The sequence below is a fragment of the Cryptomeria japonica genome, chromosome 4 (genome assembly GCF_030272615.1).
Source record: "Cryptomeria japonica chromosome 4, Sugi_1.0, whole genome shotgun sequence".
In the NCBI taxonomy this organism is placed as follows: domain Eukaryota; kingdom Viridiplantae; phylum Streptophyta; class Pinopsida; order Cupressales; family Cupressaceae; genus Cryptomeria; species Cryptomeria japonica.
This window is the reverse complement of record NC_081408.1, coordinates 134,684,862-134,756,950: the sequence shown is the minus strand read 5'-3', so window position 1 is coordinate 134,756,950 and position 72,089 is coordinate 134,684,862. Positions and strand designations below refer to the sequence as shown.

General features: G+C 35.2%; 2 protein-coding genes across 3 annotated transcripts; both read right to left on the bottom strand.

The window, feature by feature from the left end:
- Positions 1–24,846: 24,846 nt before the first annotated feature.
- On the bottom strand, positions 24,847–47,977 carry LOC131055879 (probable disease resistance protein At4g33300). Its single transcript, XM_059218907.1, has 7 exons — positions 47,883–47,977; positions 26,582–26,957; positions 26,377–26,451; positions 26,105–26,235; positions 25,813–26,024; positions 25,425–25,555; positions 24,847–25,134 (listed from the first exon to the last, which is right to left on the bottom strand). The coding sequence occupies exons 1-7, from the start codon at positions 47,975–47,977 to the stop codon at positions 24,847–24,849; spliced, it is 1,308 nt and encodes a 435-aa protein (XP_059074890.1).
- A 3,380-nt stretch (positions 47,978–51,357) lies between these two features.
- Positions 51,358–57,136, bottom strand: LOC131875418 (putative disease resistance protein At5g47280). Of its 2 annotated transcripts, XR_009372258.1 has the most exons (6): positions 56,014–57,136; positions 53,846–54,252; positions 53,175–53,530; positions 52,881–53,092; positions 51,704–52,598; positions 51,358–51,516 (listed from the first exon to the last, which is right to left on the bottom strand). XR_009372258.1 is itself a non-coding variant. In XM_059219626.1 (5 exons), exons 1-5 carry the CDS (start codon positions 56,672–56,674, stop codon positions 51,781–51,783), a joined length of 2,454 nt encoding a protein of 817 aa, XP_059075609.1. In that variant the 5' UTR covers positions 56,675–57,136; the 3' UTR covers positions 51,358–51,780. The 2 variants fall into 2 exon arrangements, 1 of the variants encoding a protein (XP_059075609.1); XM_059219626.1 differs by having other exon boundaries at positions 51,358–52,598.
- Between the last annotated feature and the right edge of the window lie 14,953 nt (positions 57,137–72,089).

Sequence of the window (72,089 nt, the reverse complement as noted above, 5' to 3'; positions counted from 1 at the left end):
CACCATTCTATGTCTGTGCAATATTAGTGTCTCCACCCTCTTGTGCAGTATCAGTGACTCCACCGGCCTGTGCAGTATCAATGTCTGCACCCTCTTGTACATTTTTAAAATATTTTACATGAGAAGACGTTACTTGCATAATTCACTTATAAAGTAATTAAATACTAAAAAATTTAAAATAAATTACCATACAACCATGCTCTACAATGCCCTCACTGGTACGTGGAGGTCCACTATCATGAACAAGAAAAGTGGTTGTAGCCAAGTTTTGCAAAAAAAAACAGTATACATCAATTTTGATAATCCCTATAAAATCCAGGTACATAGTATAAACAAATTAGAAATTATTTTTGTAATCATTGTGCCTCAAATGATAATGTCGATGGTTGCATCTGGCTCAACCCCATAGCCGTACCAATATTGGTAGTGGTGTGGACTTGAACAACATATATAAAGCATGAATCAAACTTGTATATATATATATGTATATATATATACTACAAGATTATCACAGAAAAGCATACATGTGATGCAGGCAAAGTAACTGATGGTCGAAGGCGTACATGTGATGCGCCATCAAACAATCCAGAAGCCTACAATTGCAAAAAATAACAAACATGAATCAAAGTTGTACTTAAATTAGTAAGCATGTAAACACTTCAAATTAATGGATGAAAAACATACAAGTGGTATATGAGGCTGAGCCTCAGTAGTCCATGGGTCATGTGAAGAACTACCCACCTCAGTGCTACATGAAGCACCCTACAAAATTGAAAAAACATAATATATGTAAATCATTACATTAAAAAATTTATTGTTTATTTTAAAAGTACATATCAATACAATGTATCTAGATGAAAGTGCATACCGTAAATGGGGCACCAACATCTCTAGGTATTGAGATAACATGCTGTTAGTTCCTCAATGATGTGGTATGATCCATCCTCTATTCATAAAAATTTGACTCATGTTATGGTTCATATGTGTATATATAAGGAATTTAAAAATTGCACTGTAAATTATACAAATAAATTTGTACCTCTGTAGGCTGATTATCGTCTGCCCACAGGAGACCAACATATGAAGAGACGACATCAGCATGTGCAGCCTCCTCAGCATCATCATAACCACCATGGGCAACATCAGCATCATCAAAATCACCATCTCCTCCAGGGGCAACCTCACTCTATGGACCCCTACATACATCCCCACAACTTGTGCAAACATGTGCTAAGTAGGGGGCAACCCTCACCTCCCGCAACTGTTGTACCAAATTGCTCGACAGGGCACTCAATGAACCTAGAGCAGAATCCACTGCTCGATGATGGGAAGGTGCTGGAACAACTGGTGATGGAAGAGGAACTAATGGATCATCGCGCACATGGTTTCTAACCCTGTCGCTCAATTTTGCTCCTGGCCTATCCTGGGGCATGCCTCTCCCAACCCCCTGAAATGATCTAATATCAAAGTAACTGGGTTTTTTGCCCAATTCAAATTCCGACCATAATTTCTTCAAAAAATACATTGGGACTTCATTAGGGTTCACAAAATATTTTTTCAAATCTATTTTTGTTATTTTTAAATGATTAACTTGTTTGTATGTGAGGCCATCTGCGTAAAATGCACGCAATCCCTCACGCTAGCTACGATAGCTATCTAGCTCGCTATCTAATGCCTGCACAGACTGTACAATGCCTTGCATACTATCTGCAAGGCGTAACAACTGAGGGGGTGGATGAGGCTCACGCCTAATAGTGTGAATATCTCTAATCCAAGCATCAATATTTGTCCTAATTATCTGTCGCAACTGCTCTGGTGGAGGTGGAGGTGGAGGTGGAGGTGGTACTATACCTAATAGCTCATCTATCTCAAACTCATCCATCATGTGAAAATAATCTGCATATATATACAAACATGAAAATTTACAATTACAATTACAAACATGAAAATTTACAATTACAAACTATATAATTTACATTTCACCTTCCAAAAACACTTATAATTATATACAATTTAGCAACTTAAATATAAAAAGAGGAAACTCACATAGATCTATAATATTATTAATAGGTGGGTAATAATAAGCATCATTTAAGAAATATTATCCACTTAAATCAAAGTATAAGAAAAATTCTACAAAATAAAACATCATAATGCCCATGCAACTCAAACAATACTTTTTAACATCTAAAGATGAATTAGTATAAGTTCCATCAAAATCATAAAAATAATCATAAGTTAAAGTCATAAGTTATATCTATGAACTTGTCAATACATGTACTACTAGTAGTACCTCACTAAGTTGAAGCTTGAATAAATGACCATTTTTTGTGAGTTCACATTCTAGTCATTTACTTGGACATCTTGACACTTGAAAATGACCATCTTACATGAGATGAATTTGTTTGATATGTTTGATATGTATTGATTTTATTGATTTTTTAAGGTTTTATTTGAGGAGGCATCATAGGTTTCTCTATTCATCCTTTTGTGGTAAAATTAGAAAGGGATAACTATGATTCTTTTGTAAAATGGTATCCTCATAAGTTTTAGGTGGTTTAATCATTTTCCTTTTATGTATGGAGTCATACCTAAACTAGAAACACTAGAAAATATATAATCTTGGTGTAACATCATTGACCATGTAGGAGTGATTTGATCTAGTATCAAGATCATGATTCTATGTGTATTGCATTGAATATTGATTTCCCCCACACACTTTGGAATAGACTTTAGGAGATCCATGGAGACCCTCATATCTCTCCATTCCTAGAGGATCCTATTGTAGATTGTTTCATTCCCTTTGTAGATGAAGATCACATACCCTTCGATGGTGATACTTAAGAGGAAATTCATTATATCATATTAAATAATTTATTTACTTAAGATCAACTTTTATTTACATATTAAATAATTTTCAAAATATATTTTAATTATGTACATAAATTATATCAATTAGAATAAACATTTGGTAATGAAATACAAGCAATTATCATAAAAAATTTAGAATCAATTCATTCTAAATGTAAAATGATACATACACATATAAATATATAATCAATTTTTTAATTTAATATATACTTGGCAAAATAAATTTATATAGACATGTAAATTTTTAAGTAATTTAGTGGGGTTTATAATGAAACCTATCCAAGAAAATTTGTCATATATTAGAATACATAACTCATCTACCCTATATAGACACCACCCTCAACTCTCCCTTCTTGTTGGTTCTTATTTTACTATTTCAATTAATGCTTTCACATAATATAATACATTCGCTTCCAACACACACTCTACTATTTTCATGTGCATTTTGCAAACCAACCAACACTTTACTAAAATTGCTACAATAAGATTGCAATACCTCATACTCTTGATGTACACCTTCTATTTATACTTTCTTGCTTTCCATTTGAGGCAAGTAGGTCACTAAGTCTAATCCTTTCGAGAAATCAACAAAAATTTCTTAGACAACCCTACCTTGATTCTCCCTTAACAATTTTCATGTCCATAATTAAAAGGAGGCTTAAGATCCATTTTCATAAGCCTACATTAATAATGAACATAATTAGGTTGAAGAAAAACCCCTCTTAGATAAAAAAATTTGTGATGTTACCTACCTCCATACTTGTCTCAAGCATCATAGGTAGTTGGGAGCTTATTCATAATTCTTAGTAACATGTGATGGATTATAACATGATACTTCGCAATTGATAATAATTCTATTTCATCTAAAATAATTACATATTCCCACCATTGTGCAAACTATGCACTAAAGAATTACAAGGTGATTATTGCATAGTGATAGATATTGGTATAACAAATTACATTTTATTACAAATTGGTATAAGATAAACCAAATAATTATAACATACACTTTCATGGCCTACCCTTATATTGACATGTATGAAAACATAATGATGTAGTGATTGTATTAGTTGATATCCACTTGTAGCCTAGACAATTCCTACACTATCTACAATGACCCATTCCTAATCATAGCCAATCCTCTTGATCATGCAAAAAAATGGGCCACCATGCCCTATACATGAGGTCTTAATTATTAGTTGTTATCATTAAGACCAACACTAACACTACCCTCAACGGTCTTCCACCATACTTGTATAGGCCTTAGTTCAATACTCTAACCAATATATTTTTGACACATTATGACACAATGATGGTGCATAATCTTGAGAGGTCACCTAAACACAATGACATGGATAAAATTCGGGGACTCCTCAAAATTTCCCTCACTATATTCTATGCCCCTCTAATGCCAATCCCTTTTACTCATTTGAATTCTTCATTCTTGATGTGGATTTGGCCATGTGCGTATGATTGTGTCATTTACATTTTGAATGTAAATCTTTCAGTTTTACTTTGATCTTATTCTAGATGCTTCATTTGTTGCATTGTATGCCCCTAAGTGTTTATTGTTTGCTTAGTTTGATATATGTTTTGTGATTGCTTTGGACCCATGATGTGTTGGATCGCCTTATGGTAATTTGTAATTTTGTAGTTACATTGAGATGCATGATGATCTATTATACCTTTGCTGATTATGATAGACTGATAACCAAAAAAAACTAAATTTAACTCTAAAAGCTCCAATCAAAAACTAAATATATGTTCCATTTGATACAACACTGCTAGGAAAAACACTGATCACTAAGCACCATTTAATTTAGGGTTTAGGGTTAATTTAGGGTTAATCAACCAAGATAGTCAAATTTAGGGTTAATCAACCAAGATAGTCAAATTTCTCCTGGGACTTGTTTGTTTTTTTCTATTTAGGGTTTAGTGTTCGTTTTTCTGTTCAGGGTTTATTGTTTGTTTTTTGCGTCTAATGTTTATTGTTTGTTTTTCTCTTCAGGGTTTATTGTCTGTTTTTTGCGTCTAATGTTTACTGTTCGTTTACGTTTTTGTTTTTTATTTTTTGTTTTTTATTTTTTGTTTTTTTCCTACGGTTTAAATACTATTCATGTTTTTTGTTTTTTTCCTACGGTTTTTACTATTCATGTTTTTTACAATATTTGAAAACTGAAAACTATTTTAAACATGAAATAAAAGATGATTTTCAAACTTTAAAACATAAAAAATTAAAAAATAACAATACATTAACATTTTTTTATGAAAAACAATAAAAATAAATAAAATAGAATATAAAAAAAAAAAAGCTAAATACCTAGGAGGTAAAAATGGCCTAGGGGGTCAGCTAAGGTGAAAAAAATGGGTACCCATGCTCCTCAGAAACACTTGCCCATTTTCCAAACAGTAAAAATGATGGGAAAATGGTTAAAATAAATAAATAAATACATTTCAAAAATGGATGCCCGTTTTTTTCAAATCGGGCAAAACGGGCGTCCGTTTAGCTTCAGGCACCCATTGCTAAATGGATGCTCGTTTTTTGATGGCTCGGGCACCCGAAGCTAAACAGGTGCCCGATTTGTAAAAATCGGGCACCCATTTCTAGCGGGCTCATTTCCCAACCCACGAACTTCCGCGGGATTGGGACCCAACTCTGTACGTTTACCCTTTATGGTTAGGGCTCAATTGGGTCTAGATTAGGGATATTGTCAAGGTTAGGCTTTGATAATGATAAGTGGTTGATCATAGTTATGGTTTAGGGTTTGAATCATGGTTAGGGTTATGGTTTAGGATAAGGTTTAGGATTAGGATTAGGTTGATAGTTAGGATTTACATCACTGTTAGGATTAGGGTTGGTTTCTAGGTTTGGGTTACAGTTAGGCTTAAAGTTATAATTATGTTTATTGTTAGGGTTAGGATTTACAGGTTGATTAGGTTTAGGGTTAGGGTTATTATTATAATTTATTTAGGGTTTAATTATAGTTAAGGTTAATATTGGTATTTAAATAGGGAAAAGGTTTAAGGATAAAGCATGGTGTGAGGGTTAGGTTTATATAATAAAGCTTGATTTATGGTCAAAGTTAAGGTTTAATTAGGGTTATGGATAGGATAAGGCATGTTGAGGGTGAGGGAACTAGTATTAAGTTAGGATAAGAATTCAATAAGGGTTAGGGTTCATATTAGGGTTAGATTAAGGTTGAAGTTTTAGGTAGGCTTTATTTCTATGGTTAGTGTTAACTTTAGGGTTAGGTTAGGGTTAGAATTCAATTAGAGGGATTAGAGTTAAGGGTGAAGGTTATAGTTAATTAGAGTTATGGTTCACATATGATTATAGTTTGATTATGGTAATGGTTAGATTAAGATTAGAGTTCAATTACAATTAGAATTTAATTACAGTTAGGATTAAGTTTAAGCTAGGATTTAGTTATGGCTAGATAAGGTTCAAGTTGTAGTTAGGGTTTAATTGTAGGGTTATATTTAAATTTAGGGTTAGGTTATGGTTAAGTTTCAATTATGGCTAGATAAATATTGAATATTAGGATTCGATTATGGTTTAGGGTTTAATTAAGTCTAGATTAGGGATATTGTCAAGGTTAGGGTTTGATTATAATAGGGTTTTAATTATAATTAGGGTTCACATAAGAGTTCAATTAGGGTTAGCATTAGCTTTAGGATTTAATTAAATTAGGGTTACAATTAAATTAGTATTAAAGTTTAATTATGGTTAGGGTTTGGGCTAGAATTTAATTAGGATTAGGGCTCACTAAGTGGTAGAGTTTGGATTTGGTTAGGGTTTGATTAGGGTTGGATTAATGTTGAAGTTGTAGGTAGGGTTTAATTCTATAGTTAGAGTTATGCTTAGGGTTAGGTAATGGTTGGAATTCAGTTAGGGTTATATTTAAGTTTATGGTTAGGTTTTGGTTTAAGGTTATGGTTTTGGTTATGGGTTTGTGTTAGGATTAGGATTATTGTTTGGGTTTACATCATGTTTAGGGTGGATTAGGGGTTAATGTTACGATTAGGATTATGGTCCGGGTTTACATCATGTTTAGGGTTTTGATTACAAACAAGTTTAGAGATAGAATTATGGTTAGGTTAAGATTAGGATTTAGTTTTTAATGACATAAGCGTTTAAATAATGGTTAGGGTTAGGGTTTAAATATTGTTATGTATAGGTTAGGGTTGGTGTTAAAGTTAGGTTGTAGGTTTATTATTAGGATTCTAGTTAGGGATATGGTTGACATCATGGTTAAGGTTAAGAATAGGATTAGCGTTAGCGATACATTTTGAGTTATGGTTAGGGTTAGGTATTAGTGCCAGGACTAAGGATTATTATTAAAGTTAGGGTTTTGGTTATGGTTAAGTAAGAGTTAGGTTTAGGGTTAAGGGTCAAGGTTATAGTCAATTAGAGTTAGGGTTCAATTACGTTTAGGGTTTGATTACAATAAGGGCTTAATTAGGATCAAGGTATGGATTAGATTAGGGTTAGGATTTAATAAAGATTAATTTTCAATTGTCATTAAAGTTCAATTAGGGTTGGGGTTAAATTTAGGGCTCAAGTTCAATTAGGGTTAGGGTTAAATCTAGGGCAATGGTTCAATTATTGTTAAATTATAGTTTAACTTGTAATTAGGGATTTATTCTAAGGTTTTGTCTAAGTTTAAGGTTAGGCTATGGTTAGGGTTCAATTGGGTCTAGATTAGAGATATTGTCAAGGTTAGGGATTGATTATGATAAGTGGTTGATCATAGTTATTAGTATTAGATTTCAATTATGATTAGAATTATGATTATGATTCAATTACTTCAATCTTAGGGTTAAATTATGGTAAGGGTTTGGGCTAAAATTAAATTAGGATTAGCGTTCAGCTAGGGTCACTTTTAATTCTAGGGTTAGAGTTAAGTTTAGGGTTCAATTAGAGTTCACTTTCTAGGAAGTGTTTAATTCTAAGGATAGAGTTTATTTTAGGGTTAATATTATGCTACAATTAAGGTTAATATTGTAGGATTATGCATTCATAAAACTTATTATCTATTTCTTATGAAATATTAATAAAAATCTTCATTATTATTTGCATTTTTCAATACTTCTATAAAATAATTACATTTAAACATTGTTCTAATAAAAGAAAGACATTTTAAAATAGCTTAAATTTTTTTAATTAAAATTCATTTCTTTTAACCTTTTGAATTTTTGATAATTAACATAAAAATTTGTTTTGACATTTTCTATATTAATAATCATATGTTATTTTTGAAATATTTTTATAATTCAACTAAAATAGAAAAATCACATCTATATGATAAATTAGAAACATTTAATACTAAATATTTTTATACCTTAAATATTTTATATTTTTGTATGTTCCTAAATTTGATTTTTTGAGTTTAGAAACACTATATTTTATGATTGGAATTAAGAAACATAAGAAAAAGTTTTGATATTTCCTAATTGAAAATTAAAATTTTTTTATTTTTTTTTGTAAAAATATTGTTTCTATTTTTAGTATTCTTATCCTTTTTAATCTTTCTAAATTGAAAATTAAATTCTTTCTTCTTTAACAAAAAACTAATGTATGTTCTACATTATTTCTTCCATTGTCATATCCACTTGTTCCAACTAATGTCTGTTCTACATTTTCAGTTGTGATGACAAATCATCAGCATAAATCCTGATGCACAGTCTACATTTTCTTGATTCGCGACGTGGGCGAGAGAGTATATGGAAATCAAAGACATGACATTAAAGAAAAATTTCTCATTCAATTTTCTCCCAAAAATTCACACAAATCATTTTTTTCAGAGACTCAAATAAATATATATACTTGTATTAAACAATTTTGTGTCAGAAAGCTCTGCAAGAGAAACAACTGGGATACTTAGTCTGTTCCGATGATATACAAAGTTGGATACATGTAAGACATTTCTTAAAACATCAAAGCTTATAAATAATAGATATGTATCAATAGAACATAGATATTAAACTGCCGATACCAGCCTTAGGAAAACCAAAGCACAGACTAAAAACTTCATAACCAAAACAACAATGCATTTGCTTTTACTGTCCTAAAAAATATATTGTAAATTTTGGAAACCTAGAGCTAATATTGATTTGAGAAATAGAAAATCAAATGATTTCCAGAATCCAACATCTGATAATTGTTAACTTCATAAAGATAAGAACATAAGTTACATTTAATTTGTATACATACCTCAATAAGATCAGAATTGATATCCTTCTTAGAAAATTAGAAAGCAAATGCAAAAGGGTAAAGCCAGACTTGATAACCTGCATACTCCTTGTCTGTGCCAAAATTCTAATAACGGCTGGATCCAACCATTTCGTTAGAGAAAATCCTTGTTCTGCTGCTTTCGGGCATTGATCTAGTGGGTGGTGTCACCCAACTTATAGTAGTAGATAAAGAGAGAAAGATCTCACTTCAATTTGCCAGAGATAGGATATAGTTACTATGTTGCCTATCTTGTCCATGCAAATCTCGGTCTAGTTCCTGTTCAATTCGATCTGAGATCGATAACATGCAGGAACGAAATTGAAAATCAGATTACATATATATATCAAATCTAACCTGCAAATTCTGGTGAATGATGCCAAATCCTCCTCAGTAAAGATGCGATGACTGTAATCCTCCTCAACATTGATGCGATCTTTAATCAAATCTAAGCTGCAAATTCTGATGAATGATGCGAAATCCTCCTCAATGCGATGACTGTAATTGCAAAACAAAGATATCTCAGAGACACAATGGTTTCATTTAAAGACAATAAACAAACTTCCTTCCTTCCTTCTTCCAATCGTTGTATGTAACTGCTATGTTTGATGTTACATTTTCAATTATAACTGTCACAGTATATCTTTGGAGGCATAGACAAGGCGTATGAACAGTTTTACATTATGGTCCATGCAGGCGATGTTTGGTCTTCCATCATAGTAACGGTCCACGCATATTTGGAACGGTGCTTGGAACGGTTATAATGCATGGCCGCCATCAGGTTTCCATTTTCTTTAGTGTGTACACACATAGCTTCACTCCCCCCTGTTGTGACTGTAGGAACATCTCTCGGCGTAACAATATCTCCAACTTGACCTTTAATTCTCTTTAAATTCACATTATTTATAAAAAAACATTTTTATTTTAGACTAAATATCTTGTCATAGACAAATAGGTTGAATAAAAATTTAATAAAAGATTTATTATAGAGATATAGATTTGATTTGAGAATCATTTGAGATAATTAATGTTAGAGTAGTCTTTACCCTACCCAATGCATTGCAACCCAATAATTGACATTCCACTCTAAGAAAATAGTAGTTGTGGGTTCTTATAGAAATGATAATACTAATATAAATGGGTGTAACAAAGACAAGTATAAAAACATAAACTTTTGAACTAGAATGTCGATATCAATTATTAGAGTTTAATAAGTAGATTATAACAACGTAGAAATAAAGCATAGCACCAACTTTATACCTCAAAATATTATTAATAAATATCAATTATAAATACACATTTCTATATCAAGTTTTTATGATATCTGAGGTTCAAGATCATAGAATTAACATTGTCGATACAATCTTATTTATAGTTGCATGAAGATAATCAATTTGTTATAGTCAATGAATATAATCCATGGAAGTTGGCAACAAACAATAGATATTAAAAAGATAAGACAAGGAAAATGATAAGGATATGGACAAGATAAAATATATTTTTTAATAGTGGAGTGTTGTTAGAGAAGGTTGGCTACTCAAGATAGTGTAATTGATAGAGAAGTTTATATGGTGTGCACAATAGGTTATCTTTCTAAGCATTGACATTTTCAATAGCCATCTCAAATATCCAATACATTTATCAAATCTCACAAAAAAGAGAGTTTTTAGATACCATATGTTGAATTATTGACCATTCAAAACTATCACTAAAATTAATCAAAGCCATTTGATTAACTTTGTTAGAAATTATTAATTTCTTTTACAATTAAAATACTACTTAACTTTATGACGTTTCACCTTATAAATGTCTTGGCTTTACAAGTATCTATATATATCATCGATGAAGGATTTAATCCTATAGCCATAGTCATAGCTTCAACTCTTGATCTGCCACAAATGAGGTGGAATCCCTGAAAGGATGGAAAGATTAATGATCCTTTTGTTTGGATAACAATTATTCATATAATAGTATTGAAGTTAACATCACCAAGTTTCCACACGTTAAGGGTTCATATGCTTCTTAAAATCAAGACCTCTCAAAATAAACTAATAGCTCATAATCTTTATTCATCAAACCCTTTGAATGAATTAATCCCTATCCTCAAAACGATCTACCTCCTCCTCCCTTTAGTACAACATTTATGTTTAATGACAATAGTTTCTAATTTTCAACAAACTGAATATCACTCTTTCTTAATAAGAGTTTACTTTTAATAATAAAGATTATTTATTATATATTGTAAAAAATAATAAAATTTCTATCATATACAACTACTATCTTTCATAGGCTTGTTCGTTTTAACTAATCTGCTAAGAATAGAGATTAATATTTATTAATATGTACGATTAAAAATGAAATTGTTTATCATTTTAAATTATAAAAAATAAGCCCTGTTATATATATTTTAATAGATGAACATGGACAATTAATGTTAACATTGATCCTTATGCCCTCCAAGAAAAGGAAGAAAATACTTTTAACATATTGCCTAAACAAAGGAGAGAACAAACGAAAGACATATTGCGTCCGTGGGAGTAAATTGTGCATATAGTAAGAAAAGTATGAAGCAGAAGAACAAATGAACCAAATATTAAACACAGAAACAGCAGTACAGCTTCATCAACGATATTGCATATTTAAGGATACAAATATCTCAAAAATCTTCTTATAAATGTGCTAAGAATTTTGATAGCTATATGTTACTGATTCACAACAAATTGTAGTCTATTGACAATAAACTGAAAATAGAAGACACCCGTACATTATGTATTGACACCATGCAACTGAATCAGGGTGTCGAATTATACGCTCCCTTCTTCTTATGTGAGCAGCATCCATTGTCCGGAATGTCTCCTCCACAACTCCGTTGTGATTGACACCGTGACTTTAGCTTCTCAACGCTTCGGATGAACTTGACACGGTAATTCTTATTTGTAATATGGGCATCAAGATTGTGCCTGCCAGAGACATTCACAAAACAAATAACCAAAAGGAGGATGATTACCAATTTTTTAACCCTTGACTTGTCCATTATATATATTCGCAGCTCACCCAATGGAGAAGAAACAAGGATTCACAAACTGGTACGTAATGTTGTAATTAAATCGATAATTATAGCTTTGCAATGACTAATGATATACGACTTCATGCTCAAGAAGAAGAGTCAGCACAGATTTGTGCTCTAATGATTCAGAGAAGAAAGTAGAAGGATTTATAATGAGGATTTACTCTTAGAATCAGATTACACTGTCAAATGGTTTTTTATAGAGTGAATAGACGTGTCCTGAAGCTTTTGTGTTAGTTTCCATGAAGTCTGTAATGAAAGCGGAAGGAATATGCAGTCTTAGAATTGAATTCCAACGATTTTAAGGAGGATTTTAAAAATCGTTGCGATGTAAAGAAGAAAGAGAAAAGCACAATGCAGATTTCTTTGCGTATACGATGTGTCAAACATTTGCCGCGTCGAAGATGTGTATGATATCCATGCAAAAAGACAAGAAATCGCATAAAAGGAACATTTTAAGGAGAACCCACCTACAATTACGCAGCAGTAAGATTCAAATTGCGAAGATATTACGGTTTGTGAAAAGTTTAAAACAAGTGGCTTCGGTTGATTTTTTTTGGCAGTTCTTAAATGGTGGATGATTTGACAGAAGATTGGTATTGGGTATTTCCAATCGCTTTCGCTCCCCAATGAGGTGTCGGTCACCGTTGTGCATTGTATCGAGGTGGCGGGAAAACTGCTCTCTCATGATCGGAATTAATTAGCACATTAAACATTGTCTGTCTAGGTGGCTCTCTCAAAGTGGGTCCCTCTTTAATCGATTCTTTTACAAGTTTCTTAATTCCATCATTCATTCCTGCAAGCAAATATGACTAGCAATCACATCTTGGTGTGAATGTGTATTTTTGAAGATGTATGTAAGGTTAATTATGGAAAAAATTGGTGTAGTTTTTTGGGTCATTTATTAAGTAATATTGTTTGTGCAATAAAGGTTTCAATAGAAAAGTGATAGCTTCAATTCAAGCATACATCCACTTATAGGGATCCAAACACAACCAAAACAAAACTTCTGAATTAAAAAAACATGAAGGTCCATTACTAATAGATTCATGTTATGTTTGAAATAGAGATGAAGGGAGAGGCAAGGATAAAAATAGAGAGAGATAGGGTGAGAAAGAGAGAGAGGGGGGAGACGGATGAGGGGGTGAGGAGGTAGAAATAGGGGATAGAAATATAGAGGAAGATAGAGATAGAGATGGGGATGGAGAGGGAGCTGGAGAAGGAGAGGGAGAGATAAGTAGAGGGAGGAGAGAGGGATAGATAGAGAGAGAGAAAGAGAGAGGAATTGATATATAGAGAAGTAAAGAGATATAGTGCTATAGAGATTGAAACGAAACAAGATAAAGATAGAGGGAGAGATGTAAGAAGAAATATAGAGAGATGGAAATAAAGAAGAAATGAGATATAAGTGTGATTTATTCCTTTATAACATGACAACTCTTGAGTTTCAAACTATTCCTTCCCACTTTGGGCTAATGTTTCCCTGCTAATGGTTCACCTACAAGTGATTCCCCTATTTGTAAGTTGCTAGTGGACATATCAGACATGCCATTCCTTGTCGCATACCCTACTTGATGCCTCTAGAACGAATGCTTTAGTTAATTCCCTCTTTAAGGGCTTCTTTATAGGGAAGCTTAGAAAACCCCCAGGTGGGCCTTCATCTCCTCCAGTTAAATGATTCCCTTGTTCTTTTGTGGTCTCGAAATTGATCTCTAGAAATGAGGTTTTGGATTGCATAACACACTATAAGAAATATTCTCTTATTGGATGTTTCAACTGGCTCTGGGGGTCTCTTCCACAAGATTTATATCATAGGTTTTCCACAAGGAAAAAAAATAGTTAAAAAATTTAAACATTAAACAAAAGATTTTCAAATTATTATTATTTGAAGTATGAAACAATGTGGAATAAATTATAATTTTAGAGTCAATATAGAGAGGATATACAAAGCACTTAATTATAAAATAGAACATGGTAAGTTTTCTAAAGATGTTGGAATTGATGAAAATTCTCTTAATGAACTTACATTTAGTTTAGATGAAAATATTTTTGACTAATTAAACTCTATTCATATGGAGTTTGATAATTTATTGCAAGTGAATAGGTAATTGTGGGTCCAATGATGGAGATAGATAAAAAAGATATTATTAAACATACTACATCAATGACATCTAATCCACCAAATATTTGAAAAGACATGAAACTAATCTATGCATGCATAGATAAACCTAATGTAGATATTGGGTCGCTAAATTATTTGCTACGGGGTGTGCGCAGGATCATGTGGTCCAAACTAGGTGCTTAAGTGGCAATAAAAATTCAAAAAACTAAAGTTAGGAAACTTGACGTAAAAAATTGAATAGGTTATCAACATTATTTAAAAAATATGTAAGAGTAGAATTTGTAGAAAATTGAATGTAGTTGCTAAGCTACTAGTTGTTTTCTAAAAAATAAAATCTATTTAGCAAAAAATTTAAATTTCAATGCAATAGTACTAAAATTTCAGAAAAAAAGATAAAAGTAGGAGTCTGTTTAACCACCCTAACCACAATCAAATCGTTATATTATTTTATAAGATTTTAGATATAAGTATAAGACTCATGTATGAATGTGACGCATATTTTTTTGTAATTTTTTTCGAGGTAAATAATTAATTATGAATTTTTGACTACAAATTTTGAAAATATAAAAAATCATATGTCTGACCACCATTACTTGGTCAAAACTTTATGAAATTCATTTTTTTAAAAATCCTATAGTATATGAACCATAGAATATGATTCGAGTTTCAAATTTAAAAAATGCGATACTATTTCAAAGTTATAGATGTTTTTCGATCAGCTTATCAATCAAGACTCTAGTCATAATTCAAATAAAAAATGAATAATAATTACTCTCTCTCTCTCTCTCTCTCTCTCTCTCTCTCTCTCTCTCTCTCTCTCTCTCTCTCCCTCTCTCTCGCTCTCTATCTATCTCCCTCTCTCCCTTGCCCACCCCCTCAAGCCCTTTCCCCTTCTCTCCCTATCTCCCCCTCTCCATTTCCCCTTCTGTCCCTAACTATTGCTCTCCCCCTATCCCTTGCCAACCCCCTCTTCCCCCACTCTCTCTCACCAAACCACATAATAATTAAATTTTGGAATTGACATTGAATGTGAAAATGTTGAACCAAGTGAATGTTATGTATCACCAAATTGCATGAGAATTGACTGTACAAGGAATGGAAGATATAGTGCATTGTTAATACTAACATCCCTATGGTTTGTTAGGTTTATTATGCTTAGGTTCTTTAATTTGTTTGGTTAATAAACTTATTCTTCTCATGGCTTGGCAATGCAAGGATTACAAAAATTATGTACATACATGATTCAACTACCAAATCGAAGAAGTGAATTTGTTACAATGACAATGCATCCACTATTGGAGTTTATGTTACTTTCATTGTTAAATTAGTTTAACTGATCTAATATTTTTCTAACTAGGAAAATGTTAGATAAGCTAGGTATCTCTCTCATTCAAATATATATCTTGTGACGAGGAATGAAAGAATCCAATAATTTATTGCTTAATTATAGTTTTAGTCGGAAGTGTTAGAAATAGTTGTGTAATAAAATTTATTGAGAATGAAATTTTCTAAACTCCTTACTTCGACAATTTTTGAGATGGTCTACTTTACATAAAGAATCCACACTTTCTTTTATATAGAAAAATGAGACTTCTCTTCTTTTATAAAATTTGTGAAAAGAATTCAACTATAGAATTTTAGGACAAACCCTTCTTTGTTGAAGCGATCTTTGATAAACTATAAAGGTCAATCTTACAAATAGGTATGTGTCATGTATACAAATAAATTCGATATGAGTAAATTCTTGGGTTAGGACAATGGACTTATTAAAACATGGTCATTTATAAAGTCTCCTCCAACCTATGGTTCAATTAGTGGATGCAAGAACACTTTAGAGAGACATCTAGAAAAATGAACAACCCCCATCTTGAATAATAAAATTAATTTTTGATGGAATATCTCATAGGAATATAGCTCTACCTTTATGCATTGGTAGTTTTAAAGGGATAGTGAAGGAAAAGTTTAAGTGTCTATATACAAAAATTGCTAGTAGGCATTTATAATAATTTTGAAGACAAAGATTTGCTCTTAAGCCTTGTAGTGCCTAAAAGAAAAAATTCTAAAAGAATATTCATAGAATAAGGTTCAATACATTGATAACTAATGCAATAAAATAGGATCATTTATAATTAAAGTTTGAGAAACAAACTTCACATAGCATGCCAAATCTTAGAAATCTTTAAATATTATGAATGTGGCCATTACTTTTGAGAAGACAATTAGAGGAGTTCGATAGGTGATTTCTCAACACCCTTGGAATCAATCCTTGCTAGACCAAAATAGCTTCCACAAGAAAGAATGGTAAGATAACTTGCATAATAAGAATGCATTGATTGAATATGAAATGTACGATGAGTTGCCTTGTTTATAAAGGAAATGTGCAGTGTAGTATCAACAATTAACATGACACAAACATTAAATGCATGATGCAAGTATTAAATGCCTAGACAACTAAAAATAAATGAGAGGAACATGGCCCCATTATAACTAACTTTGAGAAATGGCATGTAGGGCCTAAGAAAACTTAAGTCATGTGAATAGGCTCCCACTAATGTCTAGCTAGGCAATAACCCCATTCACACTAACACCCCCCTTTAAGTGCAACTTAGGGAGATGAAATTATTATGCAAATGAATGCAAGATGATAATGAGTCCCAGCTATAAGGCCAAGTTAAGTATCCATGTACAAATGATCTCTCACAAATGGAACTTGCATAATAAGAATGCATTGATAGAATATTAGTTGAGTATGAAATGTACAATGAGATTCCTTGTTTATAACGGTAATGTGTGATGTAGTATCAACAACTAATATGACACAAACATTAAATGCATGATGTAGATATTAAATACCTAGACAACTAAAAGTAAATAAGGTGAATATCATGACCCCATTATAACTAACTTCACGGGAAACAACAAAAGGGGTGCAAAATTGATAGTAATGAGACATAACACAAACATTAATAAGTTACATGTAGAAAATATTGCTAAAATTTGTAATTAAAATTTACAAAAGCAAGAATAGGTATCAAGAATCTTTTATATACTTTAAAAATGACACGTTGAAATGTGAATTTATATTTCCCTTGTGGCATTTTTTTTATATTAAGATCGAGAGTAAAATCAAAACTTTATAATATAACACAGGGAGGTGAGACCTCAACCTGCAAGAGCCAGAGCAGCAACTAGAGTATCATATAGACATAAAAAAGCGGAATAGGCAGATGTATAGCAAAATATTTGCAAAGTAGCCTATAGACAAATATTTATAAACAATAATAAAAAATATCAAAGTATCCATAGGTTACTGCAAGATGAATTTCTGGTCCTCCACCCACATAGTCCACCAGTCGGGCCTTCCATCCAAACAACATTTTTTCACTCTTGAATTTGGGTCAGCATCTCCACCTACTCATAGGGAGGATCCCTGTTGTCTTTAATTTGTTTAGTGAGTTTCTTGAGAGCTTCCTCAAAGGAAGAATGGTTTTTAGCACACCTCATCCACTCATAATCGCTCCACATCTCATAAACAAGCATAGTAGTAGATCCATCTTTTAGGAACCTCAAAAGCTTGTCTCTCTCGATGTCCATGACTCTAGACACCTGCACAAGAATGTTGTAAAAAGTGAGTCTTCTAAAAGACTCAGTAAGGGTCCTGGTTCAATCCTAAAATCTGTCCTCATTCCTAATCTTCCAGATATACCAAAGAATGTTATCAAAAAGAATATACCAAAGAAGGTTGGCATCCTTTTTAATTCCTTGAATAAAACAAGTAATGATCTCCATAATAGTAACACAGTGAGGAATCAAGAATCCAAACATCAACCAGATTTCTTTAGCAATAATACAATCAAAGAAGATATGCCTACTAGTGTTAGGAACTTTACAAATGGAGTAAACATCCATAGCATCTCTATATTTCCTTAAAGGGAGCCTATCAATTAATAACAACCATTTAAAGCATTTAATTTTAGGAGAAATGGGAGATTTCCAAAGATTGTTAAGAGCAGAATGCCTAAAGGAGACATCCAACTTATAATACCAAAGGTGATTAAGATGGTCCATAATAGAGTCATCAAAAGTAAGAACAAAGTAGATATCATGAGCTTTAATTTTGTGAAGAGGAGTCCCCCCATGCCAGTTGAAAGTAAGGAAACTATGGGAGTCAACCATATAGATTTTAGGAAGATAAAGAACGACACAAGCCATCTGTTGAAATTTATAAGTTCTTTTCTGGGACTGGGGGAGGTTAAACTTGCTACTAATATCTTCCCAGGGGATAAGCACGTCTTCCTCCAAGATATCCATGAAGCATGTGATGCCCTTTTGCACCCAAAGTCTAGCCGAGAAACCCTTGGTTAGAGCAGGAGGTTTAGAAGAGTGAAGAAGGTTCCACCAGATGGACCTTTCACCATAAATTAGATCTTTGATGAAAAAATCAGTGTTAATCAAAGACCCCCTAACAAATTCCCAAGCTTTCCATATAGTTTTGAAAATAAAGGTGCCTTGGAAAGAGATAGGGAATTTGCCAGCCACAATGTCAGTGAAAGGTAGAGCTTTCCAAGATTTAGCATGATTCGAAACAACATTCTCAATATTGTTCCTAACTAGGATCTTCCAGGGCTCCTCACCATCAAGGGCATGGAAAATCCATTTAATAGCAAGGGATATCCCCTGCATTCTAAGGTCTTCAAGCCCAAGACCACCAAGTTTCCTCTCCACAGAACACCATTTCTATTTAACAACATGCTTCTTTTCCCCCCCCTTTCCATCAGACCACAAAAAACGTCTGATGACCTTTTGAATTCCAAAGACCTAATAGTTGCTAAATATCCAAGCTGAAGAGTAGTAGATGTTGTAAGAGGAGAGGATCTTTTGGCAAACTTGCACCCAACTAGCAAGGGAGAGGAATTTGTTGTTCCACTTGTTCAACTTTTTGTCAATTATTTCCCTAACCCAAAGCCACATGTCTTTGAGAGAGGGAGAAATAGAGAAGGGTATACCTAGGTACCTAACAATTTTGTTAGGGCCACCCCATTGGTATCCAAGCTGAAGGACCCAGTCAGGCGGCTCTTCTTGCCACCCAAGAAGCACAAACTTAGTCTGAGAAATACGAGCACTAGAGATATCACCAAAGAATTTTAATTTTTGACCAAGAGCCTCAAAATTTTGATTGGTGAGTTCAAGGAAAAGAGAGGTATCGACAACAAACTAGATGTTTAAGAGCTGTGACTCATTAGGAAGCCTCAAACCTTTAACACTGGGGGAGATCGAATCATCCCTAAGCAGATAAAAAAGTGCATCAGAAGCAATCACAAAAAGCGCAAGGGCTAGGGGGCAGCCTTGCCTAATAGACCGAGTAAGCATGATAGGAGAGGAGAGGGAGCCATTAACTTCAATAAGAGCAGATGCATCTTTAAAGAGAACTTTAACAATGTCACAAAATTTCTTAGGGAAACCAAAGGCATCTAGCATCATGAGGATAAAGTCCCATTCAACCCTATCATAGGCCTTCTCGTAGTCAAGTAGGAACAAGGCAGATTCCTACCCAGAGGTTTTAGCCCACTCCATGGCCTCCCAACTAGTAATCAAGTTTTCAAGAATATACCTACCCTTAATGAACCCAGTTTGGGTCGAGAAAACGAATTTGGGGAGGATTTTCTCAAGTATGGAGGCAAGGACCTTGGCAAGAATCTTGTACGATACATTGAGTAGAGTAATGGGTCTCGAATTCTTGATGAGAGATTTATCCCCATCTTTAGGGATGAGCTTAATGATACCCTAATTGATGTCACCACCCAAAGTCCCATTAACAATAGCTTCATTATAGAGTTCATAAAGATCTTTACTGATCCAACCAATGTTGGCTTTATAAAACTCAATGGGAAGGCCATCCGGCCCAGGGGCTTTACCATTGCTAAGAGAGTTGATAGCTCTCTCAATCTCACCAATGGAGATCCTCTGCTTTAGGAGGAGAGAATCTTCATAAGAAATCCTAGAGGGGATGATGGCTTTGCATTTCTGCGTCAAACTCTTGGCATCAACAAAGTCTTCAGAAGTGAAAAGATTCTGATAAAACAAGGAGAAAGCCTCAGTGATGTCATGGATATCAACAAGTTCTTTATTGTCAACAACTAGTCTATCAACTCTCTCCCTAATGTTCTTATTTTTTAGGAGATTGAAGAATTTTTTTGATCCCTTATCTCCAAATTTAAGCCAGTGATGTTGGCCTCTTATCATAGCCCCTCTAATCTTAACATGTTGATGCTGCCTAAGAGCATCTCTTGCCTTAGTCAATTGAGTAACCAACTCTACGTTATCAGGAGATTGTTGTAACTTTTCTTCAAGTTTAAGAAGATTGTAGGTAAGGGCATTCTTGAGGAACCTGTAGTCCATGGCCTTTTTCTGGCCAAAGGTTTAGAGAAATTTCTGCCATGCAAAAATGTTGTAGCTCCATCTAGCAGTGGGCAAGAGGAGGCTATGATCTTTAGAGTTAAAGAATCTGATCATATTGATAGTAGAGAGGACCATTAGATCCTTCAGAAGGCAGGTATTAAGGAGGAACTTCTTACTAGGACAAGCAGAGGCAGGCGAAGAGTTGGTAATCTTAATCTGGGCAACAATAGGATGGTGATCCCAAATAGTAGCAGGTGGGACACAAAGCAAATTTCCTTGATCATCAGGTAGGAAGGAGAAGAAATTCTTATTAATATAGACACGGTCAAGTCTGGAGTAAATTCTATTGACCCCCTTCTGATAATTACACCAGGTGTACCAAATACCAACATGGTCCCTTTTATTGCCAACAAGAGGATCAAGTAGGTCCTTATGTTGTTTGAATCTATCCCAATGAGGTTTTTCAGAGACTTTCCACTCAAAAATGTTTCCTCCGCACTTATCCTTATGGTGCTCGATCATGTTGAAATCCCCACCAATTATCCAGGGGATGTCACTAAGAGAGGCTAGATAATTCCATAAGTCATTTATGTCCTTATAGTCATTGGGGGCATACGCAACGCATATCCCAAAGCATAAGTTATTGATACTGAAGGTAGCCCAGACAACCCTATTACAGGGGGAGAGACCACTATGGGTGAGGTGTTTTTCCCACTTAATATTGATAAGAAGTCCAATGCCACCCCTGCCTTTGGGGTGGTCTGAGCAGATTTTAATTGAGTCTTTCCAAATGAAATCCAAACAAACTTTAAGATTAAATTTAGTGGTTTTAAGCTCTTGCAGCATGAGAAAATCAATACTTTTAATCAAATTAAGACAATCTTTGATGACATGCTTCCTGTCTGGAGCTTCCAGACCTCTAATATTCCAAGAAACACACTTCATCATCATAAAAGAGATTGGGATTTCTTACTGGTAGAAGGACCCTTATTTTTGGATCCCAATGGGTGTCCAACTTTCTTAGCCAGAGTCTCAAGGAGCTCATCACCATCCTCTCTGGAATCAAGTTCCATCTGTGCTTCTATGTGAGGAGGAGGGAGGTCTCTATCCAGGGTGCAGGGCACTTGCGAACAAAGAGAAGAATCCTCGTCTAAGGCAGGTATGATATGAATGGTTGAGTCGTCAATTTCATTAAGCCTGTTAATAGTAGGGTTCATATCTTGATTAATATTGGTTACATTGCGGGGGAAGAGGCCAGTGAGATCACCGAGCATTGTTCCATAGCCATTGGGAGTGCCAATAATGATCAGGGGTCTAACAAATCCTTCTCTAGTAATGGAATCAGTATTAATCAGCTCGAGATTTTCAAAGGCTTGAATAAAGGTTTTGACCACAAAACTAGAGCCAGATTTGTTCACCGAGGATTGAGTGACCATCTCATGGTCAACGATAGCCTCATTCTTCTTATTCTTATTTACCTCGGGTGTTTTGACTGCATTAATCTTTTCAAGTGCAGGCTGTTGCACATTCTTCCTCCTTCGTTTTTTAGACTTGCAGGTAACCAATTGGAATTCATCATTCTGCTCATTTTCGAGTTGCTCCAAAGCTTGCTCAATTGGGGAATGAGGTGGAGGGTCAAAATTAAATTTGCCAAAATTAGGGTTGGGATCAACATTCTCAGTAATAGGGTTTTTGTTATTGCAGGAAGGATTGAGATTAATGGTGGCATTACTAGGGATAGGTTCCATAGGGGAGACATTTTCTGGTGAGTTCAACGACACAGAAGGCATCGAGGTATTGGTTAGAGTGGTATTGTTCATCTTATAATTGTTGTTTCTTCTAATGATAGGGTAGTTATTTCTCAAGTGCCCTTCCCTTTTGCAGAGAAAACATGCGTTCAAACCCCCAAGAATCTCGACGAGGCATGAATAGACCTCACCCTCAATGTTAAGGTTGAGCGCCTTAGGGATGTCAATTCCAGGTGTTAGAGAGATCAAAATTTTGGCATCTAAGTGTGGGATGAGTCTGGAGGATTCATCAATTCAGATGACCTTGCCTATTGGTTCCATGATCTGTGGTATAAAATTCCAGAGAAACGGCGGGATATTTTTTAGCAAAACCCACCTAGGGCACGATAGTGCTAAGACTTCTTCACTTATAGCTTCAGGAGTCCATCCAAGGGCACATAAGGAAGTCTTTCCGACCGCCCAATATTGTTTTTTAAGGACCTCCAATTGCATCTCATGGTTATTAAAAAAGATCACAAACAATCCCTTCTGAATTTGATGACAGAAAGAGATTTTAAAACCTAACCTCAAATTCCAATAATTATGAAACCAATCATCCATAAATTTCCTTGGGGGACATAATTTTTCAATATCAACAAAAGCAAAAAAATATCGCAGTATCCTTAAGCCTATTCTTCTCTAACAATATTTCATTAACCATGGAGCTATTAGGAGATATGAGGATAGCCTCAGGGTCTGAATGAGGAAGCCACAAATTTGGCATGGTCTGCAATTGAGTCCAATGTCGTAGACACAATATCTCTATGCAACGGTTTACTAGCAATGCTCGAGCTGGGGTTTGCGTTATCATTTTTAGGTGAAGAGTTATTGGGTCTGGGCGGTGCAATAAATGCATAGTTCGATCCAGGTTCCATTAAGAGCCCAGGGGAGAGCACACACTTGCAATAAATGAAAGAACAGAGATATTGAAATCAACAAAATGAAAACACAGGGAGGGCTCGAAATTCAAACCACATGGAGGAGGGAGACCTCCTCCACAACACCACTTGTAGTCCTTCACTGCATTCGGAGGTGAGTCACAGATGCCAACCGTCCACGCAAGATCGCCGGGCTCAATACTCCGATCACCGTGGAAGCGCAGGCATCCCTAATTTAAGAACTTTAAAAATATGTCCCTTGTGGCATTTTCATTTTGAAGTGAAGATGTAACAAAGATAGCATTACTATTCAATGAATAAAAGAGGAATAAATGTCATCATTCTAGAATGTTCGCTGCAATGAGCATACAAAATAATGAATCACGACCCATAAACTGAAAATGTGGAGGATATTATATATTTTGTCCAATCGAAAGAAGCGAATCGAATACAAAGTCATAGCAGAAGCAAATCAGATTACAAATACAAAGTCATAGCAGCGAATTGACCAGCTGGAAAAGGAACAGCTATAAAGAAGCGAACAAGGAGGTAGATCATAAAAGAGCCCCCTACATTGGCAAGAAGGCAGCTTGGGCAATCTTTCAAACTCCGTTGTCAAACCAGAATAAACTCCAAATCAAGCTCGGCATTATCAGAAAATACCGCCATTTTCAGTAGAGGCATGGAGGATATGATCAGAGTTGAAGTGTGACGCTGATGGTGGACCTTGGTGGACCTTAGCCTGAAGTTGAGAGATAAGACATTTAGCCTGCAGCCTGATTTCATCTTTGATAATACTCTCCATCTTTTAAACTATTCTTATAAGTTAATCATCAAGCCAATCCAAACTAAAGTGTGCTTCCACAATTTCAACTGTAAGCTCCGGTACAAAAATGTTCTTGGCCCTCATCCACTACCTATGTTACCAGAAACGAGAAACGAGAAACGCAACCGCAACGGCAACGTGATGAGAAACGCAATTTTAAAAGGTTGCGTATAAGAAACGGATTGTATAGATATATATATGTATATATATATATATATATGTAAAATAAAACAAAATTAATTTTAAAAATAAAAACTATAATACACATCTCTAATTAAAAATTTAAACATTGTTATAAAAATATTTAATTTCATTCTTTCATTTTAAAATAATTTATATAAAACACTTTTCACAATGAATATAATAAAACCAAACCACCAGGACAAAAATAAATGTGTCATAGTTAACTGGTCATACAAAAATTATAAATTAATGTAAACTCCAATATTGGTAGTTATAAACTCCAGCTTGCAATGTATAACTTAATGTTAACTCCACCCCCAAGTTACGGAAAGAAAATGCCTAAACTTTTGTTTAAATTTTAACTGCAATCTGGAAAAACGAAAATCATCGCTTGGAAACGGCCGTCAGCAACGGGAAACCCGTTTCGACCGTCGAAACGCGAAACGGATGTCTCCCGTCGCGTTTCTGGTAACTAGGTCCACTACTCTCCAATCTTCCAATCACACACAACAAGCTTCAGTGAACTTAGTTCACAAATAGTTGTGGGTAACCTTCTCAAACGAGAAAATTCTCTCATATCAAACTCCCTTAATTTCTTGAGTTGCCCTATTTCCTTTGGAAGCTGTTTCAAGCCCTCACATACTGAAATGTCCAGATATTCCAACTCTTCAAGCTTTCCAATTGATACTGGAAGCTCTTTCAGGCCTGGTAATGCTGATAGCCTTAATATTCTTAGATGGCTCATATTTCCAATATCATATGGTAAATTCTGCAGCAGATGGCAATTGGTAATAGACCATGACAGAGCATAGGGCATATTGCAGATCTCAAGAGGCAACTCTTCCAAATCACTGCTGTGGTCCAGGTTAAAATGTTGTAGCTTGGTTGTGTCGAATGTGCATATATTTCTAAATCCTTCACATAAGCTCAAAGATATTTTCTCTAAGCTTTGTAGTTCTTCAATCCTCTGTTTCCCACCAAGGGGTGAAATCAACCTCTCGGAGGGAAGATAAGACTTCTTGATTTGATTGTTGCCTTGTTTGTACAGCAATTGAATACCATGAAAAACTTGAATTTTTTCATGGACTTCAAAAATGGGGAAAGAATATATTCTCTCGAAGTGAAGGCTAACAACAGAGCCTCTGTCTCGGGCAAATCAATATCATGCAAGTGATTTTTCTCCATAGGTTCTGCATATAAATCACCAAGGAAATTCAGTTAGAACAATAGTTTATGTAGGCTGTTGAGTTTATGCAGTGAACAAATGATTGGCATATCAAAGCTTTGTAATAGGTTGTTGAGGATGTAAAATTTATAATATGCAGAAAACCATGTCTGAAGTTGAATTCTATTCTAACATTTGATATCAAAGGTGAACATTAAAAATAATGGTTTAGTATTTCAAAGAAATAGCCAAGATGCATGTGTAAGTTATTGATCAACTCACCTGCGAGAACAGAGAGCATCTGAGTGTCCAATACACTATCTTTAATCAACTCCCCTTCACTTAGCAAACCACACTCCGTCCTTGTTATGACCAATCTCTTGCTGTGGACTGCCTTGTTTTTGTGTGCCAAATATGATACCAAATCTCGCATTACATTATATTGGGAAATGTATAACTCCGAGGCATTTGCATATGAGATTGTTCTACTTCCCCTGTTAAGTGCAAGCATGTCAGCTTAGCATTGAAAAACATAATAACAAGAGATGCAATATATAGAAGGAAAGGCAATTACCTTGATTTTCTTGTAAACTTTAACAGGTTTTTGTTTGTGAGTTTTGATAAGATGGCAAAAGCATTATGCTTCTCCAACTTTCGACCATAAACCCAAATGTCCAATAGTGCATCAACACATATTTTCCTGTCCTGTGGCAATATTGCTAGGTCTAAAAAACACTCCATGGTTACATCATCCAAGGAGTCTATACCGGTTTGAAATGATCTAAATAACCCTTTTTTCTCATAATCTAATATGTATTCTCCTTTAGAAAGCTGGTTCTTCCAGACCTCGTGGGGTTCGCCATTGAAAGAACTTCCAATCACCTTTAGAGAAAGTGGCAGACCATCACATTTTGCTTGCACCTGCAATTCATAGAAAATTTATAAGCAGTCCGTGAAGAATAACAAATCTAAATAATAAACAATTGATTGGTTTTATATTAAAGTCACAAAAACAATAATTATAACAATAATTATTTAAAAAAAAACATACCTCTTGCATTATATTTGCATCTTTATCACTTGAAATTGATGTCTGTCTAGTAGCCCAGAAGCAGAAAAGTGAAAGAGCATCCTTTGCTCCCAAAAATGGCAGTTGATAGAGCTGTGTAGAAGGGTTTGTGATAATGATTGACTTGTCTCTAGTCGTTATGAGAGTCTTACATCCTGAACCTTCAAATAATAATTTTTCCAAACTGTTTATAGAGCAAACATCATCCAAAATAATTAAAATTGGCTTAGATCGACTCAAAATCAACTGCTGCAGCTCAATGTGTACATTTTCCACATCCAACTCTGGTCTTTTCCTTCCAGCTATCTTCTTCCAAACAGTCTCTAATATCCCTTTTAGGTCTAGGGATTGTGAGACACTGACAAAAACCACGTTGTTGTGAAAATTGTAGTCACATAAATCTGTCCACTTAATTAAATGAATACTTAGTATTTATTTGATTATTTAACCATCAGTTAATAATTAATTAAATTAATATTTAATTAATTCATCTTAACCCTCTTCTCCTATTAATTAAATAAATTATTCAATTTATTTGATTTAATTCACTTAACCAAATTCATACCATTAATTAAATAAATAAATCATATTTGTTTAATTAAATCTTCTCTCACATTTAAATAAATTAATATTTATTTAAATCCCCCAAAATCCCACCTCTCACATTTAAATAAATTAATATTTATTTAAATCCCCCAAAATCCCACCTCTCACATTTAAATAAATAAATCATTTATTTAAATCACCTTTATCCTCCACCCACTTGTATTTTCCTACAAAAGCAAGTTGCACAACTATTTTAAATAAATTATTTATTTAAAATCCTATTTATCCTCACCCACTTGAAGCCTTTAATGGTTTCCCTTAAAGTATTCAAACTTGATGGCTTTAAAGTCTTCAAACTTGATGGCTTCCTTCTATAGTCTTCTTAAGACTTTAATGGTTTTCCTTAAAGTCTTCAAGCCTTTAATGGTTCCCCTCAAAGTCTTCAAGCATTTTAATGCTTTATTTTCCTTTTTTTCATTTAAATAAATTAATATTTATTTGAATATTTATCCAAATACAACTTGCACACATTTATTGAAATAAATGAATTTTTATTTTAAATAAAATCCTATTTTCCCTCACCCACCAAATCCACTTGCAAAATCTAATCCCCTTCTAGATTCTTCTAACCCCTTCCTAATTAACTTAATCCATCCCCTAATTATTGTCACATTCCTAAGCAAAATGGAGTCACTTCTCAAAGCCTAAAAGTCTTTGATAACCATTAAAGGCTTTCAACCTTCAACCACTAAATGGCTCAAAGTCTTTGATAACCATTGAAGGCTTTCAACCTTCAACCACTTAATCCCCAAAGTCTCCAATAACCATTAATGGTTACCTCAAACCCTCCTACATGGTTAAAACATTTGTTTTGACTCAACCTCTACCCAACCCAAGGGTCTCATCAAGCCTTTAATGTTTTGACCATGATTATCTCTTAATCATTTGCACAAAGGTTTATCCTTGCATTAACTCCTAATCCAGTGGGTAATCCTATTTTAGACTTGACCCTTACCTTCTAGATAACCATGAGGTCTCCTCAGGCATTTAATGCCTCCAACCTCTTCTCTCAACCCAATCTTATGTTGACACTTGTCACCATTTCATTGGTGCAAATTGTGCACATGGATCCCCAACTTTCAAGCTTGACCCTTGATTAAACCTTTCAATCCTAGCCATCCATTGCTCCATTTTTCCTATAAATAGAGCCCATTCCTTCATAATCCAGATCCTGAAAACTTGTATGCATCTAAGCTATAGACATTTTAGAGAGCATTTAGCATAGCATAACTAAATCTTGTCTTTTTGGTAAAATACATCATTTTAGCATTAAAAATAGCTTTTCATTTCATGTTTGGAGCTATTCTACAATCTCAATCCTCCATAAGCATCCATAGTGCAAAAAGCTGCTGAGAGCTACACTATTTTGGAACTTGGAGAGGAGAGGAACAAGGGAGAAAGAGCTAATATCATGTTAAGAGATAGTTGGAGATATCTCGTTGTCTTACTTCTTTAGTTAGATTCATTAGCATGTTTTTAGTGTCTCCTTTGGAATGCCTTCATGTGTTTGATTTTTGATTGACTAACTCTAACGTCTTGTGTGTTTTGTGTTGTTTGATCAAGAACTAACATTTTGCCATTTAGGAGGGCATCAAAAATAATCTGGAACTCATAAAAAACAAGTGTCTTTAACATGCATGAAAATATGTCCTTTAACCTAAACCATAGAGAACCCCATAATATAACACAAAGATTGAATTTTAATGTGACAAAGTTCTCTTGGTTTTGTTTCTAGAGGTGTCTTCTATACGATGATATTTAAAATTAAGAGGACAATTAGTTAAATTTAAATATATGGGTTTATGTTTGATATTTAAAGAGTCCATTTCACTAATATGTAAACATGGTGCCTTTAGATTTTTTTTTAAATGCATTCGTTTAGATTAGAAAGAAAGAGGAAGTATAAGATTTCTAAATATTTCTTTGCTGATAGAAATTTGTCTCTGTTTTTTCCTACTTTATTATCTGTGCTCCATGATTCTTTGCTAATAACTTCTCCCCTGTTTGTTGTGTTTATGTTAAATTCTACATCGAGTTATCTGCATGTAGAACAGAGGTAGCATAGCAGAAATAATAGGAATTTCTTCATGATTTCAAAGCACTACATATAAACAAAAGTTTGATTCAGTTTTCTGGAGAGGGGAAAATCTGTATGTAATGGCTTTTTGTTTGTTTGGTTTTGTGGTGTGAAAAAAAGGCTATGAGTAACATTCCATCGGTTGCATTTGGTCAAAATGTTCTCCTGTTTTTGAATCAAGTTTTGTTTGTTTTTAAGCTTCCAATTTGATTACGATAGAGAGGTTAGCCCGTCATGCGGCAAAATACAATAAGAACACGGCTGGTATTTGCTAACTTTTCTCATTTTATATGCATACCTAAAATCTTGACATGAGAAAAGGAAACCCAGAAATTACAATGACTTTTGAAATATTAACATATTTATTTTATACTCTTGATGAAAAACTCACTAGTGAAATTTGCATTCTTTCTTACTTTATGTTTAAAATTTCTCAATGATTTTTAGTCAATAGTAGAAATGTAGATTGTAATTTTTTATAAGAAATGTTCTATCTTATTTCCTTTTATAATTTGTTCTAATACATTTTAGGAGAAGAATTTTAAAGAGGATTTTTATAATTTGTTCTTATCCATTTTAGGAGGAGATTTTTGAAGGAGATTTATTGTAACAAGAAATGTCTAAGATATAATAAAGTGAGGATAAAGGGTGGAATGGTGTATAATGAAAGTAGTGGATAAGGGAATAAATAGTCCAAGAGTGTAAGAAAGGTATATTGCTTTATCTATTATTTGTTTATACATATTTAATAGGATTAAATATTTTTAAAGAGGTATTTTATTAAGATTTAAATATTTTTTCTGTCATAGTTTTTAGTAAGATTTTTTAAACAAATTAGATATTTTTTTGATTTTGATAAGAAAGAATTTAAGATGTTCATTCCAATCTATCAAGTAATTAATTTTATATTGAGAAATGATATCGATTGTTTGAAAGGGCATATTTATTAGACAATTTATTTTTTCAAACATGTATTTGAACTAGATTTGAAATATAATAAATTAATTGAAATTATACAATGTAAACTTTGGTATTGAAGAGGATACTAAATTGGTTATGATAGAGGTTTGCAACTTGAAATATGAGGTCACATTGAAATTATCATATTGCAACAATTGTGCTCTGTAAATTTTTAAATTATGCATGAACCTTGATTAAGATTTTACTTGTAGCCTTGATCCTCATACTTGTAATCTTGTCTTGAAAAGTACAACCTTAAATCTTATGTATAACCTTGAACCCTAAATATTTAGCACTTCAATAACTATAGTTAATGTTCTCTTATACATGCAACTGTAAACGGAAAAATTGGTGGTGTTTAAAAGACACCATTGAATATTTGTTAATATAAGGGTATGAAAATGATGAGTCCTTTTATGCCCTCATCAAACCTTGTTGGTTGATTCAATGATTTTTATAAGTGTTAGAAGAAACTCCAAGAGCATATACAACATATGTGTAAATAGATAAGAATGGTGTAGTAGAATGATTCACTAAGTGTTTGAGATTCCGTATGATGATGAAAAAACAATAATGTGAAATGAAGGTTTTGAAAATTCATAATTTGAGTTTTTTATATAATTTAGATGATTGTCGCACAATAGATCTGTTCAACTAGTTAGGGCACATTATATAATTACTAATTAATTAGGTCCTTTAATTACTTTTTCACTTAAGCTAAACCTAGGTTATTTTTCCTTTTATTTAATTATCTAATAATAACCTAATTTGTCTCATTCATTATGATTGTGACACTTGGCGCTAGCTAATTTAATCTTGCATTAGGGATTTGCATCTAGGGTTTCATTCATCCTATTATAAGGATTCATTCATTCATTGTAATTGTATCTCCAATATTCTTCTGTGCAATTATATAAAATTCTCAAGTTGTTATAGAGCATATTATTTTTGCTTGATCTCCTTTGTGTGATAAGTGTTTTGCTTGCAAATGATTCTTGGCTCCGTGGTTGTATCATGAACTCCTACAAGGGCATTATAGATGGCATAATAGAGCTATATACATATTTGATTTATTTTAAATGTTTTTATTTTGGAGTGATAACTAATGATGTCAAACAATTATTTACTTTATGAAATAACCTAGGAGTGATGTCCTTTTATATATGTCCTAGGAAAATAATTATATTTTTTTGGCATGGGAGTAGAAAATAATGGTAGTTGGAATTGATTCAACATGCAACCTTAATTAATTTTGAAAATGGGCAAAACAAGTCAAGGCCATCTACAACCATGAACTAGGTCACGGTCATATCCATGATCATGGAATTGATAAAGGAAAATATGATTTGAGAGAAAATAATATTTTGAACATAGGTAAGGTGATGCTTAAAGTATGAATTTGAGTTTGAGGTTAGTGGAAGAGTCCAATCATTTAAATAATGAGTTAGGTAAATGTATTTATAATACACATACAAAGTGGTATAAGAGATAAAAAGAAAATTTGTCAAGGATGCACTTTTCACCCTTGAGTTTTTTCCACTTTGGTGTGCATGAGCAAGCATATTGCAACAAACAAAACAAAAAACAAATAGAAGCAAAATAATTTGGGAAATAATCTAGAGCTCCAAATTATAAACTATGCATAAAAAAGGAAGAGGACAACAATGATATATTCTTCACAAACTTCTTGTAATACTTTGATAGCTTGCAACAGATCTGGTTAAGAACCTCTGCAAATCACTTCACTAACTCACTGCACCAATTTTCTCATACCAAACCAATACTTTACCTTTGTCTGGTGATGGGGTGATTGTGTGAAATAACAATGTTGATAGCAAGCCCTATAGATTCATAGTAATTAGAGGGAAACCTCAGAGTGATCCAATGGTACAACATGGACCCTTTGTCATGAACACCATGCAAATCACTTCACAAACTTCTTGCAATATTCTGATAGTTTGCAATAGATCCGATTAAGAACCTTTGTAAATCACTTCACTAACTCACTACACCAATCTTCTTATACCAAACTAGCACTTTACCTTTGTCGCATACCACTTCTACTCTTTGCTCATGTTCATTCCATTTTCATACTCTTGCTCACATATATACCCTCACACTCCATTCTTCAACAATCAAAAGAGATCATGTGTGTGCGTGAATTTGGAAATATACAACAAGTCGGCCTCGGAAATATTTATCAATTTTTTTTTTAATTAAAATACTAGAATCATCGGAGAAAAATATCAATATAGATTTTCAAATTTGGCCAGATCAGAAAAGAACATATCCATGAAATATCAACATGCTACCATAGGGTATGTGCAAGATCAAGGGGGGCCAAAGAGTGGCAATGGAGAAAAAAATGCATTTTCAACCTTTCCAAACACGCCAAAATCCGCTTTGACTTTTTGTTTGGGTCGGGCAAAATTTGAATTGGTTTGGTAATACCAAACCAAATCGGATATCCGATAATATCGGATATCCGATTTGTAATGTCACTATTGTGATGTCACCATTGTGATGTCACCATTGTGATGTCACTATTGTGATATCATACTTTTCAAATCGGATATCCGATTTTATCAACATAAAAAATATAGTTTAGTAAAATGGCCATAACTTTTGCGTTTCTTATCGAAATTTTGAATTTTTATAGGCGTTGGAAAGGTAATTAAAAGACCTATCAAATGAATGAGGTATTTTGATGATATTATAGACCAAAAATTAATTATAATCATTTAAATTTAGTCCTTCAATTTTAAAACTTTAAATACTCACAAATTTTGCATACAAAGTCTCATTTTTTTCCCTATCACCTCCTTTATCTATCACTTGTCTATCTCTAATTATATAATATATTTTATATATCTCTTTCTTCTCTACTTATGTCACTTATTTTCTCATTCCATGTAGATAAATAAATTCCCAAGTTACATGCATCTCTGCATATATCTCCATCTTTCTATTCATATATCTCCCTCTCCCACTCCATAATTGTCACTCCTTATTTCTATATTTCTCTTTAATAATCTCTCCTCTCTATTTATATCCCTCCTTTACCTTATCCTACCTATACTTATATGTTACTTGTCTCTATCACCTCCTTTCTCTCCCTATCTTGTCCCCTCTCTCTCTATATCCCTATAGATCTATCTTCATGTATATGTCTATCTCATTATCTCTAAATCTCACTTATTCACTCCATCTCTCTCTCCATTTTTCTTACTCTCTCTATCACGTTCTATCCATATCTATCTTTATCTCCATCTTCACATCTCCATCTCTTTCCCTATCGATCTCTCTTTTTATATGTTCCTCTATCTTTACATATATTCCTCTATACATGATTAATCTACTTCTCTGTCTCTTCCTCTATCGCCCTCTTGAAGTATCTTTCCCTTTCTATACTTTTATCTCTTTATTTACTCCATCTTTATATATCTTTTACTCTCTCCCCACATCCTTCTCTATAGTGCCTTTATATATCTCTATATCTTCCTATTTTTCTCTCTTCCTATCTATCTATCCCTATCTATAATCTCTATCTCTCTTTCTCACTCTCTTGCACTATCTATATATCTCTATCTATCGATATTTCTCTTCCTTTATATCTCTCTATCTCTTCCTTTATTTATCTCTCTCTTTACCCCTCTCTATCCATTTTTATCTCTCCATGACCCCTTGTAACACCATACAATCCCTTATGACAACATATGGTATCCTAAGGGGTCATATAACACCATATGACCCCTTATAACACAAGAAGACCCATAACAACATGATATGGTGTCCTTAGGGGTCATATGGTGTCAGGAGACACCATATGACCCCTTAGGACACAATACGACCCCTAACGAGACCTAAGGGTTCATTTGGTGTCCTAAGGGGTTATATGATGTCCTAGGAACCTTTAGGACATAATATGACCCCTCAACACACCATACAACCCCTAATGACACCATATGGTGTCCTAAGGGGTCGTAGGACACCATATGACCCGTTAGGATATAATATGACCCCTAACAACACCTAAGGGGTCATAGGACACTATATTACCCCTAACGACACTATATGGTGTCTTAAGGGGTCATATTGTGTCCTAAGAGTTCATAGGAGACCATATGACCTGTAATGACACAAAATGACACCTAACAATACCTAAGGGGTCATATGGTATTCTAAGGGGTCATAGGACACCATATGACCCCTTAGCACATGATACAACCCCTAATGACACCATATGGTGTCCTAAGGGGTCATAGAACACCATATGACCCCTTAGGACACCAAACGATGCATATTGATACTATATGGTGTCCTAAGGGGTCATAGGACACCATATGACCCCTTAGGAGACCATATGACCCATAACAACATAATATGGTTTCCTAGAGGGTCATAGAACACCATATGACCCCTTAGAACACCATACAACCCATAACGATGCCATCTAGTGTCTTAAGGGGTCATAAGACACAATATTACCCCTTAGGACATAATATGACCCCTAACGACATCATATAGTGTCCTAATGGGTCATAGGACACCATATGACCCCTTAGGACACCATACAACATCATACCACCCTTTACGACACCATATGGTTCCCTAAGGGGTCATATGGTATCCTAAGGGGTCATATAACACCATATGACCCCTTAGAAAACAAGAAGACCAATAACAACATGATATGGTGTCGTAAGGGGTCATATGGTGTCATGAGACACCATATGACCCCTTAGGAAAAAATATGACCCCTAACGATACCTAAGGGGTCATATGGTGTCCTAAGGGGTTATATGATGTCCTAGGAACCTTAAGGACACAATATGACCCCTTAACACACCATACAACCCCTAATGACACCATATGGTGTCTTAAGGGGTCGTCGGACACCATATAACCTGTTAGGATACAATATGACCCCTAACAACACCTAAGGGATCATATCGTATCCTAAGCGGTCATATAACACCATATGACCCCTTATAACACAAGAATACCCATAACAACATGATATGGAGTCCTAAGGGGTCATATGGTGTCAAGAGACACCATATGACCCCTTAGGACACAATATGACCCCTAACAATACCGAAGAGGTCATATGGTGTCCTAAGGGGTTATATGATGTCCTAGGAACCTTTAGAACACCATATGACCCCTTAGCACACCATACAACCCCTAACGACACCATATGGTGTCCTAAGGGGTCGTAGGACACCATATGATTTGTTAGGACACAATATGACCCCTAACAACACCCAAGGGGTCATATTGTGTCGTAAGGGGTCATAGGACACCATATGACCCCTAACGACACTATATGGTGTCTTAAGGGGTCATATTATGTCCTAAGGGGTCATAGGACACCATATCACCCCTAACAACACAAAATGACACCTAACGATACTTAAGGGGTCATATGGTGTTCTAAGGGGTCATAAGACACAATTTGACCCCTTAGCACACCATAGGACCCCTAATGACACCATATGGTGTCTTGAGGAGTCATATGGTGTCCTAAGGGGTCATAGAACACCATATGACCCCTCAGGACACCATACGATGCATAATGACACTATATGGTGTCCTAAGGGATCATAAGACACCATATGACCCCTTAGAGGACCATACAACTCATAACAACATAATATGGTGTCTTAGAGGGTCATAGAACACCATATGACCCCTTAGAACACTATACGACCTATAACGACACCATGTGGTGTCTTAAGGGGTCATAGGACACCATTTGACCCCTTAGCACACCATATGACCCCTAATGACACCATATGGTGTCCTAAGGAGTCATATGTTATCCTAAGGGGTCATAGAATACCATATGACCCCTTAGGACACCATACAATGCATAATGACACTATATGGTGTCCTAAGGGGTCATAGGACACCATATGACCTCTTAAAAGACTATACAACCCATAACAACATAATATGGTGTCTTAGAGGGTAATAGAACATCATATGACCCCTTAGAACACCATACGACCCATAACGACACCATATGGTGTATTAAGGGGTCATAAGATACAATATTACCCTTTAGGACATAATATGACCCCTAACAATGTCATATAGTGTCTCAAGGGGTCATAGGACACCATATGACCCCTTAGGACACCATATGACCCCTCACGACACCATACCACCCTTTACGACACCATATGGTTTCGTAAGGGGTCATATGGTATCCTAATGGGTCATATAACACCATATGACCCCTTAGAACACAAGAAGACCCATAACCACATGATATGGTGTTCTAAGGGGTCATATCGTGTCATAAGACACCATATGACTCTTTAGGACACAATATGACCCTTAACGATACCTAAGGGTTCATATGGTGTCCTAAGGGGTTATGTGATGTCTTAGGAACCTTTAGAACAGAATATGACCCCTTAGCACACCATACAACCCCTAACGACACCATATGGTGTCTTAAGGGGTTGTAGGACACTATATAACCCGTTAGGACATAATATGACCCTTAACAACACCTAAGGGGTCATAGGACACCATATGACCTCTAAGGACATTGTATGGTGTACTAAGGGGTCATATTGTGTGCTAAGAGATCATAGGACACCATATGACCCCTTAGCACTCTATATGACCCCTTAGGACACCATATGATGCATAATGACACCATTTGATGTCCTAAGGGGTCATAGGACACTATATGACTCCTTTGGAGACCATACGACCCATAACAACATAATATGATGTCCAAGAGTGTCATAGAACACCATATGACTCCTTAGAACACCATATTACCCATAAAGACACCATGTGGTGTCCTAAGGGGTCATAAGACACAATACGACTGCTTAGGACATAATATGACCCCTAACGACGTTATATAGTGTCCTAAGGGGTCATACAAAACCATATGACCTCATAGAACACGATATGACCCCTTAGAACACCATACGACCCTTTACGACACCATATGGTGTCCTAAAGCATCATATGGTATCCTAAGGGGTCATATAAAACCATATGACCCCTTAGAACACAAGAAAACCCATAACAACGCGATATGGTGTCCTAAGGGGTCATATGGTGTCATGAGACACCATATGACCCCTTAGGACACAATATGGCCCCTAACGATATCTAAGGGGTCATATGGTGTCTTGAGAGGCTATATTATGTCCTAGGAATCTTTAGGACACAATATGACTCCTTAGCACACCATACAATCCCAAACGACACGATATGGTGTCCTAAGGGGTCGTAGGACACTATATGACCCGTTAGGACACAATATGACCCCTAACAACACCTAAGGGGTCATATTGTGTCCTAAGGGGCTATAGGACATCATATGACCCCTAACGACACAAAATGATGCCTAACGATACCTAAGGGGTCATATGGTGTTATAAAGGGTCATAGGACACAATATGGCCTCTTAGCACACCATACAACCCTTAATGACACCATATGGTGTCCTAAGGGGTCATAGAACACCATATGACCCCTTAGGAAACCATACAATGCATAATGAAACCATATGGTGTCCTAAGGGGTCATAGGACACCATATGACCCCTTAGGAGACCATACGGCCCATGACAACATAAAAATGGTGTCCTAAGGGGTCATAGAATACCATATGACCCCTTTGAACACCATACGACCCATAACAACACCACTTGGTGTCCTAAGGGGTCATAAGACACAATATGATCCCTTAGGACATAATATGACCCCTAATGATGTCATATAGTGTCCTAAGGGGTCATAGGACACCGTATGACCCCTTAGGGCACAATACAACCCCTTAGGACATAAAATAAACCCTAATGACACCTAAGGGGTCATAGGACACCATACGACACATAACAACACCAAATGGTATCCTAAGGGGTCACATGGTGTCCTAAGGTGTCATAGGACACCATACGACCCATAGCACCATATAGTCTCCAAGCATATGGTGTCCTAAGGGGTCATATGACACCATATGACCCATTAGGACACAATAAGAGCCTTGATGATAGCTAATGGGTTATATAGTTCATAGGACACCATATGACCCCTTAAGACACCATATGACTCCTTGCGAAACCATATGGTGTCCCAAGGTATCGTATGGTATCCTAAGGGGTCATATAATATCCTAAGGGGTCATATGGTGTCCTAAGGGGTTATAGAACACCATATGACCCCTTAGGACACCATAAGACCCATAACGACACCATATGATGTCCTAAGGGGTCATATGGTGTCCTAAAGGGTCATGGACACCATATGACCTCTTAGGACATAGTATGAGCCCTAACAAAATCTAATGGATTATATGGTGTCTAAGGGGTCATACGATGTCTTGTGACCCCTTAGGACACAATATGACCCCTTAGCACACCATACAACCCCCAACGACATCATATGACCCGTTCGGACACAATATGACCCCTAACAATACCTAAGGGGTCATATGGTGTCCTAAGGGGTCATAGGATACCATATGACCCCTTAAAACACTATACGACCCCTAATGACACCATATGGTGTCCTAAAGGCTCATAGAACACCATATGACCCCTTAGGACACCATAAGACTTATAACAACATCATATGGTGTCCTAAGGTGTCATATGATGTCCTAAAGGTTCATGAGACACCATATGACCCTTTAGGACACCATATTCTCTCACATTATTTCTTTTCCTCAATTACCCTTGATCACCTCTCTCCTCCTATGGGTTTATAGATACTTCCCTCTCCCCCTCTACCCACCCCCTAATTACTCTCTATGTCTCTCTTCACCTCTTCACCTCTGTCCCCATCTCTCTTCTCTCTTTGTTGATACTTTTCCCTCTCCCCCTCTCCTTCTACCCCCTAATAATCTCAAACTCTCCCTCTCATTCTCTCTTCACCCCAATCACCCCCTCCCTCTATCTCTTTGCCTTCCACCTAATTACCTATAGCTCTCTCTCTCTCTCACTCTCTCTTCCCCCCAATTAATCTCTCCTTCTCACCTCTCTCCCTCTCTCCTTTTTTTGATACTTCCCTACGCCCCTCCTTGTCCCCTCTGAATTTTGTTGCTAGAGATGAGAAGGAAATGCAGAGAGACTACTCTAGATCTTAGGGAAGAGAAGTGACAGAGAGGAGGAAATTATGAAGAGGTAGAAATATAAGCACCTTGTAGAGCTTGAGAGATTTAATGAGGTATTCATTGATAGTTAGAGATATAGGTCTAGAGAGAGATGTATAAATATGGACAAAAGAGAGGGAGGAAGAAACACATAGGTGGAGTGATAGGTTTAGGAGAGAGAGGTGGAGAAAGGAACAAACATAGATGACATGGCTTATCAAAATTTATCGAACTCAATAAAATTCATAAATTTTCTATTATTAATTAATTACTTATTTAGTTTATTTTGATATGATTGTTACAAAAATTCATGCAATAGGGAAATCATATGAAAAAGTCATGAGTTTTTTATGTTTTAAAAATGAAGGATGAACTTAAATGAATTATAATTATTTTTTAAAATAAATAATTGAAAATATACCTATTCCATATCATAGAGCTCTTAATTACCTTTCCAACACCTGTAAAAAATCAAAATTTTGATATAAAACGCAAAAGTTATGCCCAATTTACTATTATATTTTTTTTTATTTTTTCAAAAATCGGATATCCGATTTTAAAACATAAATTTTTCCCTCCACATTTTGGTTCGGGTATGCTTCGGGATTTGGCTTGGAAGTGACAAGCCTGGAAAGTCAACTGAAAAACGTGTTTTTCAGTATTCCCTGATTTTCCAGACTTTACACTGGTGGCTGACGACTTTTTTTATAGCCAAAATTGATAAAACGAAAAGGTTTTTTAAAGACATTCTCAGCTTTCCAACAATATAAGGCTTGTCTTATTTTGATTTTAATAAATAATTATTATTTATTTTCTAATTGAATTCTGACAAAAGTCCTGATTGATAGATTGATTGAAAAATACTCATAACTTTCAAACCACATAACAATTTTTGAATCTAAAACATGCATCACATCCTATGCTTCGTCTACTATAGGGAAAAATTAAAAAAAAATGAATTTCATAAGGTTTTGACCAAGTTAAAGTGGTCAGACGTAGGAGTTTTTGAATTTCTCAAAAGCTATAGTAAAAAATTCATAAATAATTATTTACTTTATAAAAAATTATAAAAAAATATGTGTCACATCTAGACATGAGTCTAATACTTATATTATAAAAAAATATTATGATTTTATTGTGATTAGGGTGGTCAGACATACACTTACTTCTTATCTTTTTCCTGAAATTTTTGTACCACTGCATTGAAATTTGAAATTTTCATCAAATAGGATTTTTTTTTTTCAAAAAACAACTAGTATCTTAGAAACTACATTCAATTTTCTATAGATTCTCTTCTTACATTTTTAAAAATAATGTTCATAACTTATTCAATTTTTCATGTCAAGTTAGATAACTCTGATTTTTTGAAATTTCATTGCCACTTAAGGGCCTGTTTTGGCACACCATGATCCTGCACATACCCCATAATGTTGCAATTATTGGAGCACAAAATGGAACAACTGAGTCATAGCTAAGACCAAAGATTCTAGAGTGCACTAATCATGATCCAAGTCAACATCACACAATTCAAGACATGAAAACCAAAACACCAAATGAATGTTACCACCGATCAAATAAATTGGAGGAAACAAGAGCACAAAACTCTTCTCATCACAACATATCTGAACATACATTTGAACTATGACATCTATAGAACATCTTGCAAAGTATATGAACAAATGTCACAACCAACACCAAAAACTCTCACATTCATATACTCATGTCATCATGGGTATAGAACAATAATCATCTCAAACACTGCAACAACAACATCAACAACAATAATTTCAACAACAATAGTAACAACAAGGATCTTCAATCTGTAACATGCATACCTATCTTCCATTGTGTTTCAAATCAGCATATATAACCTCTTACATATCAATCCACATATACAACATTATATATTAATATAAAAATCTCACATATCAATCATATATCAATCAAGACCACCAGATTTGACATCAATGACAACAAAAATTTCTCAACAATCCCTCCTTTTGTCATTGATGGAAAAGAACATATATCAAAACTTTCCATAACTCCCCCTCAAATAATGCTTCCAAGATTCAAGACTCAACACAACATTTCTTTGATATACAATACTTCTCACCCTTTGACATCAAGGGCAAAGGGTAACAACAAAAATGAGTTACCAAAACAAAAACTGTACTACAAAGGAAAGAACACTTCATTTACTCTTCTGAAAGATCCTCTTATACTTCTCCTTCAATTCCGGATAGAAAGACTTCAAAGAGTTCATTTCCAAATGGATTCTTAAGCTCAAACTATCATTTTGAGTAATTATATCAACTACATTTGATATCGATATGGGAATAAAGATGTTCCACAAACACTTCTCAACTTCAAAGAGAATGTCAAAAAGATGTTCTAACTGAGGTTCAACGATATATTTTACTTTCAAGAATATACTTACCACATCTTCTTTTTGTTTTTAATAAAAAGTAAGATCTGATTGCAAATAATTTCTCTTCCTTCTCTATGTGTTAGACACAATGCACCACTGCGAGGGGGGTGAATCAATGGTTCTCAAACTTTTCCCTTCTAACTATTCTATGTGAGCATGCTGATTAACAGATCTAGCTAAATGCAGACTTACCGATTAGTGAGGAGATCAACACAAATGCAAACACACTCAGAGGACAACATATAACACCAGTATGTATGAGGAAAATCCAAGATGGGAAAAACCTCGGTGAACAATGCTGTTGGAGTCTGCTGCTCCAACCCAACATCACAATCAAAAATTTCTTACAATGTTTAGGGCACCAACCCAAGGAGCTACAACCCTTGACTGATTTATGGGCTACAACCCAAAGGAGCTACAACCCCTACACCGAGCTACGATTCAGTGAACACAATACATTATATATTCAAATGCAAAGGTAGTAGGGTGACAACAAGAAGTTGAGTCCCACTTTTGGGCAACATGTGGAAGTGTTTTCCCTATTTTTAAAATTTTATGTCAATTGATGTCAAAATTTGAGGCACTTATTGAATCTCAAAAAACTTCAATAATAGAAAATGTAGTGCTCGGAGTCTAATTTTCAAATATGTAATTTATTTCAATACCCACATGGTATAAATTTCTTTTTAGTAGGCATGTTTACAAACCACTTTTTCAAAATGCCTGTTTCAGGACCATACCACACATGTGTACGACCACCATATTTTGACGTAAATAAATGAATTTTTGCAAATCCTTCTGGGAAAAGATACCTAAGACACCAAATATTGATGAGAATATATTTTTTAATTTTTTATAGAATATATATTTTTTTATTAATTTTTAATTGACTATAAAGTACATTTTTAAAACATCTAGTGTACGACCACCATAATTTGATGAAAAATTCATATTTTAAATTCAATTTTTTTTTATCTTCAAAAGAATCGTATGTAGATTGATGTCATATAGTTTATTTTCCAAACAACCTAAAAACAAAAAAAGTTATTAAAGTTTTACTGAACCTCACTATTTACATTTAGGTACCACTTTTGATTAATAAATAATGCAAAAATAGTAAAAATAATGATATCACTATGAAATTTACATTTTTGAAATCAGGATAGTGAGAACTCTAATGGGTTTTCGTGTCATCAAAAAATACTATCAAGAAGACCTTCAAAAAATTACGATAAGGCATAAATCTTGTATTCCAATGCCTTTGCTATTTTTTAGGAGGTCCAAGCATAGGCTTGGTCCCACCAAGCCTAACCCGAAGCTAAAATTGAGGCATATATGTGTTTCCTAATCTATCTTACAGGCATCTGTTATTTAAAATTCAAAAAATAGGCACCTGTTTTGAAATTTATAGCATTTTAAGAAACGTGTGCCCATTTTTAGAAACGTGTGCCCGTTTATAGAAACGTGTACCCATTTTTAGAAATGTGTGCCCATTTTTAGAAACATGTGCCCGTTTCTAAAAATTGTGCACCCATTTCTCTATGGTGGTCTGATCCTAAATGGGCACCCATTTTATTTTTATGGGTTAGGGCCTTGAAGCTAAACAAGTGTTTGTTTTTGAAAAAATGGGCGCTCATTTGTAGCAGCATAATTTTTTCCTCCCAGACTTCTACAAAATTGGGACCCGACTTCTTGCACCCACCCAATAATCTAGTTACAAATGAATCTTTTAACCTCTCAATACAATCCTTCCTGTCGGTAAGGTGTCTCCTCTGCCTTACTAATTCCCTGCTCACTCTGATTAAATCTTAAACAACTCAGTCACTATCTTGCTGGATCTCTTCTATCACTCTCTGCTCTCTTCTTCACACTGCTGCTACTTATTGGTTCCTTCTTCACTCAGCATATTGCCTCTTCTCTTCTAGTTTACCTCTATCTTGTCCATAGATATCTATCACTGCTAGTTCTCTATCATTTCTTCTTGCTTGATGGGATTCCTCTATTTCTTCATTCAACTTGCATTCAGTCTCTACCACCTTCTCACCGGTAGCCTTGACCTTACCAGTTAAACCCTCTTACCAGTTCTCCTTCTAATACTCATACACTTAAGTTCTTCGCCAAGTAGACTCAGACTGATTTGATTACTCACAGAGGTATACCAACACTCTGTTCAACATAGTCTTCCCATGCAGCATCATTCAACCTGCGTACTTTATTGATTTTGGCTTTCATATATATAAATAGGTTTTCCTGCCAACAACCAATTCGAACTTCAGTCGATTAGGGTTTCTTCCATTGATCAAATCTTCATCAGATCCGATCCAATCTACCTTGGATTGATCACTTGCATTGGAGGAATGCATTTGTACGTGTTTTCATCATCCAATGCATATTTGTTAAAAATAGCAAATCTAACGATGTTATTTAGCCTCAAAATCAGTCGACACATTTATGATCCAGTTGTTTCCTTCTTGAGGTAATCTACAGTCGGATATCAGACATTGATCATGGTGCCAACAGATCCCTGATCTTCCTCTGTCATTCATCTTTCATCTAGCCGCACACTTTGCAACTCCTCCATGATTGTCACAATCAACATTTAATGTCGACCAGTCACAACTACCTCATCGTCACTCTACACCAACCTGTGCAAGTTTGCCACTTAACCTCCACGTGGCATCACTATCGGTATACACCTTGGTTGAGTCATCTATGTCGGGCCAGACATGATCACCGACCATTATGCACTACCGATGTACATCTACTGGATCACCAAACCTGATGGTATAATAACCCTGCCGATATATCTTACTTTACTGTCTGACCTTCATGCCATCACCATTTCTATCCTATTGGTGTGTACCTTTATTCATTTTGTAGTAGCATCATGCACATCTTCTCCTAATTGACATCATATCCTTTCCTTCATGCTGGTGAAACTCATTGATGACATGAAGTCATCAAACTCCAACTATTCGGCATCAACCTTCATCGGCATCCTGATATCACCATGTATGTTCCTGTAGACTCACTAGCGTCCTTCTTCATCTAACTGGTTCTCCTCTCAATTGGTTTGTTAAGATGACACACACACCATTTCAACATCTCATACTTCCTTCAATGTCCCGGTAGCACACCTTGTTTTCACTTGCTCATCCAGTGTGTATCTCTGATCATACTCTTTGTAGGCTTAACTTCTCTCTAACATTGGAAGCATTCACATCTTCCGCTTGGTCATTTGGTCTGCTCATTCACTCACTTTCCTATCTTAGGGAATCATTTTGTTAGTACAAGTATGACTTCACTAAGGGGATGATACATCTTCAACTTGACATATGTCCCCATATCTTTTCATATGTCAGCATGCTTATAGAAGCATCTTACTCTTGTCAACGTATGACATAATCTGTGATAGCTTCTTTATCCGGTGGGAGTCCTGTTAGTTAACCTTTCACTAGAAATTTGGTGGCCTGCTCATACTTCTCCTCTGGTGTTGAAGTGAACCAAATAGTATTCCACCACTTCAGCACAATCAATGTTCATCATGTAGTCTCTTCATTTCAGTGGTATGCAACACCAAATGAACAACCCTTTTACTGAGTGGAGTGGTCACTTTATTGCACCTCTAGCATACCGGTACACATCGGTTCTTCCTTCTACACGAAGATGGTCACCTGGGTGTCCCCAATGACAATACATCAACTCTTCTACCATGTCGATCCATCTTCTATTTCGATTGACATCAAACTCTAATGCCAGCAACCTCTTTTCTCTACTTGACATCAATATCAGTGATACCAGTAACATCCTATACCGGTTGACATCAATGACAACATAATGCCAACACTGCGCACCATCGATATGAATAAAAATGTCAAACACCTTACCCAAGGAACACAATTCAGATTCAACAAAGTCAATTTTTTCTTTGATATGCTCCACAATAGCAAGCCATTGGAAACGGTATCCATAAACTTTGCTTGCTTTTACCACATAGACTCTCATATTATTTATATCTTCAAATAATCTATTCTAATCATATATGCACTTCTTCTGCGTGTCATTCTGAATATCTTTTTTAGCAACTGGTACCTTAATAGACTACTTCATCTGATCTCTAAGCACATCACACAGGATATTCAATAAGATGTCTGCAATATTGTTTAGAGAAATATAGTTCTCAACCAGGTAAGCAACCATAATTTCCTCAATTTGATCCTGATCATAAGTGGGACACTCAATCCACAATTCACCAACCTTTTTAAATCCAACTTCTTCCTTTAGAAAACTTAGAATATTATCAACACTGCATGGATCATCTTCTTCATCCTTTCTTTCTTCAACAACATGCTCATCCTTAACCATAATTGATGATTTTGGATTATCTAGAGAATAACCTTATGCACAACCTCGCTTTTTGCCTTCTTCATTAATCTTGGAGGAGACATCACTCTTTTCCTCTTTGAAATCTTACTACCAAAGGCACTTCCTTTAGGAGTATTGACAGAACTGGGAATCGAATTAGAGAACAACTTCTTTTGAAACTCCAAGAAGTATTCTCTGCATTCTAGATCTTTGTTTTCCAAACAAGATAGATATCTAAAAATATATTTTTCAACTAAAATGTTTGATTTCCATACAATATTTTCTTTTAGGGGCAAAGACTTTGTGAAATAAAGCATCAAACAAACAATCAAGGAGCCAAATCTGACAAGATAACCCTAGTCCTTAGTCATCATAATATTTTTTGCTAATTGTGCTCTCAACAATTCACATAAATTAAATATTTTATCTTCTCTTATCATCTGATGCACAATGTATACAATAATAGCCAAAGTTGAACCTTCTAGATATTTATGAAATAGATCTTATAAGAAACTCCATAAGCAACATACCTCATAGTAGGGTTGGAAATAGTGTTAATTATGAGTTCCCATTGATCACCTGATATGCCGATTAGGATTTCAACCTCTTTATTTTTTATCAGCTTCTTTACCAGAGGAGGTTGATTATCACATAAACTAGTCACAATAAAAACAACTTCATTCAAAATCAGATATTGCTTGTCCAACATCATATGATCATCCTCAATTTAATTCAAGATATATTTATCATGTCTTCATCTTTGAACCAATGAAGCTCATTCCAAATATCTAAACCCTTATGCCCTAAACCTCTAATTTCCTAGATACTTTCATTTGATAGAGAATTTACCAATTTCTTGATTTTCTCGTGATTGTATTAATCTAGACACAAATTCTCAATTATCTAAATAGTCATTATATTAGAATCCATAAGAGATGTAAAAAATACCTTATGTATGAATCAAATTCTAAATCTCCTTCTTTTCTTTCTCTACTCTTTAATTTATTCAAATCTAGATGCTAAAATGATTGAAATATTGAACTTTTATCTCACTTGGAACACCTAGGATTTCATTGCCAAAATATGTCTTATCAACATGACGTCAGTCAAAACTTTACTCTTCTGCATACACAATCTACCAAATCTTACATTGTCAGCAACATCAACACTAGCTTGTTTTGCCACAAGCATTCCCTTCTCATACGGGGGACACGTATATTTTTCATTGAATCCACCCTCAAGTACTAACTATCGGATTAGTTTCCGAAGGAAGAGGCACCCACACTAGACATAGGTACAAAGGGCTCAATAGATTCCTTCTTTTTCCATACCATGACGTTCCTTTTACTTTTCAAATCCTTTTCATTCCTGCAATTGTTAGCAAAATGTCCATATGTGTTGCAATTAAAGCTCTTTACCTTCCCATTTCCTAAATTCACTGGATTTCCTTTTAATCTTCACTGATTAGATTTATGACACCAAATTTATGACATGTGTGACATTGACCTTGGAAAAATACATTCTCTTGTGATCTATTTATTCTATTCACAAACAACCTATAGCTTTTGTTATTGACTTGACTATTGCAGTTGTTAGCCTTATGTTCAGATTTTCCACATCTAAAGCATTGAATATTCTGATTCACATTTCTTTTGCAATTAATAGCTTTATGTCCAAAATACTTGCACTGAAAATAATAGCCATTAAATGATGGGTACCTTTCAGCATTAGGTTGTGAAACCAGAGGTCTGTATGAAGTAGGTCTAGGAGTTCGAACTCTGTTTGCACCCTCAGTTTTCTTTTCAATCTCCATCTTCTCCTTCTCTTTACCTTTGTCTTTTGAATAATCAATAGTGAATCCTAATCCTTCCTTATCCTTGTGTGCTTTTTGCATTGGCAGAAGTTGGTCCAAATTGCACAACTTTCACAAACTTTAGCTTTTCTGATTTTAGCTTCAACAATTCTTGTTCTAACTTCCCATTTTCTTCATACTTCAGATTAATTGCATTCTTTAGACTTTCTTTCGCCTTCCTTATTTCTTCTATCTACAATTTTTAGGTTTACAATAGTCTCATTTGCTTGTTTCAATTCCTTAATAACTTCTTTATGCATTGTTTTGAACTTTCAGATTTGTTCTCTCAGCTTCTGCATGCATTCACTTGCTACCTTCACATTTTATTTCAATTATTCATTCTTAGATTCTACACTTTCAAGAACTTTAAGGGTTGTCTTTAGTTCTTCATCCAGTTGATATTCTCCATTCATTTCCATAGGAGCCATCTATTCAAATCAAGGTCTCCCTCAAGTGGTTAAGTTGTAAGAAAGAGACCAAGCTTTGATACCAATTATTGAACAAAGCAAAATACTAAGAGGGGGGTGAATCAATATTGCACTCAAATTCTAAAATTAAAATAGTTAACATGTTGATCTTAACCTAATCTTATATATCCTTGAAAACATAGAAATGAATTGCATCACACAACCACAAAAGGGACACCAAATATATTTATATGTGGAAAACCGAAAGAAGGAAAAACCACATAGAGGGTTAACTCTCAAGATAATATAACTAGTTATATGAGGTTACAAAATGGGTTCACTACTAGAGGGCTCATTGCCCAGAGAGCTTACTGCTCAAATAGAATCAGTTTAAAGCTGAAAAAGCTTACCACAAAAAAAAGAGTGAACTGAGAAAATTACATCTACATATGCATGAAAATAATTCCAATAAAAGATTTGACAACACACTATTTGCTTGTAGCAGATCCGGTTAAGAACCTCTAAAAATCACTTGACAAAATTCTTGCAATACTTTGATAGTTTGCAACAAATCCAATTAGGAACCTCTACAAATCACTTCAACAACTCATGGCACCAATCCGCTCATACTGAACCAACACTTTATCGTTGTTGCATACCACTTCTACTCTTCGCTCATCCTCATTCTGTTTTCATGCTTTCACACACTCTTACTCACACATATACCCTCATACTTCATTCTTCAACAACCAAAAGAGATAAAAAACAACCAAAAGAGATCATGTGTGTGTGTGTGTGTGTGAATTTGGAAATATCCAACAAGTCATTCTCAGAGATATTTAACAAAAAGAACATTTTAATGACACACTACAATGACTAGAGAAAAATATCAATATAGATCTTCAAATTCAGACAGATCAGAAAAGAACATATCCATGAAATCTCAACATGCTACCATAATGCCACAATTACCAGATCACAAAATGGAAGAACTAATCATAGCTAAGACCAAATATTCCAGAGCGCACTAATCACGATCCAAGTTAGCATCACATGATTCAAGATGTGAAAACCAAAACACCAAATGAAAGTTATCAATAATTAAATAAACTAGAGGAAACCAAAGCACACAACTCTACTCAACACAACATATCTAAACATACAAATGAACTATGACATTCAAAGAACAAATTTTGAAGCATATAAACAAATGTCACAACCAACCCCAAAAACTCTCACATTCATATACTCATGTCTTGATGGTTCTGGAACAATAATAATCTCAAACACTGTGATAACAAAATCAACAACAATGATAGCAACAACAACAATAGCAACAACAAGGATCTTCAATCTGTAAAGTATGCACACCTATCTTCCATTGTGTTGCAACTCAGTATATACAACCTCTTACATATCAATCTGCATATAGAACATCGTATATAAATAAAAAACATCTCAAATATCAATCTAGACCAATCTGGAGCATCAAATTTGACGTCAACGACAACAACAATCTCTCAACAACTATCACATAGGCTAATATGATATTGCTTCATTGAGTGGGCTTGTATTGGTTGAACCAAATTGTAAAGATTTAATGCAAGTATAGGATTTTGGTTGCATTGATGAAGAGATGAAACTTAGATATGCCAATTTTTAGACTACCAACGAGAGAGATCATTATCACCCTACCAGATGTGCAAAACATCCTTTAACTATTATTGTGAGGGTGTTAAGTAGTAGTGGTGAAGTAGAGGCCTATGAAGTATGTATGAGTTACGTAGATGTATGCACTACATTGACATTTTATTGAGGATGATACAAACTATAAATATTTACAATTAATGGAGTAGGAGAGGACAACCATTTCCTTGGTGTAATTTGTTATGATTGTGACCTTGGTCATGCATGTTACAATGGATGATTGTGGTATCCATTTGCATGGGGGCTTATCCACACTATTATAGATATGGAAGAGTGATACATTATAAATTTGTTTAGGGGAAGATTATGCTAGTACACCTATATCACACGACCTTGTATTTAAAGTGTTTGTTGAAGCATATGGCTCAGACTTATATGCTTCTACAATTGTGTGAATTACAGTACATTAGGTTCACTTAATTAGTTAAATATTCCACCATAATTGTAGGTGGTGAGACATAAATACACACCTATTGACTTTGTAGGTCACATAATATTTGGGATTCGAGTTAATGACAAGCATTTGACGAGGACATCAATTGATATATAACCAAGAGAAAGAGGATACTTAAAATTTGTTGTTATAATATCATCTATTGAGTTCTTGGATGGAATCAAAATCTCACCACCATTTTCACATTATCTTAATGAAATGAATGAAAATAGGAAAACAACTCTTGAAGAGGAAATCCGAGTAAGATTATCTCAAATATTGAAAATACAATAATTTTATTTGCTCTATACATCATAAAACATAATTCTTCTATTAAAATTTGATTACCCCTTAAATATAAATCATATTATATTTGTGGATAAATATGAAATCTTTGTGATTATATTTTAGAACATTTATTGCACTTTTGAAAAAAATGAAATGCTTCAATATTGTTCAATAAATATAATTTATATTATATATATCAATTCATATTTAAGGGTTATTTGTGAAGGATAATATATTTATAGAATCATAAAAAAAGAATGTAAAATTAATATTTTACATGGTGCACTACAAACACTACTAGCATAGATATGTTAAATACATCTATGTAAAAGACTTTGAGAGATATTAGTTTGGAGTTGTCTATCTATTCTCAATAGCAATTTCAATATAGGTGGCTCGAGACATATATCTCTCAACATCTTTTAGATAGATGTATTTAACATATCTATGCTAGTATGATATTTTAAAAACAACTTTTTTTCAATAATAATATTTCACTATTGAAATGTTTTCTAAGTTGAATAAAATGTTTGTATTCATACGATCATGAAAATACCATAAAAATATCATGGAGGGAGGTAGTATATTTTTGATTGATGGTATTTGGTTCTGAATTAGAAAGTTGACAGAAGCTGCAGCTAAAAGCATGTTACCAGTAAACACTCCTGCAATGCAGTAAAGAAAAATGTAGGTCGGTTTCAGAGCTTTTTTCAATCCTAACACTCAGATGCATGCATAACGTTTCCTATTTTCTAACCAAGTTTTTCAAGTGGCTTGCCTATAACCCAATGCCTAGGAAGTATCAAGTGTATTCATCAAAATTGAAATGTACGAAATTTGGGGTCATGATACCTGTAAACTATGATATGTACGTCTACTAAGATCCATATAATGTGATGTGTTTGGTCAAGAGTGCGAGGAGCAGAAGTTCAATCATCAATCCAATCAGATCTAAATTGCGCTTCCACAATTTCAATTCTAAGTTCCGGAATAGAAATTTTCTTGGCCCACAACCACTGCGTCTTAATCTCCTTATCACAAATAACATGTTTCAGAGAGATCAGTCCACAACCACTTATAGGCAACCTCTTCAAACGAGAACACTCTCTCATATCTAGCTCAGTTAATTTCTTTAGTTGGCCTATCTCCTCTGGAAGTTCTTTCAAGGCCTCGCACACTGAAATGTCTAGATATTCCAGCTCCCCAAGGTTTCCAATTGATGGTGGCAGCTCTTTTAGGTCTGGCAGTGCTGACAACCTTAACACTCTTAGAGAGCTTAGATTTCCAAGGTCATATGGTAGCTTGTGAACCTGATGGCAGTTGGTAATAGACCACATGTGAGCAGAAGGCATATAGCAGATATTTGGGGGCAACTCCTCTAAATCACTGCAGTGATCCATGTTAAAATCATGCAGCTTGGGGTAGTCGAATGTGGAAGCACTTCCAAACCCTTCGCATAAGCTTAAAGACAGCTTCTCCAAGTTGTGTAGTGCATTGCTCTGTTTCTGAAGGTTGGGTGCAACCAACCTTTCTAAGCGAACACTCCTTAGATGAGGGAGAGAAGATAAGACTTCTAGACCCTCTATCGTGGCCCTTTTTGAACTATGATTGCATACCATGAGAAATTTCAATTTTTTCATGGATTTTATAAATGGGGGAAGATGGAATTCACTTGCAGCAAAGAGTATCACCAGGGCCTGTGTCTCCTGAAAATTCATCTCGAACCACTCGCTTTCGTGCATCGGACCTGTTTGGAAAATTCAGAGATGGAATCCAATTAGCACATTCTGGATTTAGGGCAATTAATCTCTCTGAGGTGCGTTAGATTCTCATATGCAAGGATAAAAGAAATATGCATTTAATACGTTCAGAAAATTTGATAATTTAGGGGAAGTTATATAGAGGTAGATTTGATGTAATAGATAAAATCTAGTTATTTATTAGTTTTCTACTCAAATATATGGCTAGCATTTCAGCCAAAAAAAACTAGTAATTGGAAGCAATCCGTCTGTGTTGTCTTATAACTCACCTGTGTGAATGGAGACGATTTGAGCATCAAACGGTCTTTCATTAAGCAACTCCCATTTCCCTGGCAAAGTTTGCTCCTTCCTAGGCATAAATAATCTCTTCCTGTTGATTATATGGTCTTGGCTTGCCAAATATATGGCCAAATCTCGCATTACATCATGCTGGGAAAAGTAAAGCTCGGATGCATTTTCATAAGAAATTGCTGCTGCGCTCCTGATAAATTCGGCCACCATGTTAGGCCAGTTTCAAATACGTAATAACAAGAAAAACAATGCATTAATGGACCGGCAATTACCTAGAATTGCTGGTTAGATTAAACAGATTTCTACTTGCAAGTTCCCACAAGATGGTAAAGGCTTCCTGCCACTCCAGCTTCCGAACATAAACCCAGATATGCAACAGCGCATCAGCACATATTCTTTTGTCCTCTGGAAATGCCCCCAAATCTAGGAAGCATTCCCTGGCTACGTCATCCAAAAAACTAATGCTAGTCTCCAAGCACCTTAATAACCCATCTTTGTGATAATCTGATATCGGTTCCCCCTGGCAAAGTTTCTTCTTTGCTGTTTCCCAGGCTGCACGAGGTTCTCCATTTAAAGAGCTTCCAATCACCTTCAGGGCAAGCGGCAAGCCTTTACATCCTGTTTGCACCTGTAATTCATCAAATGGAAACTTTCGTCAATATCCGTGGGAAACAGTGTAGGTTTCAAGAAACTACATGTATAATTTAAGTCACAATGCTCATAAATCAACTGCTTTCAGCTTCTAACTAGGCTTATTTGAGTCCCGAAATATCTAGGAAGTGCAAATTTTCTGAATAAAAAACCAACTGAACAATTATTTTTCACCGTAATGTTGTCTATGATCTCTGAATAATAACTATTACAGGAAGCTTGAGCTTCAATCACATCTGTTGTTTTCAACGTAATAACTTGTAAAGCTATTGACTGAATTCATAACTCATACCTCGTTAACCAGACTTGCATCTGCATTAGTTGGAATTGATGTCTGTCCAAAACCCCAGAAGCAGAAAAGAGACTGTGCATCTCGTTGCCCCAACAATGGTAATTGATACAGTCTAGTACAGGAGTTTTGGGGGATAATAGAAATGTCTCTTGTTGTTATGAGGGTCTTGTATCCTCTCCCTTCGAATAGTAATTTACCCAAGATTGATCTGGAACAGACACCATCCAGTATCACCAGAGTTGATTTAGATTGACATAGAAGCTGCTGCTGCAGCTGCATACGTGCATCTTCTACATTCTGGAACTCAGGCCTCTTCACTCCGATAATTTTATCCCACATCGTCTCTATAAGTCCTTTCACATTTGAGGACTGTGATACAGTAACGAAAACCACGTTTTGAAAATATCCTGATAATCATAGAGAAACAAGAAATTCTTAGAAACTATAGAAGGAAACTTACATCCCTTAGCTTATGGCCTCAGTAAAATCATTTTGAATCAAATGTTGAACGAAAACAATCGAACAAAGTTTTGAAAGTTTATTGGAAAAAAGATATCGGGAAACAATAATCTCTATAAGAAAACACATTTATGAATTTGTAATTTTGTTTTGATTCAATATTATAAATAAAAAAATATATTTATGAATAAACTTTAGTAACAACAATCTTTTGGACTAAACATAGTTTTTTCTTTTTCTTTTAAACAATTACTTTAAATAAAAACAAAAGCACACATCAAACTGAAAAGAATTTTGATAGAAGGAAAGTTTTTTCAATAAATAGCCATTTGAACAAAAAAAGTTACAAGAGATCCACTTTACAATATGACAACATAATGTTATATATCTTAAATATCTTATAATAACATAAATATCTTATATCTCATCGTGATTCACTTTTTTATGAAAACATGTCAACATACATATATATCAGGAAATCCTATCAATCAAATTCACCCAAAAATCGAACCTAATGACATAATGTTATATGATGACAAGATTTATTATAAACCACAGCCAATATGTAACGACCTCTCGTTCCTCAAAGGAAAAAAATAGCCCTTTTCACTTTAAAACTAACGATAAATATCTTAGGATAACCTCTATATCCTACCAGGCTACCATATGATATATCTCCATTTATTTTCAAATCACCAAAACAAAAATAACTGATCGTTGTGTAGAAATTCCTTCACACATAAAACAAGACTAGTTGACTAAAACTAGTAAAACCAATTCCTAAAAATGCTGATAAACATACAGATGTAGAGGCATTCAATGCTCCCCAATCCCCCATCATGTTTGAGATTAAGACTTGGGTGTTATGGAGGGGGCTTCCAAAAAAAAATGGAGTTAAAAGATAAAAAAAATTTAAAATATTTTAAAATTGGCAGTTTGATGAATTTTATATTGGACTTCTACATAAACATTAGCTGGACGTTGGCAGTCCATGAATTTTGTAGTGCAGATCAGCTTAAGTTTAAACTCTAAAATTTAAGCAAGCTGGTTGTAAATAATTTTAGTTTTCCCTCTAAAAAGTCACATGATTGACAAGTAGCCTAAAATATTCCCAAGTTGGTAATTTCAAGCTCCACCCCATTTTCACCTAAGCCTTCAAATGTAAGGACTCCTATTTTTTGGAAAAAGATTCCAAATAATCTCCTAACAAAAAAATAATTTCTTTATGAGACCACCTCTTCTTTAAGAATAGAGCTTAAGCGCCCTCCATAAAACCCCTGCCTAATAAGCATGAGTTTCTTGAGCTCAAAAGAGACTCAAACCAACATAATCTAAATGTTAACAGGTTAAAATTTACTTGGTTTTCAATGCTGTAGCTATTCTGCATTTTCTTAGTTATTATAAGAACAATTGAATATGCATTTCTTGGTTAAATGGGCAAATCTGTGCCTTCATGACTCTCTGCTGTTTAAAAGTAGTGTTTTTTATTCTCTAGGGTGAGGCTGAAAAGAGTGTATTTTCAGACTAATTTAGAGGTTCCTTTAAGTCTGAACGGCATCAAATCTTGTCGGATATTTTATCTCACAATCGCATACAGAAGAACAACAGGCAAAATCTTAACATGCATGACAGAGTGACCAGAAATTTGAGATAGATTGGATCTCTGGCAAAGGATTAAAAACACAAAATTGAGGAGAAGATCAGTTTACCTTTAATATCATCATCATTGCATAGAGCCAGCGCCAAAGTAGTTTTTCCGCCACCACCAATACAGTGCAGACCAACGACCGATACCTCTTTCTGGAACAAAAGCATATTCAAGTCTCTAATAGGTTTCTCCAATCCCACATAAAATTGAGATTTCTCAGGAATAATGCCATGGACTGAGTGATTAAAACCCTCGTTCTCACACGAATCGTCTAAACACATTTGCTGAAGCAACATGCTATCAGGAGAGGCGGGATCGGACGTAAGCAGGGAAGCTTGTTTGAAGATGGATTCTTTCAGCATAGAACTCATATCTGCAGGCTGTAACTCCTGGTAATAATCTTGCAGTTCTTGCTTAAGCTTTCTGGAGTCTAGCAATATATGCGCAGGCATGAGATCCATGAAACCCTGGATCTCCTGCTCTAGGCGGAGGATCTGCAGAGCATACCTATATCTAAGATAGGGGTTAAAAGGGCTAATATTCTCACATTTCTTTAACAGCTCTGCACCTCTGATAAGGGCGTTGAACAACTGATAAAAAATGGGACTTTGCTGATCCTTGGGTAGATCTAGCTCAGATAAATAAAGCTGCTGAATAGTTGGGATTAAAGATTTGAGTTTTGCATCGGCTCTCATCCAGCGATCTGTGCAATTGAAATTCATCTTTGATTTCTGAACACACAATTGTTAGTTAAGAGCTGCATATAACTCTCAACTTTGAATGAGTAAAATCTAAAACTTGAAGCTCGATATTATTCCTTTCTCTCTCTGCAATTTTCTGATTTAAACATCTGATCGTATCCGCTTGGTATGGCACTCGAAGAGCGGTTTAAGAAAGCAGTATATGAAATGTTACGACCTACTCATCGCTGAAAATTAAAAAATACATACAACCAATTGTCTTCGAAGATACCGGTTGTCCCAGTCATTGCCGAATGATTCCTAGATGATGATGCCCCATAATGCCTATATCTTCAACGAGACTTAACTATAGTTTAACACAATTTAACCTCAGCGTGACTTAACTGCAGTTCAATATTAGTTAACTTGTTTTTGGTTGTTTCCCAATTCTATTGTGTATGAGTTTTTGCATCCCGAAATAACCAAAGAACAATATCTCATAGATTGTGAAAACTTGATCTCTGTTGTTAGTTAATTTGTTTTTTAATCATGAGAAAGGATCATTGCAGTTCCATGCTTTCTGATTTTCTCCATCTATTCGATTCAGAAATCATAGCGCTACCACAGACTTAAGATAAACCAAATAGATTCACCAGTGCTAATAATTTTCTAAAATGCTGCAATGAAAGAGAGAAGCAGAGGCAGAGCAGAAAATAGAAGAAAGCAGAGTAGAAAATAGAAAAGAGGAGGTCATGATGGCTGGATAGCCACTATCATTCAACAAAGCTGTTCCTCTTCCTTTTCTCATACACAGCACAAAAGTGCCCTGTTCTCTCGCTGTTCCTGATGTTGCTATAGAACGACCTTTCTCTACCCCTGTTTTTCTCAGACATCACATAACTTAAAAACTGCCCCTTTTACCGCTTAATAAAAGTCTAAAACCAAAAAAATTAAGTGTAATTAATTCTACATCTTGTTTGAGCCAGGGAAAATTCCAAAAATGAGGATTTGACCATTAATTATCATTCTTCTAAACTGTTCTAATAGAGTGAATGAGAAAACAAGAAAAATGGTGCAGAGCTGGAGCAGTGAATGTGAAAATAAACTATAAGTGAGATCGAGAAGACAACAAACAGTGGGAGAGAGTGAAGTCTACAGAGAATAGTATTGAGTGTAGTTGACATTAATTCCAACATTCTTCGTAATCATAATTACACTCATTTATGATACCCAATCTTACAGTCTATATCTATATCTATCCGGTCTATCTTTTATACAGTGACACCACATCTTATAGCTAGTCTTAATTTACCTACTATGTTGAATAGTCGTTCATCAGCAATTTTTTTTTACTTCACAGCATGTATTCTTTTTACTAGTTTAATTAATCAATATAAAGAATTATAATTTTTCAAAAAAAATATTAAATCTATTTTTATTTTTTATTTTACACAACTATATAAATATTATTTTTCTTTATTTTTATTGATAAAAAAATAAAATTTCCCTATGCTACCATGGTAAGTTAAGGTCTTACCTGCAAAGTTGAATTTGTCTCTTTTCAGCTGTTCAAGCTCAATGTTATTTAGTTATGCTGTTCATTTAGTTTGCTGGGCATATTTGTTCTTGGTTAAGACATGTTTAGCAAATGTTGCTGTTTAGTTTGCTGGGTAAATCTGTTCTTTGCACTTCTGTGTAAAACTGACAGTATGATGTAACCCATGTTGTTGCTCTTTCGAATATTTGGTTTACATGTATTTCCTTACAGCTGTTGCCGCATATTTCAATTGTAATTTGCATTTTTTTCAAATATAAAATTTAATTTCTAAAAACCTAATCCAATTAATTTGTATTCAATATATCAAATCAAATCAAATCATTAACTTTTAATTATTCATTAGCCATCGAGCGCAGTAAAAACTGTTGGTCAAACAAACGTATGAAAGAAGCTTTGTTCATATGGACCGCAATATAAAACAAACCAAAATCCACACATTAATAGCCTTTAAGCGGCCCTGGGTCATGTGGGTCCCTCTGACATCATTTACTTTGGATATCGTTTCGAGGAGTTTTATTTAAAAGTTAAAATATATTTATAATAATAATGACCTACCACGTTAACTTTTTTCAAGGACCAACGGAGTTTTTGATATGTCCCATTGAAATACGTGTTGAACACTACGTACTCATCAAAATTATACTTCAAATACCACCAACGTAATAAGTTGTATTTTTACCCGTACATGACAAACGAGGATGGATACAGTTATTCTAAAATAATGTACTTAAATTTGGTCATGAACTAATAATTGGTTTTGGCTACTGGTTTGCAGATTTTAATCTGCTGTGTAAGTGGTCTGGTGCTTTGTTTTTTTCTTGGTAGCTTAATTCCTATTCATAATGTATCTATTTTTTCCCATTACTTCAATAAAAAAAACTAATAATTAATATTTTCAAATATTTTTATGTTAACTATATTTCATATATCTATTGGTATTTAATCTAACAACTATATAATATTATAAATATATTGTTATTTTATTTTATAAATAATATATAAACTCTAAATATAATTTAGATGTACTATTCGGTATTAAAAATAATATAAATTATATTTTTATTTTCATTTTTAATTTTTTTTATTTAAATTTATTTGTTTATATTTTTTATATTTTTTACTAGTTTTATATAACACTTGTTACTTTTATTTTATTAATTTTTTTTTACAAACTTATTTGTTTAATAATTTTAATTCATGAAATTTATATAAACTCTTTTAAAAAATCATGAATTAAAACTTTAAATTTTATTTCTATATTTTTTATATAACATGTTCTATTGGTTAATTGATTGTTAAAATAATAAACAACATATATGTTCCCTATAATAACTACAACATCTAAGAACAATCTGATTCCCACTCTGCAAGTTTCAAATTTCAAACCCTTGTCGTTCATGGTGGACTTTGCTGGTGGGGATCTTCCCCCACCGCCTACGGACCCTGCTTTGGACTCTATGATACTGACATTGTCTACCACATCCAGTCTTGGTCCCACAATGGATTCTCCTTCCGGTCCGGTTGTGAATCAGCTTGACGGTTCTTCTTCAGAGAGATCTCCGGTCACGCGTGTGGTTTCTGATCCTATATCCGATGTGCCGCTTAAGCTCAAGGGCTCGACCCTGGATGAAAGCTCTATGCCAAATGTTCCTCCCATATATAATGGCTTGATTATGGGGCATGTTGTGGCTCCTACTTCTGGCCCGAACCTACCTCCCCTTCAGTTGAGGACTCGGTTACAGAAGAATACCCCTTTGCTGAGAGTATTATCAACCTTCTCAAATCTCTTGCAAAGAATGTGAACGAGGCCTCTAAATCAGACCTGAAGGAACAATGCATCTCCCCGATGGCCAGCTCGGTTTCACCGGTTGATCAACTGGAAGATGGCGAGATTGCAAGGAGCCTCATTCTTTCCCTAGAGACGACTCGCTCCCTAATGGTGTTATCTCATCTCACTCTACACCAAGGTATCCCCTCTCTTGGTGCTCCTGATGCGTCATCCAACGGTTGCATGACTCATGTTGACGAGGGCTGGATTACTCTGAGATGCAAAACCAGGAATGCAAAGCCTGATGTGTGGACAAACCTTAAAGCGGGTCGACCATCACAAAGACTATCGAGACAAAAGGAAGCAGTAAGGGATATTGCCAATGGAAGGCAACAGACCTTGGAGACATCAAGAAAAGGTAAGAAATGAAGGTCCTCTCATGGAATATGAGGGGCCTTAACAACCCCCCCAAAAAATATGCTCTTAAAAATTGTATTTTTAAAAATAAAATTATGGTCCTTCTCCTCCAAGAAGCTAAGATGTCTATGTCTCCCTTTTCCCTTGGTGCTGGAGAAATTTGGCCTGGTGCTAAGTTTGTTATCAGTAATGCTATTGGAGCCTCTGGTGGCTTGGTTACCATGTGGGACCCCTCCCATTTCTTTGGTAGTCTTCTCTCCTCCTCGGCCAACCTTTTGGTATCTAAACTCTCTTCCCCGATGGACTCCTGCCTTCTCATTAATGTATATGCCCCCAATGTCAGATCAGGTAGATTGAATCTCTAGAACAACATAACTGCTATAATACAAAATAATTTCAATGCCCACTAGTTGATCGCAGGTGATTTCAACTCTCCTTTGATCCCCTCTAAGAAGTTAGGGAGCCTCCTATAGTACTCTAACAGTATGATTGATCTTCCCGACTTCATTGGTAGCAATGGGTTAATGGATGTGGAACTAACGAGGCAAAAATTCACTTGGTCCAATCTGAGGAAGGGAAAAAGGATCTTATTCAAATCAGACTTGATAGGATTTCTCATCTCGGGCAATTGGGGAATCGGTCCCTCCTTGAAGCTCATTGCCCTCCCCAAAACAGTCTCTGATCACAACCCCATGCTCCTTTGGAATACCACGAACGTTGTAAGGAAAAATCATCCTTTTAGGTATGAAACTATGTGGAACTCTCATCCGAAGTTCAAGGACTGCATTAAAAGATGGTGGAGCACCTGCATCCCTAGCATACCTATGTTTTGGATTTCCTAGAAGCTTGATTTGGTCAAAAGGAATGTCTAGGATTGAAATAAATATACCTTCAGGAACATCTTTAGGCAAAAAAAGGAGCTCAATAGTAAACTGATAGCTATCCAAGAGTGCATTGATCAAGGTGACTCCCTTGAAGCTACCCATATGGAGGAGGCTGCTCTCCACAAAAAATGGAAGAAAAACTCCCACAAAGAAGAACTCTATGGAAATAGAAATCTCGGGTTCAATGGCTCAAAGAGGGTGATAAGAATACAACTTTCTTTCACAGATCTGTTATTATCCACAGGTGAAGAAACCACATCTCCTCCCTCTTGGATGATAACAATCAAGAGGTCAATGATGGGGATAGTTTGGGCAGACTGACTACTAACTATTTTGCCACTTTATTTAGGGAGGATGGTGACTCTAGGGCCCCTGCTGGGGAGGACCTTATCAACTGCCTCCCACCACCCCTCTCGGTGGAAGATAACAACCTCATTTGGGCCCCTATTTTTGAGGAGGAAGTCAAGTCCATTGTTTTTGCTATGGGTTCCTTCAAAGCCTCGGGTCCTGATGGTTTTCTCTCGACTTTTTTCCAAGATTTCTAGGATGTGGTGAGCCCTGATGTTGTTCTAGCCACTAGGGATTTTTTAGATCTGGAAGGCTTCTCAACAAGCTCAATTACACCTTCATTTCTCTTGTCCCAAAAGATCGGGAGGCTTCCAATCTCAAGGACTTCCGCCCTATCAGTCTCTGCAACACTATTTATGAAATCTTTAGCAAAGTTCTTGTTAATAGGCTCAAACCTTTCCTAGATTCTCTGATTAGCCCTACCCAGAAAGTTTTTGTCCTGGGTAGACAGATTCTTGATGCAATCAACTCTACTCATGAGATAATTCACTCCATGGACAAGTACCATCAGTCGGGGATGGTGCGATGGACTTGAAAAGCACTGAGAGGGGGGGGGGGTGGTGGTGAATCAGTGACACTAAATAAAACACTACTTCAAACACTAACCGGTAGATGAACTTAACCAAACATTTTAAAAAAATACATGCTATCCAAAATGATATAACAACATCCACAAAAAGTAAAGCATCCACCATAACACAAGTGTTTATACGTGGAAAGCCCAAATAGGTAAAAACCACGGTGAGATGGAACTCGCAAGTTAACTATCTGCAGTAATAGATAACTGACCGGTTAAGGTCTAGAAAGTGCTCTGTGAGGAGCGAATCTTGTTAGAGATCCCAAAGCTTGATTAGAATCTTATACCCTATTAAGAGTACTACCTTGTTAGGAGTAACCTCGTTGGAGGATTTGAGAGTCCAAACTAATGGATCACCTATTAGAGGATTTGTACAGTTAAGCTTGTTAGAGCTTACCCGGTTAGGGGATTTGATTTTGTTGTAATGATTAGAAAAAAAACAAGAATGGTTTGATTTGTTCTGAGTAGCACAATACTTGCTTGATCAAATCCTTCTAAGTACATTCAACACTGCTCTTCATCTTAACACTTATCGCTCTTCAACAAAAGCTTTCACTCTTGATGCATATCAGTATTCACATAACATCATAACCTTACTCATTCTCTATGCATTTCAAATGATTCACTAAGATGTCTTAAGATAGACACTCAAATCTTATGTCAGCCTAAGGAAATCAAAACATAATTTCCTACGTGCAGTGTATCTAGACAAGTGATCAAAACTCATCACAAAAATGACCGCCAAGAAGTCGGTGTTGGTAACTCATCACAAAAATGAGATACTGGTTAGAACAGTCAATACTGGTTGGAGAAAAATATTTGAACCGTTGTCCTGGAATCTTCCGCTTGATCTCCATCTTCATCTTCATCTTCATCTTCATCTTCATCTTCATCTTGATGTCAACTTAGTGTAGCCATAGGTTGTCTCTTATGCACATATCAGTTGACACAAAGTACCGGTTAGAGATAAACCTTAAACATACCGGTTGATAGTGTAAACCAATTGAAGTTACACCAGTAGTCAATGTAATCATATGTGTGTGTGAGAGTGTTTCATCAATGACAACAAGTGATGAATACATTACAATCATCATCAAGCCAACAATATCCCCCTTTGGCATTTATGGCAACACTTAGAAAATTTTAGAGTAATACAATACCACTAAGTGTGCATACACAACAAAGTTACACATATACTCATACTCCCCCTTAATGCAATACTTCCCCTTGATGCATGCATAAATATAAAATTTTCAAAAAAACATATACATATTTCTACTCCCCCTTTGACAATAATGCCAAAATGAAAAGGCAAAATATATTCATATATATAGAAAATCTATATCAAAGTGTTCAATTTATATTAACAACTTAAAAAAGTTCATGCATTGGCTAATCTCATAAAAATATCATTGAAGTTCTGCTTCATCTATGATAAAGCATTTTCCCATGATTCCAATGATGAATAATGATGAAGAGCAAATACCCTAATTGGTAATGAGAGGAGAGGGTGAATCAGTATAGACAAAAAACTTTCTCAATAACTTATCAGGTTAAAGCAATACCAACTAGTTGTCTTCATTACTGAGCTTAACCATGGCAATACCGGTAAAACACAGTAAGACTTCAGACACCATGCACTGATAATTCTGAACACTTCAAATACATTCAATACTTGATAACAACTTCACCCATAAACATATGCATGTGGTATAACAGTAATACCTTAACCTAATAACTCAGCATGCATAATCACTCAAACAAAGAATCACATGAAAAATGCACAGCACATGACACACAGATTTTTCATGTGGAAACCCAAATGGGAAAAACAACGGTGGGGATGAATACCCACAAGCTTGTTTTTGAACTCTTTTGAAGCTCACTCTGTTAGGAGCCTAGTCCGGTTAAAGACTTTACAATTATGTTCTGCTAGGAACCGATCCTATTAAAGATCACCCGGTTAAGGGATAGCTATATACCCTATTAAAGGTTACCTTGCTAGAGGATTTAAAGAACTCAACAAACTTGACTTACCTAGTTAGAGGATTTACAGTAAGCCTATTAAAGCTACCCGATAAAGGGATTTTCCAACTATTGAAATCGTTAGAAGACAACAGGTAAAAACTCTGATCTGATAACAACACTACATGCCAAGGCAGATCCTTTTCAGTTCCTCTACTTAATGAATCACACTCTACAGTTTTCTTTTACCGGTCTGGCAAGTATCTCATCACTCAGATACACACACAACATTTGCCAACAACTTACAATAACAAACATCATCGACCTTATAGACAACAGTTAGGTCGGTAGCATAAACCCTGAACCCCTAAGCATCTTAGGTTTACAATACAAGCGGTCCAATCAAGACAATCTGCATCGTTCATTCTTCACCGCACATGGGAATCAGTAACTCATCACGCTTTCTTCTCATACCGCCAAGAAGAATGTTCATTCCCGAGGTAGACTTTTAATGTAGTCGATCTTCTTATGCAAAATCCTTAAGGAAATTCTTCACGTGCACAAAGATGACGTGCGACCTCGATATCATCCTTGTCTCTTAGCTAACTCATCATAGAATATCATCGGTTGCATCACACAAGCCATATTGCCAAACCAGAAACCCTAGAGTTGAGACTACCAACCGGTAGTCACACTTAGTGAAACCCCGACACTAGTTCATTGCATGTATTCATGCCTCTTCATACCGGTTCACCAACTTCCTTTAATCTACATACCGGTTCACTTACACTTATTAACATCAATGACAACATACATTATCATCATATGCCAACAATCTCCCCCTTTGGTGGGCAATACTCAGTGTAGCATTGCAACTGTAGACATCATAGACCAGTGTATTATGCATCATCAGATATCTTCTCCACATACATCAGATATCTTCTCCCCCTTTGACAACAATGTCAAAGTGGAGGCACAAGCTTCCATTCTCTACTATGCTTCTCCCCCTATGGAGTAGCATCCTTCAACACATTAATCTAGAAAGATTTCACACTGTAGTTCCTGACTGATGTAGAGCACACAACTTTTAGTTGACTTCATGAAGGGGTAGAACCCCTAATTCACCTCTCAAATAGGTAAATGTAGTCTTCGGTAAGGGCTTAGTGAATATATCTGCTAGCTGCTCCTTACTAGAAACATGTTGAAGTACAACCTCCTTATTCTGAAATTTCTCTTTCAAGAAGTGATATTTAAGCTCAATGTGCTTAGTTCTAGCATGCAATACTGGATTCTTGGAAATATTTATTGCACTTGTGTTGTCACAAAATATATTCATTGGTTCATATATAGGTACTTTGAAACCTTCCAATACATGTATCATCTAGATTTCTTGAGTGCAGTTCATAAATGTTGCCACATATTCTGCTTCAGCTATAGACTGGGAAGTACAGCTCTGCTTCTTACTCGTCCATGAGACTAGTCTTCCACCAAGAAAGAACGCTCCACTGGTTGTGCTCTTACGGTCATCCACATTATTTGCCCAATCAGCATTGGTATATACTTTGAGGTTATAGTCACCATTATATGGATACCACAATCCATAGTCAACTGTTCCTTTCAGATATCTAAGAATCCTTTTGACAGCTACCAAGTGGGATTCTCTTGGACTTTTCTGAAAATGAGCTACTATGCCCACTGCATGAGCAATATCTGGTATGTTGTGCACCACATAGTGCAATTTACCAATCATTGACCGATACTCCTTTTCATTTACTAGCGCTGAATCATCTTCCTTAGGCAGTTTACAGCTTGTCACCATCGGTGTACCAACCGATTTGCTCTCATCCATGCCAAAGGTCTTCAATGTCTCTTTGACATACTTGGACTAGGTGATAAAAATACCCTCTTTCATTTGTTGAATCTGTAAAAAAATGAAGAACTTTATCTCTCTAATCAGAGACATCTCAAACTCTTTCTTCATTTTATCTGCAAACACATGACTCATTTTATCATCTCCTCCAAAGATTATGTCATCTACAAATACTCCATAGATCAGAATCTGATCACCTTCATATTTTAAGTAGATTTTGCTATCCTCGCTTGTTCTCTAAAATCCAATCTTCACAAGATGAGAGTGTAACCTTTCATACCATGCCCTAGATGCTTGTTTCAATCCATACAGGGCTTTGTGTAATCTACACACTATTTTGCTATCTTCTGATAAGGAAAACCCTTCTGGTTGCTCAATATACACTTCTTCTTCTAGGATTCCATTCAAAAACACAGACTTCACATCCATCTGATAAACCTTAAATCCCTTAAATACTGCAAATGCAAGTAGCATTCAGACACCTTCTAGTCTAGCCACAAGAGCAAAGGTTTCTCCATAGTCTTCTCCCTCCTCCTAAGAATATCCTTTGCATACAAGTCTTGCCTTGTTCCTTACAACTGTACCTTCTTCATTTAGCTTATTCCTGAAGACCCATTTGGTACCTATGACATTTTTATGTTCTGGTCTAGGTACTGGTACCAGAGACCATGTTGCATTCTTTTCTATCTGGTCTAGCTCCTCTTCCATTGCGTTAATATAGTCTTCATCTGTAAGTGCTTCTCTAGAAGTCTTGGGTTCAAATTTAGAAATCATGCAAGAGTTCTCCTTCACTTTTCTTGTTGTGAGTATTCTACATCTTTATCTCCTATGATTTGCTTCAAATCATGATGTAGTTTCACATATCTAGGAATGACTCTAGCTTAATTTGCTAGCTTTTCTTCTTCTCCTGCACTTACCTCTTCTTCTTCTCCTACTGCAGCTTCTACCGGTACAGGAACACCAAGATCTTTACTAGTTTAATTCTTAATCGGTTCCCAGAAGGCTATATCCGGTTCATCTTCCACTTCTTCACTACAGGTTTCCTCAGGTTCCTCTAGGGATTCATCAACCCTGACATTGATACTCTCAACAATTTTCTATGTTCTATTGTTGTAGCACTTGAGAGCTTTTCTCTTAGTGGAATATCCTAGAGATATTCCTTCATCACTTTTAGCATCAAATTTGCTCAAATGCTCACCTCTCTTGATATAGCACTTACTACCAAACACTTTAAAGTAACTCACAGTGGGAGTTTTCCTGGTCCAACACTCATAAGGGGTTTTAACTCTACATTTCTTGTTGAGTACCTGGTTCATAGTATAGACTACAGTGCTCACCACTTCTCTCCATAAAGTGTGAGCAACCTTTCCTTGGATCAACATTGTTCTAGCCGCTTCAACTACAGTCTTGTTATTTCTTTCTACTATGCCATTTTGTTGTGGTGTCCTTGGGGTAGACAACTGCCTCTTGATACTACTATCTTCACAGTACTTGTTGAAGTCATCAGAAGTGAATTCACCTCCTTGATCAGTTCTTAGGCATTTTATCTTTTGACCACTAGGTATGTGCACCAAGTTGTGGTACCAAAAGGGGTTCTTAAGATGCCACTTTTGTCTGAAATCAACAAAATCTGAACTTCAACGACAAATTGAAGATAGTTACACTCCAAATTTGAAGATGCAAAAACAACAAGAGTCAGAGTGCTTCGAGTCTACTTTCTAAACTACTAATTTTTTTTTAAAATGGTGGAGATTAAGGGCTTCAAAAAGGGGGGCCACAAAAAGTGGTCCTGTTTTTATGCAAAAAAAAATGGCCCCCCTAAAATGTTAACTTTTTTTTTGAATTTTTAAAATTGCTTCAGTGAGAAATTAGCTAACACCTTGTAGTTTATGCCAGAATTTTTTGGCTAATTTTTTAATGAGTATATGATTTTGTAGTCACACAAATCTGTCCAGCTTAATTAAATAAATATTCACTATTTATTTGATTAAAAATTCACTAGCCATTAGTTAATTAAATTAATATTTAATTAATTTATTCCCAAACATTTTTCTATTAATTAAATAAATTATTCAATTTATTTTAATTAAATCATTAAACCAAATTCCAATCAATTAAATAAATAAAATCTATTTATTTAATTAAATCCCCCTATTCCTCTTTTAAATAAATTAAATAAAAACATTTAGTTAAATCATTATCCCCCCCCCACTTGCATTTTCCTACAAATGCAACTTGCACACATTTATTGAAATAAATGAATTTTTATTTTAATAAAATCCTATTTTCCCTCACCCACCAAATCCACTTGCAAAATCTAATTCCCTTCTAGATTCTTCTAACCCCTTCCTAATTAGCCTAATCCATCCCCTAATTATTGTCACATTCCTAAGTAAAATGGAGTCACTTCTCAAAGACTCCAAAGTCTTTGAAAAACATTTAATGCTTTGTGTGTTCAACAAATTAACCCCCAAAGTCTTCCAAGACCACTAATGGCTCTTACATGACCATTTATGGCTCTTACATAACCATTTATGGTTATTTCAAACTTGTCCCCCCAAACATTTATTATTTTGACCATATTCATCCATTTCACATTGGCACAAGAGTTTATCCATTGGATAAAAGCTTTATTCTTTGAATAAAGAGTTTATTCATTCAACCAACCTTGACTTTAACTCCCAAAGTCATATCAAGCATTTAATGCTTATTCCCTCTCCTCTCAACCTATCTCACATTGACACTTGTCATCCTGGGATTGGGTTGAAAGCCATCACATGGATTTGAAATCATTCAATCCTGACCCTTGTTGAGATTGTTCAATCTCAACCATCCATTGCTCCATTTTTCTTATAAATAGAGCCCATTTCTTCATAATCCAGATCCTAAAAACTTGTATGCATTTAAGCTATAGGCATTTTAAGAGAGCATTTTAGCATAATTAACTAATATCTTTTCATTTTGGATAAAATCAATCATTTTAATATCAATAGTATAGTATTAGTTTTTTATGCATATTTAGAGCAAATACTTCAATCTCAATCCTCCATAAGCATCCATAGTGCAAAATGTTGCTGAGAGCTACACTATTTTGGAACTTGGAGAGGAGAGGAACAAGGGAGAAGGAACTAAGAGCATACTAAGAGGCATTCGGAGATGCCTCATTATCTTCTTTTCATTTGTTAGATATATTAGCATGATTTTAGTGTCTCTTTTGATATGCCTATTTAGGTTAGTTTTTGATTGACTAACACTAACTATTTTCTTGTGTGTTTTGTGTTGTTTCTCTTAGACTAACCTTGTCCATTTTGTAGAGCATCATTTGGTGAACCCGACGTAAATCCAAGCACCAAAAATATCATTTTTTTTAACCACTAACATGTTTGAATGTTGAAAATGTCACACAGGTTGCGCTTTGGCGCTATTTAACTCGTTCTAGCGCTATCGATACTTATAGTTTTAGCGCTATTGTTCTTACAATAGCGTTATTGCCTCAAGTTCAGCGCTTTTGAAACTATTTTGGCGCGTTTGACATTATTTTAGCGCTATTAACCCTGTTTCAGCACTTTTGCCTTTCTGTCTTTCCCTTTCTTTTAGCGTGTTTGTGTTAAATAGCGCTTCTGTTCAAACACAGACTAGCGCTATTGTAACAGAACGTTGTACAAAACACCTTGTAATCGAAAAAGTGAAAATTTTAGGCTTGTGGAAGCCCCCCCTTGGACATAGATTTTACTAACCATTTGTTGCTTGTGCAGGTTTAAAACTCACCATTAAAAATCACAAATTTTCTTTTAAGTGCTTTAAAACTTAAAACAAATTTTCCATGCTTTCTAGTTAGGGTCCCTCGTCTTTTGGTGCATTAAAACTGAACAAAACAAACTTTATTTCTTGCAAGTTAGGAAACAAACTTCGTTTTGGTGCTTAAAATCAACAAAACAAAACTTATTTTCTTGCATCAACTTAAAGAAATTTACAATCAACACTTTGTTTTGGGCAATCTAAAAAGAACAAGGCATTTTTCCTTCAAGTTCAAAAACAAGTTTACTTCAAGCAAAACGTGCTTTTTGTTAAGTTGACCAGGACTTCCCATTTCTAGATTACCACATATTGCCTTTGAAGTTAAAAAGAACATTATGATTGTTGCAACAACATCTCCAAATAGTTAGACCACATTGTGATGATGGGTTAAAAAAGAACAAAGTGTTTTTCGTGCTTGGCACACTTGTGCAAAAAGTTGGTCAAATGGTCCCACTTCTAACACACACTATCCTCTCCCTTGGCTTTCGTGGTCCTAGGTGCAAGAGAAAAGTGTTAGTAACACTCAAATTTTATCTTTTTAAGAGAGGTCTGCCAAGGGATTGATACTCTTGGGAACGACCTCAAGCGGTAAATCCTTCGAGCCGCTATAGAAATCAGGTGAGAGCGAAAGCTGTAGCATTGGGTATAGTTGTTCCTACACTGTAACTGGCCGAAAGGACAAATGGGCCCCACCACTAGTTACAAGGCTCTTAAGTGAGTCACTGCAGAATGAACTTATGTCCAAAAACATCGAACATGACTAAACACCTTTTAGTAGTAGCCCACCCGTTCTATTGATTGAGGATATTTGCGATATAATTTAGTGCAAGAGCATAGATGGTTTTTCTCCCAAGATACTCACCATACATATTTCCTTGAGTAGAAACATAGCTTTTTGAAAGGTCACTTGTGGCTTGATAAAAGTGGTGACTCCCCCATCATAGGGATCATCTATTTGTTATGCTCGTGCAAGACTTAGTATATCACATCCTTACCTGCCACGACGGGATTCATAAGGTATGTAGTACCAAAGTCGAAGAAATATCAAGATGTGGGCTAAATTTATCACAACTGGCCATTTGACCTTAGGGATAAAAAGTGTTTGAAGTGTGTTCGTTTTATAGACCAAGTGCAAATTGAACCGACTTCAAGCTTTGGAAATACACCCTAAAATACACTTAAAGGAAAGGGTCATAAAAAGTCCAAGGATTGGGTTGATTTAGACCCATACTCATTTGTGCCTCTAAGGAAACATTCTTGTGTTTGTGTGCTTGCTTTATTTTCTTGTCAAAGAAAAATTAGAAAAATCATTTCCAAAAAAAAAGTATTCATCTAACATCTTACAAAACAACCAAACACATCAAAAACAAAGTGCAAAACAACAAAGAGTCAAATTTTATGACCATTCTTCACATCTTGCGAAAGAAGAAGCGTCATCAGAATATCAACTTGAAAAGAAGACCATTAAGCTCAAAGGCTTTGATCAAAAGGAGGAAAGTCTTCTATATAAATATGTAGCGTCCTAAAATTGTGACACTTGCAATTTCGACTACATTTTGGTCTTCACGATGGCGACGCAACACGCAACCTGAATGGAGACCCCGAAACCTAATTACGACACTAAAAACTGCATTTTTCAAGCACCCTGGCCTGAACCTCCTTGCACCCCGCTGTCCCAGAGGTGGGACCAGAGCGCCCAGCGCCCTGGTCCCTCAGGACCAGGGTGCTCAGCGCCCTGGTCCCCCAGGACCATGGCGCCCAGCGCCCTGGTCCCTGGGCCTATTTTGGGCCCGGTCTCCTAAGGGGACTTCGGGTCTTTTTGTTTGCAAATTGGAAAATAAACTTTCCTAGTCGGCCTAAGGTCGGGAAAATCAGTCTATCAGCCCTAATTGACAAGTATATAAACTACATTTTCTCTCTCATTTGGCATATGAGGAGGATATGTGTACAAAGCGTGGAAACTATACTCAAGCATTCAAACATTCAAGCATTCATTCCAAGTCTCCATTCAAGGCTAGGTGTTGCATTCAAGACAAGGATTCAACCATTGAAGAGGAGATCACTTACTATATGCTACATACAACATACAACATACAACATACAACAAACAACAACATCTATACCTTCGCACATAAGGATACAAACATCCTTACAACAAGGTATTAGTACTTGTTTTACATTACAGACATTTACATTTACAGCACTTGCTCATTTCTTGGTTAATTCCAAAACCGGGGTTTGACCTAAAGGCAAACCCCTAATCCCTAACCCC

Bases quoted from the DNA above. Each gene is read 5' to 3' on its own strand.
- LOC131875418 (XM_059219626.1), bottom strand. From the start codon at position 56,674: ATGAATTTCAATTGCACAGATCGCTGGATGAGAGCCGATGCAAAACTC. The intron at 53,531-53,845 runs GTATGAGTTATG...GATGAATTACAG, and splicing joins ATGCAAGTCTGGTTAACGAG to GTGCAAACAGGATGTAAAGG. The intron at 52,599-52,880 runs GTGAGTTATAAG...TTTTCCAAACAG, and splicing joins AATCGTCTCCATTCACACAG to GTCCGATGCACGAAAGCGAG.
- LOC131055879 (XM_059218907.1), bottom strand. From the start codon at position 47,977: ATGGAGATTGAAAAGAAAACTGAGGGTGCAAACAGAGTTCGAACTCCT. The intron at 26,452-26,581 runs GTATGTTTTTTT...TATGAATTGCAG, and splicing joins ATGCAAATATAATGCAAGAG to GTGCAAGCAAAATGTGATGG. The intron at 25,135-25,424 runs GTATTCAATTGC...CATCTGCTGCAG, and splicing joins AAAAATTCAAGTTTTTCATG to AATTTACCATATGATATTGG.